Source organism: Neolamprologus brichardi, chromosome 10 (assembly GCF_056152115.1).
Source record: "Neolamprologus brichardi isolate AB-2024 chromosome 10, ASM5615211v1, whole genome shotgun sequence".
Classification (NCBI taxonomy): Eukaryota; Metazoa; Chordata; class Actinopteri; order Cichliformes; family Cichlidae; genus Neolamprologus; species Neolamprologus brichardi.
In genome coordinates this window covers 2,264,424-2,321,749 of record NC_142113.1, presented here as the reverse complement: position 1 = coordinate 2,321,749, position 57,326 = coordinate 2,264,424, and the positions used below count along the sequence as shown (strand labels likewise).

General features: G+C 41.5%; 4 protein-coding genes across 4 annotated transcripts; 2 read left to right on the top strand and 2 right to left on the bottom strand.

Annotated features, from left to right (window-relative positions):
* Positions 1 to 3,196: 3,196 nt before the first annotated feature.
* On the bottom strand, positions 3,197 to 20,340 carry umodl1 (uromodulin-like 1). Its single transcript, XM_087846758.1, has 16 exons — positions 20,167 to 20,340; positions 19,703 to 19,945; positions 19,295 to 19,453; positions 18,178 to 18,299; positions 17,869 to 18,052; positions 17,022 to 17,162; positions 14,505 to 14,777; positions 13,460 to 13,717; positions 11,613 to 11,725; positions 11,295 to 11,514; positions 8,067 to 8,740; positions 7,751 to 7,911; positions 6,002 to 6,232; positions 4,487 to 4,643; positions 4,294 to 4,378; positions 3,197 to 3,808 (listed from the first exon to the last, which is right to left on the bottom strand). The coding sequence occupies exons 1-16, from the start codon at positions 20,240 to 20,242 to the stop codon at positions 3,630 to 3,632; spliced, it is 3,276 nt and encodes a 1,091-aa protein (XP_087702884.1). The 5' UTR covers positions 20,243 to 20,340; the 3' UTR covers positions 3,197 to 3,629.
* Positions 20,341 to 21,867: 1,527 nt separating this feature from the next.
* Positions 21,868 to 31,426, top strand: zbtb21 (zinc finger and BTB domain containing 21). Its single transcript, XM_087847054.1, has 2 exons — positions 21,868 to 21,973; positions 26,484 to 31,426. The coding sequence occupies exon 2, from the start codon at positions 26,486 to 26,488 to the stop codon at positions 29,534 to 29,536; it is 3,051 nt and encodes a 1,016-aa protein (XP_087703180.1). The 5' UTR covers positions 21,868 to 21,973; positions 26,484 to 26,485; the 3' UTR covers positions 29,537 to 31,426.
* A 2,415-nt stretch (positions 31,427 to 33,841) lies between these two features.
* Positions 33,842 to 35,435, bottom strand: atg101 (autophagy related 101). The gene is made up of 2 exons (XM_006788691.3): positions 34,665 to 35,435; positions 33,842 to 34,587 (listed from the first exon to the last, which is right to left on the bottom strand). Exons 1-2 carry the CDS (start codon positions 34,914 to 34,916, stop codon positions 34,183 to 34,185), a joined length of 657 nt encoding a protein of 218 aa, XP_006788754.1. The 5' UTR covers positions 34,917 to 35,435; the 3' UTR covers positions 33,842 to 34,182.
* c2cd2 (C2 calcium dependent domain containing 2) lies at positions 35,368 to 55,496 on the top strand. Its single transcript, XM_087847052.1, has 13 exons — positions 35,368 to 36,307; positions 36,620 to 36,715; positions 38,203 to 38,322; positions 42,313 to 42,414; positions 42,766 to 42,864; positions 46,645 to 46,753; positions 47,988 to 48,096; positions 48,181 to 48,245; positions 49,364 to 49,479; positions 49,606 to 49,768; positions 49,928 to 50,169; positions 50,477 to 50,744; positions 53,398 to 55,496. Exons 1-13 carry the CDS (start codon positions 36,017 to 36,019, stop codon positions 53,616 to 53,618), a joined length of 2,001 nt encoding a protein of 666 aa, XP_087703178.1. The 5' UTR covers positions 35,368 to 36,016; the 3' UTR covers positions 53,619 to 55,496.
* The last annotated feature ends 1,830 nt before the right edge of the window (positions 55,497 to 57,326 follow it).

The window sequence follows — 57,326 nt, the reverse complement described above, 5'->3', positions numbered from 1 at the left end:
GCTTGTTTATATTATGCTAACATAGCTGTGTCGCTAGCGGTCACGTAGCACATCATTATATACCAGCTAGCCAAACTTCAGTAACCCTACAAACGTCACTGCTGTTTAGTTTTCTGCCTTCATTTATGTTGGAAGTGATAACAGAGCTGTACGTTTGAATTTGTTTCCAAAACCCCGCAGTCAGGACATGCTATATTGTAGTGATGGGATTTCCGGCTCTTTTTAGAGATCCGGCTCTTTCGGCTCGGCTCACTAAAAAGAGCCGGCTCTTTCGGCTCCGAACCGGCTCTTCAGGTTGTTTTGTTGCTTTAATTATTTAATCATTAACAATAATATAAAATTATGCAGAAAAGGAATTACTAATGTAAAAAGAGTGGTTTTATTTATATATGTTTATATATGGCCCCTAGAGACAAAGCACGTACAAACTCTAAAGCATATACAAACTCCAAAAAGCACGTACAAACTCCAAAACACATTTCTAGCGTTTACTGAACTTCCAAAACAGAGCTACCCAGATCACTTAAATTACACAATTGAAAGCATGTGTGTATTGTTTGTGTATTTATAGACAAGCACTCATATTTATTCAAATAATTAAAAAAAAAAAGTTTATTTACCTGTTACTACCACACACCAAATCCAGTTGTTGATACTTCCTGGCTTGTGTAGCCACTAGGTAACAAAAGCTCAACACTGCGCCCTAGAAACCTGGAGCACTTCTGTTGTCATTTGTACGTGTTTTGGAGTTTGTACGTGCTTCTGAGTTTTTACGTGTTTTGGAGTTTGTATGTGCTTCTGAGTTTTTACGTGTTTTGGAGTTTGTACGTGCTTCTGAGTTTTTACGTGTTTTGGAGTTTGTACGCGCTTCTGAGTTTTTACGTGTTTTGGAGTTTTTACGCGTTTTGGAGTTTGTACATGCTTAGGAGTTTGTACGTGTTTTGGAGTTTGTACGTGCTTTGTCTCTAAGGTCCACCATAAATATACTTTATTTATTCACTCCACATAAAATGTAATAAATAAATCATATAATACAAAAAACAACTATTTACATTTTAAACTTTTAACTATTTAAATTTTTTTTTCCTTTTAAACAAATTTAACGTGAAACAACACAAAACACTGCAAACCACAACACAATTAAATATAAATTAAAATATTAAAACAAAAAGAAGATGCATATTCTCTGTCATATGGGCCTGCATGATTTCTGAATCCTTTATCATCTGCAACTGAAAATAGCGGATGATTACTATACCTTTCTAATGTGACGTTGTTGTCCCTCACTCTCTTTCTCTCTGGCTCTGTTCCTGTGCTACTGCGAGTGTAACTAACGCCCCTCCCCCCCTCTGCCCAGCGCAAAGTACAGGCCGCGCATGCGGAGTTTAGCGGGAAAAAGGGCGAGAGAGAGGGTGAGAGAAAGAAAAAAAACAAAAACAAATAAACTCACGGCTCCCAATAAGGAGCCGTTTCGCGTCGTTCACTTCAAAGAGTCGGCTCTAAGAGCCATTTCGTTCGCGAACGACCCATCACTACTATATTGTATTTAGATAGAAGCTAGCGAGCTAACTTCCTGCTAACTTCTAACTCCGTTAAATGTCATAAATTCCGTTTTCATGGATGCCTGGATGTTAAACTCAATTGTTACATCTGGTAGAGCAGAACGCTGATCATTTTATTAAAGATGAAAGACTTTAGACAGTTTTTCAACTCTCAGTGATGCCATAGTGATCGTTTGATATATGGACCTGCAGCGCAGTTTAGGCCCAGACACGGCTAGTGACGTCAGACTGAACAACCGGATAGGATATCCTTTGGTAACAGTTTTGGTAACTTTTCACTGTTGATTAACATGGTCTATAACGTTGCATTAAATTCTTTGACTAGAAACTGCAATTATGAAACACATGAAAAACATACTGGGATAAATGTTTTTCACAACTGAAACAAACTGATGGAACTGACTGAGAATTAGATGTTGTATATCAAGTGAGAGGTATTTTCTAATAGTTCACAGACAGCATAATTATATCTCTCACCTCTGAAGATTACAAAGCCATTACACTGGCCAGATGCCCGAGGGACGGTGTTAAGCTGCTCTATGAAAATACAATCGGGATCAGGATGTTTAATTAGTAATGACCCGTGTGAGAGAAAGCACATTTACAGCCATAGATCATAAAGCAGGACCAATCACTGTTTCAGAGCCGCTGTTACGGGATGAGCAGTGAGGCAGGGAGGCTGGTGTAGGATACAGGAGGAGGAAAACAGGAAGGACTGTGGAGACGGGGATCATGTTACAGCCATTACTGCCTCCCAGAATACAGATGCACAAAGTTGGAAAAGTAATTCACGGCACCGTCACACTCCTGACTCGTAAATTTAGAAAGCACTCAACAGACACAAGTTATTTGTGTTTAAAAACTGGGATAATTAACACTGTGTGTGTGTGTCTGTGTGTGTGTGTGTTGCTTCTAAATTATTAAACACCTGCACATTTGAAATATAGTGCCGTGCAGAGACTAACTGGAAACCATTACCAGAACACTCAGCAGAAGAGATGAAGCCCAGTGCTGTGTGTGATATAACGTCATCACGTGGTTTGTCTGAAAGGAAGAAATAGAAGCTTCAGAGCTGCAGCCATTCCCGCTCCTTCTCTCTGCTTTGATCACTGCTGCTCTCGCTCCTTCTCGCTGCATCCGTCATTCCCCTCCATCCCTGCACAGAGCTGTTGCCATAGCGATGGGTTGCCAGGTTTCAGCCCGTGAGGCTGAATGGGTTAATGAGAAGGCGGAGCATTTGCTGCACTCCAGATGGTAGTAAGCCCTCCTTCACCGCAGGTCTCCAGGGACCTCCCATGAAAGAGAAAGCCGCCCCTCTTTTTAGTATTCACCCCCATCGCTGCTGCATTTCTGACCCCATGACAATGTCGGATTATGCAAAGTGTGAAAGAAAAGCTGGGCTCTCATCTTTGGCTCTTCTCCGCTGAGAAAGGCTCATATGAGATGTTTTCATTAACCACTGATCTGGGTAAAGGAGAAACTGACAGCACAGACTGTAAATTGTTTGTTTTTTCTGAATGCACCGCCTCACATCGTCCTCTGTAAACGCTCGTGTTTTCTCTGAGTGCAGGAAGCCATCTTGGACTGTTTTTTTTAATGAAGAACTGTGTTAGCAGCACCCCCAAGTGTCTGAGTTCATACAGGACTTGTTTATTGTCTCACCACTTAGAGCACAAATTATGTGTCAGTAAACACAACAGATAACAGACAGCAAAAAATAGCAGCTAACACGATTTAAAGAGGCAGCTATGAACACGTTTGACTATATAATAGGATACAGAGACCAACACCTGCATAGTTATTTGGTATCTGATTCTCTGCAGTCATTAAATATGTCATGCATGAAATATTGATAGTTTCCCTGTATACAACCACTCTATCGTTTGAATATCTTAATTATACAAAGGTGCAGGTGGAATTTAAATTCAAACTGTACATAATAGTTTCATGTACACGATGAAGGGTGAATGGTGCAACAGTGACACATGGTGGCAGCTGTAGTGTAAAAGCAGCGACTAATCTCTTCTAATTGTGTGTCTGCGGGTGCAGCGGCTGTCATTAGGTGTTCTAGGCAAGGTAGGTACATTTCTCCTCTTTGGGTTTGACGTTAAAATTGTAGTGTCCGATGCGGTTCCTCTGGCAGTAGAAGAGGCAGGCGAGGGAGCAGATGAAGAAGAGCGACAAGCAAATTCCCAGAATGGAAAGTCCAACTACATTTAGAGTGCTCAGCTCCTTATCCAAGGGCTCTGCAGGAATATATGAACAGACAAGCAGTATATGATGACAGAAATACCAAAACTTTACTCACTGGCTCTTAAAACAAACGTTTCCAGCTCCCTTACATAAAAATAATGTTTCAAAAAATGTTCCCCTCATGAGTGTGTCATGATAAAAGCAGCCAACCCTTTCCTAGTGATGGCTAGTTAAGAACATGGATAGATGGATAAATGTTTTCCATTAAGCTAGTTGAACTTTCCTCTCCACCGCACTGATAATAGCGACAGCTGCACTACTGCCTTAATTCAACAGCTATAGATGGCCCATTTAAATGCTGAGATGAAGTGAGAGCCAGATTTATAATGGCCACTGAAGATTTAAATAGCTTTTCTACTTTTAAAACGGTCCGTGTTGAGCGGAAGCTGAAGTGTCATTACACTTCCAACTGAAGCACAAAAGAAGCATCCAGGTGAAATCAGCGTTTTCAAAGCAGATACTGTGTAAAAATACACACCTTCATCTGAATGGATCAGAGGCCCAACTGAAGCCAACCTCGTTTCAAGTGCATTTACAGATCGAGCTGTTCTCTGGCGACAGTCCTGCAACAAAACATGAGCCGAGTTTATGTTGCATCAACTGCTTTTAGTCTAAGCAGGGTCAAAGCTGCATGGTTGCATGAAATGTGTTGTGCAGTAGAAAGCACTCACTGGCACGCAGCTATTCGATTCAGTCTGCAGGCAGATCTGAACCTCGCAGTGCACATAGATCACCTTCAGGTTGACAAAGGAGAAGATCTGCACGGACAGACGGGACGTGCTGGAGTTCCCGTTCATCATCACTTTGGTGAATGCATTCAGGGGACAGCTGTGGAGACACAGACAGTGGGGCTGACTGATGAACTTAACTGCACCTGATCAAAAACTATTATTAGAAAGCATCGTGCTAAATATATAGACAGCTGAATAATCTGCTGGTTCTCTTATTATGGCTTTGCAGAAGGCTTTAACACAGATTTAGCTACCGCACTGAGTCATTGTCACTTTTGATGGCACTTTTTTTTTTCTTACATCCTGCTCAAAGATGAATTTCATTTGAATGGAGGGACCTTTAGCTGTGAATCAGAAAATGCCTTCTCGTCAACACTGGTGCATGTGGGAGATTTTGGGGGGTTCAGTAGATGATATCGTGACCACCACATTTTCCATGTCCCTGCCATACATCAAGTACCAGGTGTTTGAAACTGATCACTAGAAAACAAATATTGTAAATATGAAGCTGGAGATTCTAAGTTTGCTCGTAGAAATGGGGAAAAAAGTGATGCGAACAGACACAGTAACAAAACTGGCCCCACTGGCAACTATGCAGCTCATTAATTCATATAATTTAGTTAATTTGTTTCACAAATGCCTCCGCTGACATGTGTTTTGCAGTGAGACAATGGGAGTCAGATTTTCTTGTATCTGAATGGGGCTAGGCTAGCTAGCTTTACCCTTATATGTGCATCAGATTTACGTGGTAACTTACAACATAACCGCAACTTCATCTTAACTGTATGCCTATTTAACCTGACGTGCACCTCCCATAGAACGTAACTACACAATGGCTCAATGCATACTTGAATGTTGTGTTGCAGGGATAAAAGAAGTTTCCATAGACTTCCAGCAGAAGTCTAAATCAAGCTTTATGCTAAGCTAAGCTAAGCTAAGCTCCTGCTGACTGTAGCTTTAGACAGAAACTAACAAAATGAGCGACACAATAAGAAACCTTGTCTTGTTCTGTCTTACAAATTTCATTTTAACGTTTGACTTTGTAATGATAACAGAATGGAAGGGCCTGGTTTCAGGAAGAAGTGTTTTTTATGTGTCACCCCACAGAAGCTGGTCACGTTTGCATCTTGTTTTAAAAAGTGTGAAGCCCCAAGTTAATCATATGCTGACTAATGAAGCTACCTTTCTATCATTTCTATCATCCAGAACAAGTTTTCCTATCAACTTAAAACCACAGATGTTTATTTGTTGAGACAGAAACTGTCAGGAACTTAATTTGTAGAGTTTTGACTTTTTAAATGACACATTTTTATATAACGTGTGTTACCAATGCATACGTTGGCCAAGTCAACCCCATCTGAGATCTTAACTCCAGATTACAGTTGTCTGAGTTAACAATAATCATAGTGGTAACAGTATGAGTAAGCTAAATAAAGCTGTAGCTGGGAAACAGACCTTTTCTCCAGGAAGACACGGCTGTAGGCGTCTATGGGGTTTGGGGTGGGAGTGCACCAGCACTTGCTGATGACTACTTTAATGTGATCTGAAGAGGTGTTGAGTCTGACCTCCACTACCACGGGCTGCTCACGGGACAGGCTGTAGTTGTAAGGCAGAGGCACTGCACCGTCCAACAGATGCACGCTCACCTGGAATGACCCCGATCCTGTGATTTTAATTAAGTCATACCTGGATATGGATGGGAATGAATTGTAGGTATAATGAATACAATATAAACTATACAAAATATTAAAAATGAAATATTTATCAGTTTATGCTACTAATGCACAATATAACTGCATTCAGTGAAAATGGAACATGAGAGTTTAAGTGAAGTAAATAAGCTAAACACCAATCAGAGTTATGCTCAATAGGATTTTAGGAATGACTATAGCCTGTGGTGTAACACTGATGAGTGCTGAGCAGCTTTCAGCCTCAATTAAGTCCATTTATATAACTAAATGGGAGCTCTACAGTATCAGCCTCTATCTTGGGATTCATTCTTGTTTAAACCTTCATGAGAGTAACGTATTCTGAATACTTTGGATTACTTAATATATTATCATGCTGTTTACAACTACATGAATGTACTATTGCTGTGATTTATTACTGTTACTGAAGGTCCGCGGCTCCGAACCGTAGTAAAGGGACCTCTGACTAATACGGTGGGTTCTGGGTCGGCTGGTAGCCGAAAACTAGCTTTACTTTGTTGTCTGGGTCAACTTTGCTAGCAAGAGACAGAGAGAGGCGTTGAAAGGCTGCTCCAACGGAACTTATTGTTTCGGAACACGGTGTACAGTCGAGTCTTAATAGCTTACTTACAGCTGGGCTCGTCAGGCTCTCTTCTTGGCTGCAGTGGTTATTATTATATTTACATGCTTCCAGCTCCCGTTTCTGCTCGACGACAGCTCGTACTTTTCCTTTTTCTCCCTCCCTCGCTCACAGACACATAACGTGTATGGCAGTCCATTCTCCCTGCAGCACGGACTACACTGCCCATGATGCTACATTCTTTAGAGCTATACCGGTAGCATTTTGCCTGTTAGCTTAGCACAACAACAACAGGCGGGAAACACGCAGAGAGAGAGCGTCACCCTGTAACCATGGCAACCGTAACGCTGCCGCCTAGAACAACAGAACGTAGCTGTCAAACAAAACCCAAACAGTCCTGACCCGCCACAACATGAAACAGGGAAGTACCCCCGTGTAATCCATTTATTTCAACAAAGTAACTGTATTCTAAATACCACCTTTTTAAACGGTAACTGTAACGGAATACAGTTACTCATATTTTGTATTTTAAATACGTAACGGCGGTACATGTATTCCGTTACTCCCCAACACTGCATACCAATGACAGCTGTTCATGAAACAGGCTCCTGAATATACTAACAAAGAATTTATCCCAGTCTGTTGTTGCTTATTACTGTAAGCTAATAAAGGCTGCTCGTGAAACTGCTGTGTAAATACAGCAGCAGCAATCAAATCCCCGCCGCGCTGATATTCTAAACAGCAACACTGCCTCTGATATTGCTCCAGTATGTACTTTTTGAATGTGTCAATATTCTGTTCTGGAGAAGTAGTTGTTTATCTGTCTATGCTGTTTCCTCTTGAGGCATTTGTCAGCTGTGTCAGTCATCAAGGGGTTACTGATTTGAAAAATAATAAAATATAATGAGTATTCGTGACAGTACTCATGCCACTTACCCCATGGGGCTAAGGTCTGCAGAAATAAGCATGCTCTTCATGTAGGTACACATGATTGGGACTTCCAGCTGTTTTCTGGGCACCTCTGTCGCTCCCGTTGGTGAAGTGTATGGATGCATAGTGTTAAACAGGTTTACAGAGGCTATGTAGTGGGTTTCATTCTGAAACACCCAAACAGCAGAAAGAGCAGAGTGTTGCTTTTCATACTTTTTTATACTTCGTACTTAGCTGAAGAAGACAACGGCAAGCTAGTATACAAAAAACAAGAGCACAGGGGATTCAGGAGGTTTCCCAAATGCAGAGGAGAAAAACTTACATGCACAAGTTTAGTGTCGCACTCATTCCAGGCCACGGTCAGCTCCACGTGCGTGTCATTGCCGCCATTGATGCCACAGCCCACCGTGCCCAAGTAAAGTGCACTCTCCTGGATCATGGAGCTCAGAAGAAAATTCTTAGTGACAGTCACAGTGATGGCCGCAAGTCTGCAATGGACTGAGAGCGCTTCTTGGATAGAGTCGTAGGTGGCAGATCCCAGAGCGGTGGTACTTTTTGTTGAGCTGGTAGCAGTTGTTGTGGCAATTGTAGAGGCGGGAATGGCTGTTAGGGAAGTACTGGTTGTCGGGGTAGTGATGGTGGAAGCTTGAGCAACAGTTGAGATTGTTGATATACTGTCTGTGGTTATTTCTGGAGGAGTAGTTAAAGTGGTTACAGCTGGCTCAGTGGGTGTTATTCCTGTTGTCAGGGGCGGTGCTGCCGTTTCTAAGGTTGTAGGTGCTGCACGAGACAATGCTCGCTGGTTACAAAGATATTCTGTTTTACATGTAATGTGTATAAATGAGTTTTTACAGCTACCTCGGCAGACCCGTCCAGGTCTCTCTGGGTCGTTGTCAGTAAACCCGAGCAGGCAAACACATGAATAGGAGCCCCAGGTGTTATTACATGTGGCCGACTGGGAACAATCATTCTCCCCCGAAGCACATTCATTAAAATCTACAGACACAGAAATAAAAAATGGAGTCAGGTATTATGTTATTGGCTGATTATTTCGATGTTACTTTAATTACTTTGAATGTTGCTTTTGAGACACAAAAAGGTTTTGTTAATACTTTTAGTGCACTCAGGTCTTTTGAATGGTATGCACTAAAAAACATTTTGCAGTTAGAACATTATGACTTTGTGCATCATTTGTGTTGTATTTCCATAAAGCTGAGAAAATTAACATGAGGCAACAGCGACCGAGAAATATTGCCTTTTAAGTCAAAGCGTCAGTCGACATCCAGAATTTCTGGATTCCACAACGCAGCTTCGTAGTTATTCGAACATATTGTGCCAAGAGAGAAAGTATGTGGAGCGCATGTGTCTGAAGCAAGACTGCAGAGAATCGGCAAACGTACAATAAAAACACAACACGTTCTGAAACGCTGACTCAGTCAGTTCAGTTAACACGTGAACAGGATATTTCTGGTATATGTTAGGATGCCTGGGTCGTTGACCCAGGGTTTTTGAGTTTATTATATTATTTATAATTTCTAGTCTTTGGTTTCTTTGTTAGAGTTCTGTCTTTTGGTTTATGTCTCTGTGTAATCCTTAGTTGCTGTCTCCCCTGTCGGCTATATCCCCGTGTCCAGTCAGTGTCCGTGTCTGCCCTGGTCCCACGTCTCCGTTCCCTCTGTAGTGCCTGTCTGTGAGTCTGTGTCTGTAAGTTCAGTCTGTGTTATGTTTCCTGTTTTACTTTGAAAGTCTATGTCTCATGTAAATGCGTCTGGTTGTGCTTCCTTTGTCTCGTTAGGCCTGATTTGCCCCAGCTGTGTTTCACTCCTGTTACTCATTCCCTGATTGCTCCCTCTGTGTATTTAAGCCTTGTGTTTCTCTGTGTCCGTGTCGCGATCTACCCTCATTCATGCTGTGTCGCACGCACGCACGCACGCACGCACGCACGCACGCACGCACGCACGCACGCACGCACGCACGCACGCACGCACGCACGCACGCACGCACGCACGCACGCACGCACGCACGCACGCAGGGTCCTTTTCCTGCCTTCACACAGTCGGTACATGACAGAATAGTTTTAGTTTGTTTCAGTGAGTTTTTTTTTTCTTTCAGGTCCATAAAATAATTTCAGTCATTTAATTATTTATTTATTTTCAAAAATCTAGATTTTAGTTTAGTTAAATGATTTCTTCATGTTGAGCTTCAGTTTTAGTTAAGTTTGGTTCACATTAACAGACATGAAAACTGCAGCTGCCTTTCACTCGTTAATGGACATCCCAGAACAATAAAACAATAAAATAACTTCTGGCTATATTTTAATCAAAAGCTACCAAGAAAACTGTTTGGTACAAAGACTGTTAAAGGCTGCTGCAGGTTGATTAAGGCCCTGTTTCTACTTCTCACCTTAGCCTATACTGCAACTTCTCATGCACGTCTCCAGAGATGTAATCTCCTATAGTCGTCTGTGTTGCAGTTCATTCATTCATTTATTCCAACCACACTCCGTACGTATGTGTGCATGAGCTGTAGCACAGCCAATCAAATTAACCAGATTTTTTTTAAGAAGAAAAAAAAAACGCTCAAAAATGCTGCAAGGAGTTATTTTTTTCAGGTACATAAACTATGAAGTAGTCAACAAAAAAACAAAATACAATATGCAAAACATGCAAGAAGAGAATTACAGACAGAGATGGAAACACTTCCAACTTTGTCCGACAGCTGAAGTTGCATAAAGAACTGTAGGTGGTGCTTCTCTTTTGCTACGATGAGATAGCTGACTTCATCTAACTTTGTGATGTCAACTAACTTTAATGTGTATGACATTTTTGTCATGCTATTTTAAAGCCGGTCCTACAAGCGCATCCAAGAATAACATGCAGCTTATCTCAGAACTGTCGGTGAAAATTATTCTTGGAGCGAAGTTTATTTGAGCTGCATTTTATAGAGGTGCAATTTCACAATTTGTGTATATTTTCTAAGTTCACTATTTCGTCATGTGTTGAGAAAAACACATATTTAAAAATCACATGGTCTAACATTTACATTTAGCATAACTGCAACATTCTTTTTTTCTTCTTTTTTAAAGACTCGAAAGGATTCGAAATTCAAAGTTTCAGACTTGTGACTTTACTCGGACTTTTAAACCAGTGACTTGAGACTCGACTCTGACTTGCCTGACATTACTTGAGACTTGACTTGTGACTTGAGAATAAAGACTTGAGACTTACTTGAAACTTGCAAAACAATGACTTGGTCCCACGTCTGGTCAAATGCACAAACACAATATATCTATTTTATGAAGATTTATGAAAATGTTAATATGTGGTTTCTACCATCATGGCCCCGTTTATATATTGGGTCAACTCCAGTGCCTTCTTTCTTTCCTGTGCTGTGATTTCAGTAAAAATAAAACATTTGCTAACACCGTGAGTAAGTCTTTGACGCTAATTTGCTATAACGTCAAACTCAGCACTCCCTCTTTGAAGCATTTTCCCAGCAGTGTACCACTAACAGCCCACAGCATTAGAATAAGCAATATAAAGACACATACCATTTAGACTGGTGCTGTTTTGATCTACTGTGTATGTCGAGCTGTTCGTCAGGGACTGCAGAACCGCTGTGGACACATTGCTTATGTCCAGGCTTTGACTCGGGATAAACACTATGGTGAAGTTGACCATCACGCTCCCCGGGAAAAAGTTTCTGATCTCGATCCTGACTCGGCCTGAATCCACCATGGCTTTCACCTCTGGAGACAGAGACTGGTAGATCTGGTTGGTGACACAGGAAACAGGCTCAGAGTGCAAAGTTTGTGGAACTTATTTAAAATATTTTCATTTGCACATCACTTTAGTCACTGGATACTTACCTCTTCTGTTATACTCTCACTGAGGGTTTTGTAGGCCTGACTGCTGGTGTTCTGGAGGTCAGCTGTGAACTTTATGTTGGTAAGTCGTGTTGTGGCATCGAGAGTCTGAGCGTCTACAAAGAAAACCTTCATTATGCACAACAACCACATTTACCGCGAATAAATGTCGACCATCCTGTTGGCCTTTTGATAAAACACTGATTCTTTTCTTCATCACGCATTAGTCATTAAAGACTCCTCACTCCCTCAGGGTGGTAACTGTGGCTTTTTTTCAGAAATCTGGGTCAGTCACTTTCTTCACTTGTGGCTCAGACAAAAAAACATTTCCAGTATTCTTGTTGTTCTTTTTCTGAAAATACTTCCACAGAGGAGAAATAAAGATTTGACCTATATTTTGACTTCTGAGGGGAAAGTAATGCATTTCTGTGTGTCTAGATTCTCAGTCATGCAGGTAACAGGAGTCTTAAAAGCTCGGAAAAAAGGCAGCTGAGCTTCTTTAAGCTGTGACACCGTTTGGCTTCACATCCAAGAGGCTTCCTACCTGTTGTTGTTAGAACTGAAGAAGCGTCTTGGATGTGACGCCGAACAGCTTCACCAACTTAAACAACTCCAGTTTCTTCTGTTTTCACTTTTCTCTTATGACAGTAACACATTTTATCATTTCTTCTTCTAATAATAACCATGCAGATATCCAAAAAACAGTGTTAAGTGTTATAATAATGTTATAGGTTACATATTGTCACAGCAATATAACATTTCTATAATATCTGTATTGTTCTTTGTATGCTGCTGCTAAATGTCCATCTTTGCACATTCGCAGACTCTCCCATTGGTTGATCTTTATCTATAAATCTCTGCTAGGGCTGGTTCCATCTTATTTATGTGTTTATATGTGTAAAAACCACAACCAATAAAGCCTCGTTTACACAAAATCATACAATTGATTGTCCCAAAAATCAGAACAGAATTGGGGAAAAAGGCTTTTAAATACGCTGCCCCTGCTTCCTGGAATAATCTGCAGAAGGAACTGAAATTATCAGAATTGGTTACCTCGGGAGAGTTTAAGTCTGTCTTAAAGGAACGAGAGAATAACTCTTTTACTCAGTGTGATTGTTTTTAACGTACTCTTAATTTGATTTGTTATTGTATATTTTACACATGTTGGTATGGGATATTGTATTTGTTTTAAATGTTATATACCTATGTGGTATGTGACTTTTGTTGCCATGATGCCAGGTCTCTCTTGGAAATGAGATTTTTAATCTCAATGAGATTTTTTACCTGGATAAATAAAGGATTAATAAAAATATTGCTGGGAGCAAAGAACAACAAGTGGAGGTGGAAATGAAAGCCTCTGGTGGAAAATATCACTGTTTCCTGAGAAGTGTGTGTCTCCATGCAGAAACACACACAGAAAGAAAAACGACAAAAAGTGTTTTTCAGCATTTTTAGTCAATTAGTCAGTTTCGTTCTTCTGGTTCAGGCAAAAATATAATAAATAAATACAAATGAATAAAAAATATTTATGAAATTTTTTTAATTTTTTTTAAATTAAAATTTAAAAAAAAATTTTGCATCAATTTGTTCCCAACAAAATAAAAAGTTCAGCCTGAATATTTCGTACATCAAGATCCAATGTGACATGTAAGTGTTTCCTTACTTTTTTAAAAGCACCATCACAATCTAGCCATGCATAACAACAATATGACTGCATAACAAACAGTTATAAATAAAGGTAAAGCTGTACTGAAGGTTACTGGAGCTGTCACACAGATTGGTAGCTCTCGAATACTTTGAACATATACATCAAAATATGAAAGTCAATGTAACAACATCCAAATACTTACAGGTTTTTACTGAGATGTGAAGAGGGGCTCCTCGTTTTCTGCAGGCACGAGGTGTGACGGTAACATTGTAGAGCAGTCCAGGCTTCAGTCCGCTCACCTCTATCGTGGTATCGCTGATTTTCTGAGTCTGAATGACCTCTGACCCTTTTCTTAGAACAACCAGGTAAGTCTGTTTTGTCTCAGCATGATTGGACCAGCAGACAGTGAAGGACGTTCCAGTAACATTAGCGGACCGTAAGCTGCCGATGCTGGGGGGAGCTGAGGGAGGGGACAGATGTGTCATTAATCTGAATCTGCTTTCTTGCCGGTTGTTGCGTGGAAATATGCCACTCCCACGTCTGTGCGGTTTGTCTTAGGGAATAGCATCCAGCCTAGTTTTGCACAGTGACTGGAAACAAACACCACAGCTAGTCTAAGCCTGTCTAAAGTAACAAAAAAGAACGGCTTAAAAATGCATTATTTTACTTTTTACATCCTGTCAGTTTAATCCTACACCATTTTAGGCCATTTCAGTCTGTGCAAGCCAGATCCAGAAACCTTCACACAAAGGAACATTAAAATATTATCTCATTTTGAATTTGATGGCAGCAAAATATCTCTAAAATGCTGTTACACCTGCAACAAAGGATTCCAAGAATCCAAAGAAATTATGAAATTTCTGTGTGCAAAGGACAAATATTGGATGCCACCAGGCAGCACTGCATTAAAACCATAAATCTGGCAAGGAAGTCGCTGCATGGGCTCAGGAACACTTCCAGAAATCACAGTTTGCTGTGCGATCACAAATGGAGGTTAAACTTCAAATATACCAGGAAGATGCGAACGTCGTGTGAACATGATAAAAATGCACAGAACAAACGTAAAAAGTAAATACTCGAGTAAAAATAGCTGAAAAGAACTTTACAGGTATGAGAATAACAATTTAAGACTCCTCCAAAGAGGATGAGCTTCAGTGTAAATGATGTAAAACTATAAATAAATGCTTGTTAAACCCAAATAGCCCTCTCTATCCCTAAACTTTAGATAAAAACAGAATATTTCTCACAGCATGTTGTCGCTGGTAGAGCTGACTCCACGGCTGTATTCATTTGGCTGTGAGATGCAGAACTCGTCCACAGCGAAGCTTGTGATGAATTCCAAGAGACAGAGGTCATATTACTCGGAGCGGCAGTCATGCTGATCTCGGTGGATGTGAAGAAACCTGTTGTGTTGTATCCAGGAGGGCCTTGTGTGCGATTGGAAGCAGGGGGATAGGTTGTGTTCATCAATGCAGGGCTGGTCAGGGTGGGCTCAGCAGTGGGCCACACTCCAGTGTCAGCTGGGAGCAAAGAACAACAAGTGGACTCTAAGTTTCTGGTGTAAATACCACTGTGTGACTCACATCACAGACGTGTCGTAATTAGAAACAACATGTAGTGTTTCCACTTTAAAAGAGCAAAAAAATTAAGTAGGTAAGTAGAGTCAGGGATCAAAAATAGACTTTTACTCTAAACTGTCTTTACATTGATTGATGACTTGGGTTAATAAACAGCATCTTTGTAAGAACCATCTCAAGCTTTCCAGTATGAAGACCTGACTCCGCCCTCCTCCACTCATCATGGTGAACAGTTTACATGTTGTTAGTCACACAGCCAACAGAGGTCACTTTAGAAACGGTGTCTTTACAAAGCAGTGATAGTAGATCATTGTGGATCATTTATGAGGAAGGACCATCTTCACAAAATATGACAAATGTGGCAACTTTGCTGTGAGCCAGCTAAGCCTTTAAAACTAACCACAACTTCCTCGTTCGAGTGGGTTTGTCTGACTTGAAGAACAACTCTGACACATATTATTGTGCAGCCGTTTCAGATTAAGGAGGCAGTCTGTTAACCACAGCTTTGTTCCAAAACAAGCCTCCATGTGTGCCTTAATGTTTTCACACAGCTGTCAGTAGGTTTTTCTGCTTTTAACAAGAAAACTATCTTTTGAGACTTGTTTTCTTTTTTCTTGTTTGATATTTTACCCAAAAAAGGCCGATGGTGGGCGGACTATTAAAATCTGAGTAAAACTGAGAGAAATCTTCACTTGTTCTCACTCAGCTTCCACCTCCAGGTCTACAGGTCGGTTATTCTAATAGGGATGTTGTAAATTTACTCCACCTAGCAAACATCAATACATTAGCATTAGAATAACTTGTGCATAAACTTTAACCCCCCCAAAAAGCTCTTTGATCAGTCTAACTGTAATCTTGTCCGTTTCTATTTGGGGCTTTCTGATGGGGAAATCCCTCTCGTCACTTCTAAAGTGACTGAATCTAAACTATAGTATTTGTCTGAGATGCTGCACATACGAGTAGAAAAGTAAGGGCTCTGGGCTTTGAGGATCAATCAATCAATCAAAATTTATTTATATAGCACATTTAAAAACAACAGTTTTGATCAAAGTGCTTCACAAATAAAAAAAAATAAAAAATAAATAAAATAAGACAAATACAACGCAAGACGAGACAAACATAGAAACCAACCAAATGATAATCAAACTATCTTACATCAAAGCCAGAGTAAAAAGATGGGTCTTTAAACGAGATTTAAAAGACTGAACAGTCTCAGAAGAGCGAATGGCAATGGGGAGGTTGTTCCACAGTCTAGGAGCTACAATAGCAAAGGTCACCTCTGGTTTTCAACCTAGACTTAGGTTGCATTAAGAGCATCTGGTTAGAACAGGGGTGGGCAATTTCAGTCCACGAGGGCCAGTGTCCCTGCAGGTTTTAGATGTGTCCTCGAACCAACACAGCTGATTTAAATGGCTAAATTAGCTCCTCAACATGTCCTGAAGTTCTCCAGAGGCCTGGTAACGAACTAATCATGTGATTCAGGTGTGTTGACCCAAGGTGAGATCTAAAACCTGCAGGGACACCGGCCCTCGTGGACTGAGATTGCCCACCCCTGGGTTAGAAGATCTTAGTGCTTTTATAGGATTATACAAATGAAGAAGTTCTGTTAAATAGCTAGGGGCAGTGTTGTTTAAGATTTTATAGGTGAATAAAAGAATTTTAAAATCAATGCAAAATTTCATTTGTAACTTGGCTAAAACTGGAGTCATGTGGTCATGCATTCTGACACCCGGTAAAAGACGTGCAGCAGCGTTCTGTACTAATTGCAACCAGTGAAGAGAGGAGTGGGGGAGGCCTAAATAGAGGGAGTTACAATAGTCAAGTCTAGAGGTAATGAATGCATGAATAAGCTTTTCAAGGTCCTTGGGGGAGAGGAAAGGCTTAGCTTTAGAAATTTGAGGATAGGGTAACTGGAAGCACTTGAGAAAAAGAACACTTTCAAACTATGCTATATTTAGCAATATGATTGCTTTCTCTGTGTACATATGTTGTGCACGTGTAAGTTAAGTGTGAGCTAGTTTCTGAAAAACCTAAATAAATTGCACAAATTGGTGCGCATAGCAAAAATGGAGCAAATACAAAGTCATGTGCAAATAAACATTTTAATTATCTGGCAATTATCTCACAGTCCAGACTTTAAAGGGTTACGTCTGCACTGCAAACACACACACAAGTGTGCGGTCGAACCTGCACAGTGGGCTCCAGGGTTGCTCGGGTCAACATCAATGTAACCGTGGTGGCAGACGCACTCATAAGAACCCACTGTGTTGTTGCAGTCGGCCCTAAGCGAGCACTGACGAAGAGCAGAGTGTGCACACTCGTCTACGTCTGCAGTGAAAATGCAGACATATGGAGGAGTTAAACGGCAATTATAATTACACATACATAAAAGCTGTTTAGTTACAGTTGTGTTTGCATGAGTTGTAACAAATGTGTTTCTGAAAATAAATCAATCGTTTATAGTGGAAGCTGTTTAGAAATCTCCACGTCTGTTCGGGATCCTGGAAAAATCACTGGACCTTGAAATGCATCATGCAAGTCGAGACTGGATTCGCTTATCTCGCTCACATCTTTCATTTCAAGGCTTGAAAATTCACATGTGTCTAAAAATAAATCGCTTTCAGCGCAGAAAAAGGGAAATGAATTATCTCTGAGAAAACGCCAGCTTGACGTGCGCGCACGATGGCGAGCCATGTTTTGTGGGAATGTAGCAAGCATGACTGATTTATGATAAATATCTGAGTGTGGGTGTGTGTTTCGTGTGTTCACGCACGTGTGTTTGTCTCTGTGTGTGCGTGTGCGATCGCTCTGGTGTTATTTTCCGCTGTTGCAGGAAACATCCCACAGATGACTGTCACTCAAACAGAAGTAGTGGGAGAAGGAAACTGTGGTGCGACTGAGTCATTCTTTCCTGAACGCCGTGTTCTTTGCACATGAATCATTCTCAAAACTCTACAAGAATGTCATCTCTCTAAAGAAAAAAAGCCCCGAGTTGCTTCGCGGAGAGGTCAAAACTGCCACAGTGCCTCCTCACCTCGCACTGTTATTGAAGACACTTCCTCTATGCGTTCGAGAAGACGATGCAGCTTCGATGTGACGTTGTGCAACGAGAGAGTGAAGTTGCACTCAATCAGCAGAGAGGTGGCAGTTCTGTAGGGATGCACAGGCCACGTGCTGAGATAATAGACAGAAACATCAGACTGCAGAGCTCCAGTCACCTGATGATGACACAGACGAACATATTTCCATAAAAAAGCGACCATCAAGGAACGTGCTTATGTTGGAAGTCTAGTCTGATTATAAATGTCTGGAAGAAGTTTGACCATAGACGCTGTTGTGTTACCATTGCTTGCAGCAGCCTCGTGTGATTCAGAAGCCCTTCATTCGTGGACATCAGTTGCTGGTAGTCTGTCTTCACTGTCACTGTTGCATTCAAACGGTTTCCTCCATCCTCAGAGTGATTTGCTGAGATTAACATGATGCAATATAAAGATCAGTGTCGACAGATTTCTCCCTGCTGAAGAGAAACACCTACAGGCTCACATAAGAGCTTGGTTAAAAAAAGAAAATCAGCTGATTTATTTCAATCGCTAAATGAAAAACAGGCTGAAGCTGTCTATATTCGACTCAGCAGTTATTCCTTTCATATTTTCTTCAGCAGGAAAGGGATCCAGTGAAAATTGCACACCCACTGTGGGGTTTGTGGATTACCCCAAGTCACTAAGATTAGTTTGTAAAAGAATTTGGTGGCACTGTAATTTTACAAGAAGACACGTACGAACACCAGAAGCAATGAAACACACCGTTGTCAAGACAACATGTTCTTTTTATTTTTTTGTGCGTCTGTTTTTTGCTGCACACTTTGTCTGCATCGGCTGAACGTGACACAGAACATATGAGCGTGTTTTTGTTTGAGCAGATCTGCTAACACTTTCAGTTTCTGTAACTTTTTACTGTTGCTGTAAGAAAACCGATGGATTTTTTTCCTTTGCTTTATTTGACGTGGCGCGGTGGTTAGCACTGATGCCTCACAGCAAGAAAGTCCTGAGTTTAATCCCACCAACAGTGAGGAGTTTGCATGTTTTCCCCGTGTTTGCATGCATTTAGTGTAGCCCTCGCCCTTCGGGGGGATCTGCCCTCTCTGAGTGCTCATTTTTGAAATTTTACGAAATACCAAGGAAAATGACACATCAACAGAGCGGCCACATCAGCACCAAGATGGCAGCAGTAAAGCTGCACTAACAGATAGAAACAGTTTGTCATGTTTAGCTGATGTACCGTAGATGCTGGGCAATAGAAGTTTAGCAAAAACGGCAAATTTCAGTTTAATGCCTCAGTGAGTCGCTCATTACGCTTTAGCTCTATTCTAAAACTGTCTATGCTTAAACAAAGCACAGTAAGATGCATGGTGAACATTCACTTTAAATGCAACGTGGATGCAAAATCACATATATACTAACTTGCTGGATCACTGCAGGAAGAGCGGTGAGATCTCTGGCAGCATTTTTGCCAGCCTGGACAGTCTATATCCAAGTCACACTCCTCAGAACTGGGATGCAATCCATCTGCAGTTGGACAGGATCCTGGCTTGGAGCTAAACTCACCACTCCTGTTTACAGCTTCATTCAAAGGAAATAACATGTTGCAGGCCATATATTAGCAGTGAGATATTTGTAGCATTGCAGTTTCAGCGCTTCCATCTGGTGTCTTGCACACAGCACCACACACTTAAAGGTCACGCTGACTGCCTGGCTAGAGACAGTGTGTGTGGTGCATAATCAGATTTTGCAGACACAAAGAGTCTTCTACAGTCTAAGAACAAAACAATGTGTGCTTTTCTTTAATCCTGATCAGTGTAGTATACTCACGCAGGGCACAGTAACGACCAACTTGCACATAGCCAGAGCAGCATCCCATCACCTGCTCCGTCACCAGCTTGTACTCAGTCTGATGGATCATCCTGTACATTGTGACATTACAAGTCTTCCAGAGGAGCCAACCGCCACAAGGCTTTGACACTGAATAGGGAACCTTGTGCACCACCAGGAAACTCACAATCTTTGTTTCGTTATGAGTGCACAGGTGGTAGCCAGACAGACACAGGCTATTTCCTGAAAATAAAATAGATCTTTTTGATATCAGATGTTTCCACTGGTATCTTGTACACTGCTGCAAAATAACATTTTGAGTCACTCTAATAAACCGCTCCTATATGTTAATGTGCTCGGAAAGTTTTGAATGAAATGTGAAGGCTTTAATCGAAATAAATGTCACATTCTGTTTTGTTAAAACATCTGTGTAGAGTAAATCTGTCGTCGGCATCGTGGCCTACCTTCATCCACAGTGTCCTGTCCCCTACAGAGAGCCAGCAGGGCCACAGCCACCCCAAACGAGAGCATCCAACTCATTTTCACATCAGAATCTCACCCGTGTATTTAAGCACCACATTTTACCTCCATATTTCACTTTGAAATGATAGCAGCGCACTGTTCAGGGTGTAGTCAAAGACCAAGTCCTCTGCGGCTATCTTTCCCCTCCCCTTAATGACCCGACGGTCCCAAGTGTACCACGAAATTACAGCATCCAACAGGTAAGTATTATATAAATTTAGATATTTGCAGTTACCATTTTATTAATTTACTAAAAGTATATTAATTTTGGAAAGAGGTTCATGTTTTTTTAAATTGCTGTCAGCGAAACAACCTGGATAATCAGCATAAACACGACAAAGTCTTTGCTTTTCATGCAACCTGTGAGAGGAAGTGCATGCTTTTATTTTTGTCACATAAATGCATTATGGATTTGCCTATTCTTTGGCTGTGTCATTGTAAGTAAACATGTTTATGAGGCCAAGGAGAATTATGGGCTGGGAGGAGTCAGAGTCCCTAATGGCTTGGTTTCCACTCAGGTAACCATGGCAGTGCTTGCTATGATGCCGGCATTAACAACCAACCATCTTAGCTATTAAAATCAAGTAAGGAGGAGTGAGAACTTCCCTGCCATTTCCCCACATGTCTTCATTCTGCTAATATCAAAAAGCAACAGGATGCTTTGGCTGTCAAAGACATATTCTAAAAAAAGGCTCAAATCCTGCTAAAATTCTACAAGCCTTTTGGCATGCCTTTAATTCTTCGCAAAAGTACCCGTTCAAATAACGGTGCTCCATTAATAGTAATGAGGTGTGAAAATGAACCTGATTAAACGTAATTCAGTGATTAAGCAGTAATGAGTGGGCTTATGGATGTGAATGCGAGGCAGTGAAGGGTTTTTCAGTTGGGTTATCAGAGGTCACCAAACATAAATATATGCTTTGCATACGCATGCTTTCGTGTTTTGTTGAGCCTAAAGATAATTGGGAGTGGCGCTGTCTTTTCACCATCACTGCTGTCCTCGATTAAGTGAGATGAGACTGTTGCCAGGTACTGTAGCAGATGAGGCTTTCCGGGAAAAGGCCTTTAAGCAAAATAGGCATGGTGACAAATCCCCACTGGATGGAAGTGATGACACAAATACACTGCTGTGCTGCAGTGACTTCTTTTGTAGTCATGGATATAATTAGTTTCACTGGGGCTAGATGGGCATCAAAGTAGTGTCTTCTGTAGCATTGGTAACATTTAAGTCATCTTTAAAATAATCAGACCAAAACTATAAAAGATAAGAAAGAAACAAAAATAAGGAGAGCACTTACTTCCTACTTGGTGTTAAAAGTTTCCACACTTGGTCAGGTTTACTGTAACACATGTGACTGCACACAAGCAGAACAACCCCAGCAGCAAACTCAGTGTACCTCAAAGTGTGCAACTAAAGTGTGCAGTGAATTACAATGTGCAGGAAAATGCTAGTTAGCCTTCACCGACTTTCACTAAATCTTGTTTTAAAAAAAGATCAAACGAAAAATATGACATATCCCTTTAAATTAGCCTCAGTTTCGAGTCTTCCGTTTGCGCCGCCCCTTGCTCTTTGACCAGCCTATCAGTGCACGGTGCACGTGACGAGCGCTCTCTGCGATGACCTCATCCCTGGTGTGGGATGACGTCAAATTCAAGATGGATGGAATCACGACCAGCGCGGAGAAATCTACACAACACTGAACAAAGTCCCGGCTACGTGGAGGAAAGACCGTATTCACGACGGGCAGGGTAAGTGTGGCCAGCCTAACGAAGTTACCGGTCAGTAAGACGAGCAGGGCGGCGCAGACACAGTTGGTGAGAGCTGTTGAGGAGAAGCTTTTTCCTTTTCCTCCCTGACGTAACTCGGAGGGGGGATTGTGTCGCTGTAAAAACCTGACCAGCTACAACCTGTTTTGCAGCCAGCAGCAGCTCCGGTGTGGAGCCGTTTTTTTTTGGTGGGAAAAAATAAAAGAAGTAAACATAACAAAACCAAAAGCCTGACTTCCACCGGGGATAGCGTTCACAACTGACTCCTTACAGCCAAAACGGCGTCTCTGCCCGCGCAGACTTTCATTTCTGGATTAGCGCGGTGCAGTCCATTGAAACGCGCTCAACTTTCCCCCCTCTTTATTTGGTGTTAGCTGCTCGACACCAGGCGTTGCACCCTCGGGTTTGTCTGAAGCTAAACAGAAAAAGAAATGTACGAATGCGCTGTGAAGTGAAAGCAGCATATCAGTCGGAGAAGTTCTTTTAGAGCCACGTCTCATGGATGATCTAATGCCCGAAGCTCGGCTTCCTCTGGGAAAACATGACACGACCCGACATTCCCTTGTTTTTCCTAACACGGAGCACACATTTACACCCAAAGTCCACTAAGCAATCTTTAGTTTTTTGATGAATGAATGGGGGTTCTGCCCATAAATATATTTAGCAAGTGTCAAAGTAGCCAACGTAAGTAACGCGACTTCCGGTTACAATTTTCAAAATAAACGCCGTGACTTCCAGGCAGCACCGTTTTCAGGAAAATGAAATGCATGCATATAATGCTTTGCAATCCCTGATTTTGACTATGTTAATCACACAACTATTGCTGTGTCAGATGGGGTTTGTTCTTGTAACAGTACAGTGCTGTTCAGTAGTATTATTGCACCACTGACCGATGCAGGTGTATCGATATTATACATTATAACATACCATAATAGACCCATTTCTGTAACATACTTACATATCTATATTATTGCTAATATATATTGTAATATATCTATATCACTAAAGCACTTCTGGATGGATGCAAACTGCATTTCATTGCCCTGTACCTGTGCATGTGCAATGACAATAAAGTTGAATTCTATTCTGTTCTATTCTATTATGCAGTTTCTTACATGAATTCTACAAAATAAATTAGATTTATAATAAAAATGATGAAAAACACATCATAAAGCCCAAATTTAGTGCAAGAAAACTTTGTTCAAGTCAATACTTTATAGCTTGGTGTGCTTTCTAAACTGTTTTAGTTTCGATTACAGCACCAGTATACTTGATCATCACACAAAGGGTGACATGGAAGTAGTCAGCACAATAGTGTTTAAGCTCAGCTGTAAAGCATACAAATGCTAATGGATCCTGTGCCATGTTTGATGAATCTTTTAGCTGACAGTATGAACAGCAGGCTAGATTCATCAAATAAACCTGCCTCCTGAAATACCAAGAGTGCTTTTCTCTGATAGTTACATTTTTCTACCATAGAAATAAATGTAGATGTTTAATGGTTTAAGTGAAGGTGGCTCAAGGCAGACAATGCATTTCAACTTGTAGTTGAAACCTTTTAAACTTCCTGCAGTGCCCTGTGTGGTTGAGGGCAACTTGACAGAAATTTTTCCTACCCTCAGACTGATAACATGATGTAATTCCCATAAATTCTGTGGAGAGTTCCTTTACACCATTTTATATTTTAAAAGGCTCAACTTTGACCTCTAGTGATCATCACAAACAACAGCAAGACAAAAAATGCACATGTAGTTGTAAACCCCGTTGTGTTAAACACGATTTAACCAGTTTTTTCTTTACTTTTACAGCAGCCTGTAAGGCATCGATTTTTATAGCTCATAATAAAGTCGATAGGTCGTTTGGATAAATAAAATAAATAAATCTTGTTCCTGTATTTTAGACAACACAATCCTGTCTTGTGTTTTTAGTGAGAGCTATGCTGTTTTCAGTAATACAGAAAACAGATGAGCGTAAAATCTTCACACATGATAAACAGGAGCTTTGCTATGTTTGGCATGTTTGCAGTTGTCGGATTGCCAGTTTGCTTAATAATGAATAATGGCTGCAGCTGTAGTTCTCAGCAATTATTGTATTGTGTTACTACTTCCTTTGAACGGTTATGGTTGCAACATAACATGAACAATCACCAAAGGCTGCACTAAAACTTTGATTATTCGTAATGTTTTTGTTGCAACATGCTGACGTCAGCGTTGTTAATATGGAGATCTGGTGAAGTATATTAATGTTTTTGTCTCACCGTGAAGTCATGTTGTATATGAGCTCCTGAATAATATTCTAACGAGCTCAAACAAACAAGTGCTTATGTCCCCCCCCTCCCCAAGGACTAATGCTTTAGAGTTTGAAGCCGATCCGATGGAAACCAACGCTTTTTCCTAATTCGTGTGACCCTGACCTTTGACTTATGACCTTGAAGCCCTACATACTAAAATAGTATACTTTATTATCTTTACCCATATGATTGGAGCAGAACCAGCTGAAATCTTTAGCTTTAAGCTGTAAAAACTTGAGATTTTAATATATATTCATGCAGTGTGTGATAGGGTGTTGTATTGAAAAAAAAGTGTGTTGTACAGCTTTCCCGATGCCATTTCATATCATATATTATGCTTGAAAGATTTCTTGAAGGTCAAAGTCAAATGTTTACCCAAACTATCTGCTCATGTCCCCCAAGGTCGAGTATATTGTTGTGAAGTTTGAATACGATCCATATAAAACTCTGATTAATAAACAAATTTTGCTGGTTTTCATATTTGGTGTGATCTTCACCTGATTTTCTTTTTTTTCTTTTTTTTGTGTCCCATTTGGATCTTTAGCCATCAGAATTGTTGTCTTAAGGCCAAGAAAGATGCCAAGAGGATTTTACCAAGTGGATCATCATGGCCTTGCCATATCGGTCCATTTGATTGACCTTTATTATAATTATGTGTTTATTTTATTTTCGGTTGTTACAGACGGGACAGACATGACTGGGGAGAAAGAATGAAAGAAAGAGAGGGAGAGAAAGAAAACCAGAGGGGAGAAGAGACGGTGAGAAAGGGGGGAAGAAAGAAAGAAAAACCAACAAAACACCTGGATCACCTGTATGGAGAAAAAAAAACAGAAGAGAAAGTAAACTAGCTAGCAGTAGATAACAGTAAATACTAAATATTAAACGATATTGTGCAGCACGCAAGATAGATTTTCATCTAAATTAAATCAGCCGGAGCTTTTATGGGCGTCTACCATCAGACAAAGTTTGCATAGGATACCTTGAAAACTGTGGATGCTAGACTGCTAATAGACAGACAAACACAACTGATTACATAGTCGCTCACTTTTGGGGGCGAACAGACGAAAGGCTTCAGGAATACAGCTGTGTGTGTGTGTGTGTGTGTGTGTGTGTGTGCAGGAAATCCAGTGTCAAGTTTGAAGTCGATTCGATGACAGAAGAATGTGAAGAACACATACTGAGATTCCTTTATTCATCAGTGAAACAATGTATTTTTACTATTCGGAGCAGGGATGGGGGAACTCCAGGCCTCAGGGGCCAGTGTCCTGCAGGTTTTTGTCCTTGGTCCAAAACAGCTCATTTAAATGGCTAAATGACCTCCTCAACATGTCTTGAAGTTCTCCAGAGGCCTGCTAATGAACTAATCATTTAATTCAGGTGTGTTGACCCAGGGTGAGATCTAAAACCTGCAGGACTCTGGAGTTTCCCACCCCTGATTTAGGCTACGTCCACACGTACCCGGGTATTTTTGAAAACGCAGATTTTTCTATGCGTTTGCAGCTTTCGTCCACACGTAAACGGCGTTTTCGGTCAATGAAAACGGAGATTTCTAAAAACTCCGGCCAGGGTGGATATTTTCTAAAACTCCATTTTTGCATTTACGTGTGGACGAGAAAAACGGAGAAAACGCAGCGTCAAAGGTGTTTAAATGCTTACATATACACACACAGTTACTGTCCCTCCACACATACGACTCGGTTCTGCTTCTATGCCCCAGCTTTGTTTACTATTTCCCACCGAGGCTTCTAGACTTCTGATTGGCCAACATTTCTGCACGGTTAGGAATATAGCGCCACCTGCTGCTTTGGCATGTTCCTAGCAGCGTTTTCCTTCATTTCTGCCTTTACGTGTGGACGGGATTATTTTTTAAAACAGAAACGGAAAATCTCCGTTTTCAAAAATACCCGTGTACGTGTGGACGTAGCCTTAGAGACTATGAATTTTTACTTGGTGTCATATTAAACTGATCACAGAGAACTGACAAGAACACCACACACAATTATACATATAGTGCACAAAAGCCCGTCAGCTTTTATTTAGTAGATGCTTATTCCTGTTCATGCATCCATGTCCAAAGAATTCTGAAACATCTAAAGTATACAAATGTATCCAGATCAAGAGTATATGCATATATATGTTTATATGTCTACATTGTTTCAATAAAATGTAACCTTTTTATAATCTTTTTTTCTTGTCTTTCAGCCATGGAGAGCCTAGTGCATTACAGTAACCCCTCCCACGCCCTGTCATTGCTGGGGGCTCTGAATGAGCAGCGACTGCGGGGACAAGCGTGTGATGTGGTCCTGGTTGTGGGAGACCAAAGGTACCAGGCCCATAAGAGTGTTCTGGCTGCCAGCAGTGAGTATTTCCAGTCCCTTTTCTCGCGGATGGACGCAGACTCGCTGACAGTTGTAAACCTGGACTTCTGTGAGCCGGACGCCTTTGAGATCGTTTTGAATTACATTTACTCCTCCTCGCTCTTTGTGGACAAAGGCAGCCTGGCGGCCATTCAAGAGCTGGGATACAGCCTCGGAATCCCTTTCCTCACCAACATTGTGTCAACAAGGCCACATGCATCCTACTGTGTGTCTAGAAAAAGGCTTTCGTTCTCCGAGGGGGATGAGAATGATGTCCACACAAGGAGCGTCATTGTGCGTCGGGTCCGGAATGACACGGCCCATCCCTCTCGCTCGAGTTATCCGAGAAAAACATCTGAGAGATCGACATCTCCCCACTCCACTCATGGGTCCGCTCGGCCTCCATCGGAGCACAACTCGTATGAATCGGTCAGAAACTCTGAGCCCAGCAGGAAGTCCCCTGACCGGGGTGAAGCTTTGGAGAGGACGTACGCCTCCATATTGAAAGGGAATTCATCACACTTCACACCCGTGAGACCCCAGCTGACATCATCGGTGTCTTTCAGTGATGCTGAAGTGCAGCACATCAGGCTGCCGTCTGGCAATAAAGAGGAGAATGAGGAGCAGGAGTCCCGCTACAATACCAAAGTGCCCTTTCAGGGTCAGGCTAGTGAGCCAAGCCAGACCATTGACAGGAGTGGGCCGCTTATAAAAAGCCTACTCAGGAGGTCATTATCCATGGACAGCCCCGTTCCAGTCTTCTCCCCCACGCTGGAGCTCAAGGAGCTGCAAAATCGAGACCAGTCAGTTGTACAGATGGCGCTGAAGACGTCCGTGCCAGAAACCTCCGCCCACAACGGCGACTCAAAAAGAACGTCTCCTCTGGTTCTCAGGTCAAAGTATACCGGCAGGTATGATGGAGAAACTCAGGTAGGAGAGGTGAGTGTGAAAGCTGAGCCCAGCAGTCCACTTGCTGACCCCATGGACATCGTACGCATCACAGTTGGTGATTCTTTGCCAGTCAGTCTCAAAGACTTTCAAAGTAATTATGATCAAGGTCCCAGGGAAGTCTTAAATCCTGTGGAGAAAAGAAGGGACAGGCCAGACAACAGACGGTACCCGTTAAAGAAGAGCAAACTATTTAAAGAGCACGCTCTCTCAGTTAACGTGAATATGTCAAAAGCAGTACCTCAGCACGCCAGCGGTGACCCTAACGAGGACGGCGAGGAGTCGCCTCAGAACAAGATTTTCAAATGCTGGAATTGTTTAAAGGTTTTCCGGTCAGGTGCTGGGCTTCATCGCCATGTAAATATGTATCACAATCCGGAAAAGCCGTATGCTTGCGACATCTGCCACAAGCGCTTTCATACCAACTTCAAAGTGTGGACGCACTGCCAAACGCAGCATGGTGTAGTACAAAACCCAGCGTCGTCCGCCAGCTCCTCTGTTCTCGATGAGAAATTTCAAAAGAAGCTAATAGATATTGTGAGAGAGAGAGAAATAAAGAAAGCGTTGCTTTGGAAGTTAAAGAGGAATAAGCAGGGTTTGCAGTCTCCTGCAATTACAAAAAAGAGATCGAGGCCCAGCTACATATGCCCGTACTGCGGCAAGACATTCGTGTTCCAGTCTCAGTACAGACAGCATTTAAGGACACATCCTGCTGAAAAAGCTGACCAGGACGCAGCGAGGGAGAGCATCCTCTACCAGGAACAGGATGAGATCATTCAACAGAAGAACCCTGACACCGGTGTTTACTCCTGTAGACTTTGCAATATGAAGCTGTCATCGCTCCTGGAGCAGGGTGACCACGAGCGAGGCTGTCGCCACGCAACCGTGTGCCCCTACTGTGGCCTCAGATTCTCAAGTCCAGTTGTCAAGAAAGACCACGAGGCGCATTGTAAGTACAAGAAGCTGACATGCCTGGAATGCATGCGCACCTTCAAATCCTCCTTCAGCATTTGGCGCCATCAGGTGGAGGTGCACAACCACAATATGATGACTGTTAAAGACCACATTCTCCTGAAGCAACAAGAGAACAACGAGGAGGAGTCTGAAATGCTCAAGGAGGAGCATTACAGTGATGAGCCTCTAACAAGCGAGAGCACAAGAGAGAACATCAGCTACAGCGATTCCTCAGGTCCACCTATGTATGACTCTGAAGACTCTTCCTCCTATGTGCCTGAAGACCTGAGCATGGGCCACCATGGCAAGCTGGTAGTGAAGGAAGAGCCGTTGGAGGAGGCTGTGAGTGAGCGGGACAACCCCGACGCTGCCAAAAGTGGCTCCGAAGAACCCGGCGTGTGGCCGTGCGAGAAGTGCGGAAATCTTTTCAGCTCTCGTAAAGACTTGGAACGACACCAGGAGCTGCTATGCCACATCAAACCATTCATCTGTCACATCTGCAACAAAGCCTTCAGGACCAACTTCCGCCTTTGGAGCCACTTCCAGTCTCACATGTCGACTGCTAACGAACCCGGAGCCAAAGAGATCGACAGAAACCCCTCACCTCTGAGCCCTTCCCCTCCGCTTACCCCTTCAGAACGTCCCTCCCCACAGGCCTCCGTGCTCACATCTACTCAGGCGGCACCGGTCCCTGCTGCTACTGCCGCTGCAACCGCAGGGACCGACGAGTCCAGCAGCCCAGATCCCTGCAGCTCATTGGTAAGCAAGACCAAGAGGCCCGAACTGGAACGGCAAACCAGCAGCCAAAGCCCCCTGTCAAGGTCAAACAGCATGGAGAATCCAGGCGGCCCTCAGGAATCGGACACGCTCTTTTACCACGCACCGTCTCTCTCTGCCCTGACGTTTAAGAGGCAGTACATGTGCAAACTCTGCCACAGGACCTTCAAGACGGCCTTCAGTCTGTGGAGCCACGAGCAGAGTCACAGTCACATGTAAGATTCAGATGGCCGATAGCAGTGAGGTTTTTCTCGGGAGACGATACTTACTATAAGAATAAACACACCTCAGCCTACAAACAAAAGACTCTGAATGTATAGCTTATTCGCTTGCCTCCAATGTCATATATTGAAGTGGCCATGTTTATTTAGACGCGTAAACGTGAATGTGCAATCAAGTGCTAGATTCCTCTGTGAGAAGAGATGACTATAATTTTTTTTCTTGCAAAATGATCTATATGAATTTATCTGTTTCAGACCTCTTTCGGTTGTCTAGTTGTATTTACCTATCTAGTCGTTTTAAGAGTTGCACCCCTCAATGTTCTCGACTCGAAGGTAGAGGAAAAGGCGGGACAAGTGTTTACGTTGTTCTCTCGAGTGTGGTGGAAAAAGTGCTTTAAACTTTTGGAGGCTGCGGTTCATTTAAAGATGAGAGCTTTTGCTTTTTGTACAAACGTGATTGACATCCCTTAAGATATTATTGGTGGCCTCAACAATGTATTCAATATGCACTTTTTTGATTCTGGTAGGAAGATCTAATCCTCAGTGATTACTCTGGATCAGTATGTTTCCCTAACCGAGGTTTTAGGCTGCAGGAGTAAAAGTGACAACAAAAAGCATCTATAACTCTTTTGTTCTTACGTTTGAGGCTCATATTGAATTCGCATCAACTCATTTCATGGAAAAATTCAATGAGACAGTCTGTATAAGACAGCTATACCACATACAGTCTTCATTCAGCACCCACAAACACAGTATCTTCCTAATGATTAGCCTGCTGTGAAACAATCAACTGGAAGATTACAGAGAAAATATTTATTTTCTGAAGTTAAATGACGATAACGTCGCTAAATTATGTGGAAAAAGGTGCTCAGACCAGTGCACTAGTAGCCATGCAGGCTGTCACTGAGCAGTGAGCTGGGTTGATCTCATCAAGTCCTAAATACGAGACATCCTTGCAGTATTTGGCTTATAATAATATAAAATATTTCCTGTGAGTAAGCTTTCACATCAAATGCACTGCAGTATAATAATATAATTTACGGTTTTAACGATAAATGAGAACCTCTAAAAGTCGTTTGTTTATATGAAACGTTGTCACGGTGTCTCAATCGCGGAGTACGGCACAGTGTTGTGTAAATACACTGATAGAATTTTTTGCAATTGAACACATTGGACTATTAAGTGAGCTTTACAGCGCTTCGATGGCCTTATGCAACTTTACAAAACTATTTTGTTATTTTACGTGAAAGCACAACAGCTTCAGACCACTTATGACTCAGGCATTTCAAGGTGGCGGCGTCAACGGGAGGGAAAGCAACGAGACGGCGAATCTTTATTCTACGAATGGTCACAGAGTGTTCCTGCTTCCTGAAGATTTCTTGGAAAAGTAATGATTGTGTTTTGATTGTATTCCGGTTGTTTTACAAATGTATTCTTGTACAAGTATATACTTCTGCTTCGGCTTGATAGTTTAGAACTTTGTCATAAATTATTATTGCTGTTTGGGAGACTGACAGACAGGACTCCACACGGACTAATGGACTTTCCACTAAATGATTAATGCAAGCTGCATTGTGATGTTAAATTCTTTGCGGAAATTCTGTATTGATAATAGTGCTCTTAATTTCTTGTGAGAAAGACTTTCTGAAAGTTTCACAGGAATGCTTATAGACTTGTGTACATGGAAGTGTTTGTATTCTTGATTTTTGTACCGATTTTGTTAGTAAACAAGAGTTTGATCTTTTTAGTATTCCTGTGCTCTCACTGCAATAATGAATATTTGTATCAACATTGGTTGCATCGCTGTTGCTTTTTGAGACTTGCAGCTGTTTTGTGTTTAGGTTTTTCTACAGTTTTGTGCTTCACTTCTGTAATAAAGAGTAACAATGGAGTATATATATATATATATTATATACATATATAAATGATCATTTGTGGTGTTGGATTTATGAATTTAACAACTTTGAATGTTTCACGGTGGATCAAAAGATTTTGGGTTACATTGTCATTCGTGTTAGTCTAATTGGCCATCATAAATTGGCTACATATTGTTGCTAGGTAGATTAAGTATTTAAATGGATAGAATAATGTGTTTGATTCCAAATGTACAAGCATTTGGACAACGGCACAATTTCTTACCTTTGTACACCTCCCCAGTGAATATCAAATCAAATGGCTGCAATGTGACTAATGCAGACTTTAATTTAAAGGTTTTAACAAAAGTAGAGTATTAACTGATTTTGAATTATATGTAGCACCGCTTTTAAATAGTTTTCAAAATAATTCGACTGTTGACAAGCAGTTTGATGACCAGGTAAGGCCTGTTCCCTCTTTATTCCATGGCTAAGCTGATCTGTGATGACCTTGTATTTAGTAGTTGTTAAGTGGAACTCTGTTAGGACCAAGTGAAAGCATTAGGCTGACAAAACAATCAAACAAAAAGAAAACTTTGAGAAAGAGCAAAAACTTTAGGGAAGGAACTGTTCAGCTCAGCAACACCAAAAGGCCAGGAAGACTACTGAAGGGGTGATCACAGAGGTTTTGTTTTTCTCACTTTGGAAAAACTTCTTCACGTCTAACTAAGTCTGGAAAACTCTTGAGAAGGTGTGCGTATCTTTGTCAAAGTACACTCAAGACCAGGAAGGCTGGATTAACTTTGTCAGAAAACATGCGAAAGTTCTTGCAGACTTCTAAAAAAACAAACCAAAATAATAATAAAAATTCTTTGGACTCATGAGATTATCGTGGAGCAAAATGATGGGAATATAATGAGAAGATGAGAAACGGCTCTTGATCTGAAACATACCACATAGTCTGTTAAACATATGTTATGGCAGGGGTATATAGTGTTTATTGTGACTGCTGACAGACGTGTAGAGGGCTGTATTCTCTGCTCAGATTCAGTCAAATGCTACAAAACTAGAGCACAGGTCGTTGTTTTGCCATTTCACAAGCCAAGAGTGGAAATGTTTGAGAAAACTCAGGTATTGCAAATTCCTTGTCTGCCAACTGGCTGACTGATCCGCTCATCACTGCAGTACTTTCAGCATTACAAATGCAATGAAGTTGGGAATTCTGATATTTATTTACTGCACAAAACCTCAACTTAAAAGCAAGTAGGTGACCCTTTCCTGATTTTAGTTTCTTGCATATGTCGCATTTACAAGATTTTGAGATCATCAAACAATTTTGAATATTAGACAAAGACAGTCTGAGTAAATACAAAATGTATTTAAGTGATGATTTGTAATGCTTTTTTTTTTAAAAAAAACTATCCAAACCTACCTGTCACTGTGTGAAAAATATAATTGCTCCCTAAACTAATAACTGCTTGTGCCACCCTTGGCGGCAGGAACTGCAACCCAATGTTTGCCGTGACTTTTGATGAGTTTTTCACATCACTACGGAGGAATTTTTGACACAGAATTGCTTTATTTCAGACACACTGGATTGGTTATGAGCATGAACAGCAAGAATTTTTATTTTTTTCAGACGTTTTTTGGATCTTTTTCCAGCTTGATAACCCACTTGTGCTTAAGCTTGCAGGGCACAAGATATCCAGGTCCTGAAGCACTAATGCAACCTCAGACCACCATGTTTGACTGTTGGTGTGATGTTCTTTTTATGAAATACTGTGTTTGTTTTATGGAAGACGTAACAGAATCTTCCAGTGATTTTTAGATTGAACAGACCCGGGTGTGGATACTGAACTTGAACTAACTTTTCCCAAAAATGTTGCTAATTACAGTTAATTGATTCAATATGAGGCAAGAAGGAGCAATTACTCTTTCACATGGGACCAGGTAGGACTATGTTGATTTTTTTCCCTTAATAAATGAAATCATCATTTAAAAACTGAGGCCAAACACTTTCACAGGGATTCAGTGATTAATGCTTTTGAATATGTTCTGCACCTTGTCCCCTCAAACTAGAGAACAGATAATTATACCCAATGTACATGTTGACCTAATGTATTCACACACATGTTGTTTTCCTCTTGGCAAGCAGACTATCCTGAAAACAGAGGGATGTTTTTCAAAGTGCAGGCCATGGTGGCAGTTTCTGGCTGGAAACAAGGGAGTGAACTTAGGAAGTGTTTGCTTTAATTTGGAAAAGTGGCAAACTGGAAATCCTGTCCTTCCCCATGTGGAAGGTCATACTCTCCACGAAACTGTGCAGAGAGGAAGTTTTCACACAGATGAGGAAATCTGTTCCCAAACTCTGCCAGATCTTTTGCATAAAACTTTTTACACTGATCCAGTGTGATAATATGGAAGCAATGCTTTGCGTCAAGAGCTGTGGCTGTAATTAAAGTAAACATTTATTGTTATTCAAAATTTACAGTAATGCACTGATGACATTATCAAGAAGAGAACATTTTAAGGAATCAAACTGATAAACACGGTTATTTGCTAGTGTGTGTGAGAGAAAAGGGAAAGCTTGCACAAGCAAGAGATTGTTAAATTGAAGATTACATAATTCAGTCTCTTAAGGTACAAATGATACCAGAAGCACAGCAAAGACATTAGAACACCATTATACTGACACTGCCTCGTTGTTCCGCTGTATAGCTGACAAAACATAGAAAAGAAATGACAGCAGGACCATAAACATATGAAAGATCCACACCATGAATATTTTCTCTCACAATGCTAGTGTATCCTTGATCAGCCTTCTCATAGTGGTGCTAACAGAAGTGCCCAGCGAGTCAGTGATCTGGTATGTGATTTTGTAAAGGTATGGCTGAACATCTTTAAGAGTGGTGTCAAACACATTGTCCACTTCTGACTGGGTGGGCATCTTTGGCAGGTATTCGTGGCGATTTATGACCTCAACGACGTTGATCACCTTCTCACCCAGCTTCTCACCCACTTTCTCCCTGCAGATCTGTCTCTCCTGCTCATTGGCCAGGTTGACCACATTCACCTTGATGCTCCACACTTCCCAAGGAATGCACTCATCAGAAAAAGGCCAGCGAGACTTCTTTTTCTGGTAGAACTCCAGGGAGATCTGTCCCATGCCGTCGCTGCCCGAGTTGCTCAAAGCATCCTGCAACAAAAGCACAGCTGAAAGTACAGGCCTCACAACACGAGAGTCAGAAATCACGCGTTAAAACAGACAATCACCTTGAATTCAGACACCGCTTTCCTGATCATCCTGTCCAGCTCCTCTGAGGACACCCTGACAAAGGTGAAATCTATGAAGTCACAGTCGATGTCCTGTGTGCCCACGGTGCCGATGGAGTAGGTGCCTTCCTTTTTGTAGTGAAATTTCCCGGTGCTCCGGTGCAGCAAAATTGTGTGCAGCAAAGCTAACATAGCTTCTTCAACCTGTCTCGCCTCCACAGTTACTTCAAGAACTTCCGAGCGACAATTCATCGCGAATGTCTAGTTATGTCTGTTAACGAAGAGCAGGAGTCGAGTTCAGCGACGATAGCTACTGTATAGCAGCTAGACCACGGTAGATGACGAAGGTATACTGTTTACATTCACAAATCGGCGTGAAATATCTAATCCAGTGTGTTATTGTATATTAAAATACAAAACAGGGTTTTAATCGATAATACGCAACCTCCACATAACAGTCGTGCTCACTGAGCGTTGATTCATTGTAGCAAACGCAAGCTAGCTAATTGTTTACTACTACAAACAGATTAAGAACGAGACAGGAAGTGGTGGACAACAGGACGAGCTACGGGAAGTCGTGTAGTTCAAAATACCAGCTCGGATTTGTTTTCTGTTTATTTCGACTTAAACATGGACTAAACTAATCGTATAATAGCTTAATGCTAATAAAAACAATATCCTAAAAGCCCAGTTGCAGCTTCAGCTGGGAAAAAAGCTTTAGTTCCCTCGAGGTCTCGACAACAACAAACGTCTCACAAATGTCGCTGTGCATTCTGGGAGTTACAGTTTGTGCCACATATCCGTCTGGAAGCGATAACTTTGTACAGTCACACTGAAAGTAGTCCACCGGGTCAGGCTGCACTCTTCTCCTGCAGGATGTTTTCCCGGGAATGTTTCTCTTTCTCTGGATATCGTCTGTTGGAGTATGAACACGAAGCTCGGGCATAAGTCCGTTTTGGCAAACTTTTACTGCTTAGTAGCTAACGAAGAATAGCTAGTTAACGAACCGTAGCGAAAATTAGCTTACTAAGCTAACAATCGTATTCAATGAGAGGAGGAGTGGGCTATTCTGCAGGTTCATTTGTACGCAGGCTACCTTTAGTTTTTTGACAATGGTTTAGCTTTCCACAACCAGCTTGCGTAGTTTGGAAGCCCTGCATGGCAGCACTGAGGCATGGATAACGATAAGCAGAATTTGTATTGGAGGTGGATATTTGTCTTCTTATCATTTTTGGGCGATTGAATTTATTGATTCCACCGTTCCTTAATTAAATACATAACATGAGGTTGGCAGGAAAATTCCCAGAGGAACCGGTGTGTTAAACTCAGATTATCGATCATTTTCCCGAAGAATGTCCGACCCAGAAAGTTCCAGTTCATATTTTGGGTTGGAGGATCCGCAGTGGCTATGTATGGTCACGTTGTTTATCGCCTCCCTGGTTACTCTTATACTGTATTTCGTACAGTATTTCCAACATAAACTTATAGGAAATAAGCAGGGAGCAGCAGAAGGGGACAATGCTGCGACAGAGGAGGAGGAAGCCGCCGCTCTGCTGGGATGGGCGCTGTCACTGAAAAGCTGGAAGAGTCAGTGGAGAAGAGCTTGGTGCATAGCTTTGAATGACGAAGCAAGGAAGCGAAAGGTGAGTCTCATGACCACCAAGCCAATGCTGTACTGTGGGGCAGGTGACTTCAATAAAAGTGTAGCATATAATGCGAGAAGGTTATAAAATCTCCTCATGTATGCTGTAAAGTAATTCCCCCTTTTTATGAAATCATAACCCTCAGTTTGATATTAGAGACACTGTAGTGTAAACTCTCCACCTTCCTGCTTATGGATTGACGCTGCCAATGTTGTGCAAGCCCAGATAATTTTGATTCCTTGGCAACATTTTGCCGAGTCTGCAAGACTTTGAGTAGGTGTTTGTTGTTTTAAAGTTTCTGTCTCTTGTCAGGGTGCTGTTCCGCTGGCATTTGAAGAGGATGGTCTCGAGGCTTCAGATCTCACGCTTAGCAGGGTCTCCAGCTTTCAGAAGTCTGCTGGCAACAAGGTACTCACTCCATATTCTTACATTGGAAAACACCTTTGCACTGTTTATGGCAGACAAGCACCGACTTGTCGACTTTCCAACGTTACTACAGGCTTTTCTCAGTAAATTTAAATGTTGAAACTAATCTACTTAATATTTTATCAGCAGCAAATATGGTTGTTAATTACCGTAAACTATACTTGAATAAACCACGATGCACTTACTAGTCATACAGAGTGTTTGCCCATTTTTGCCAACCTGTGTTAGAAAGCATAACTAGAAACTGTAACTTGGGACAGGGACACACTGCTCACTACTTTTGTGGCTTTGCAGAGATTAAATGCAAACTCACTCCTTTCTTTGTGATCGTTGAGATACAGACCAAAATACCAGGTACTCTATGGAGTCGAGGGAGTTTAATGAGCAGAGGTTTATTTTTACCACACACTGTGTGTGTGTGTGTGTGTAAGAAGCTTATAAAGCTGTCACGCTCAGCACTAAGGAGGAGCAGGCAGCCAGAAATACACCAGCACCTATGGTTATGTTTAGCTTTCCTCTAATACTGTACTTATGTCAAAGACATGCAGTCTTTGCTGAAATCAGAGTTAATTTGCTGAGTAAACATGTTTCTAAAGCTTAAACTACCTCTGATACTCAGTTCAGGTTGCATGTCATTCATTCAACTAGAGATCAGAGTTGTTCTTCCTTTCCTTCCTTTCAGAGTTCAAAGTGAAGTTGTCCTGAAGCAAATGTCAGTTTTGGGTCAGTTTTATGCAAAGTCAGTATGTTAGCACATTGCTCTGGTTTAACTGGGACTTCTGCCCATCACTGGCTACTGCTGCTGAGATTATACTTGTGCTTTGTCTCGTCTTACCTTTATCCTCTAACGTCGACTTAACAATTGACTAATTTGATTTTGATGGTTAAAGGTCATGTCACAAAGCACGCAGAAGCTTTTCTGTGTAGCATTTGCATGTATTTGCTCGGATTGGATATGCTGACGTGTTCAGGGTGCACCCTGCTTGTCACCCAAAGTCAGATGGAATATGCTATGGCCAAATCTCAAACATGGATTGAATGAGCTCTTAGGAAGATGGATGGATGTAAAAAGATATTTTATGATGTTTTGCAGAAGCACTTTGGGGTCCTATTTGAACCTCATAGCTCAGGAGCAGAAGGGGAGGTCATGCTTGGTGAGATATTGATGTGGAGAATTACACAGATTTGGACAGATATGTAAGCTTCAGCTTGGTTGATGCAAACTTCTAACTGCAAGGCAATAATTCTGGTTTAAAGTAAACCACATGAATGCATTATCAATGAAGCATCACACATGCATTCACATAAAGCACCTTTTAGTTCAGTGAAAAGTCTGGGCTTACTTTCTATTTGAATTGCATTCAAATGGTATAACCACATGAGTAGCATGCAAATGCTGTCACTGCCTTAACTCCAGGACTCTCTGGAGTTTTACATTAAACTAATGCCTCACCTTGTCCTCTCAACAGGCCGCTTCCTGCTGTGTGGTTGGGGAGAAGCTTCAGTTCTCTCTGAGCACTGCGTCGACAGCCATGGCTACAGCAGATCCTTGTAAATATACTGTGTGTATAGCTCCATTGGAGCTGCAGGTAAATACTCTAAATTTGTGAAGTCTTAGACTGCAAGGAAAATAACACTGTTGGTTTCCTTTTGTAAAATATGTGTGTAACAGTTAGACTGTAGAGTTAAATCCGTTGGAAGTCATAGTGATTTAGTTTAATGGGAGCTTTTACTGAACACGATGTGCTGCCCAGCATTGGCTCACTGCAGGCTGCATTAGATTAAATGGTTGGGGCATCTTTCCTTCCTTGGCAGATGTCCCAAACAGCTCGTTAACATCCCTTTGAGGCCTGTTTCCATATAGAACTGATGAAGTTATGATCCGAATAAGACTCCCTTGTTTGTACCTGGAAATTGCAGTGATTTGCTTGATTTGTCATTATCAAAACTGTCTGCGTTGATTTCTTAAATGGAGTCCTGCAGCTCACCTTCAGCCTTTCCTAACGCTCCTCTAGCATTTTTAGACTTGAGTGCAGTGTTGAAATAAATTGGAGCCAAAGTTGACATGTTGGCATGTGTAATGTGTCGTGTCCAGAGGTTTTCTCCTGCTTTTAGCTTCATATTTACATGTTCAAAAATGGTTGTGTCTGTGTAAGCTAATGCAACTGTGCAAGGCTATTTCTAAACTAATTAACGTGCTTTTCCATCGAGGTAATTGTGCTATAAATACAACCTGAGTGTGAGAGGTTTGGAAGCTAAAGTCAGGTGTTGAGGAGGTTTTGTTTTGGTTGTGGGTTAGTCGTTGTTTCGGGGACATAAAGGAAGCCTTTTGTCTGTCTTTTTCACTCCCACTGTTTCAGCTTAGTCTGGAAAAATCAGAGAGCTTATTCAAATGTTTCCATCCGTCCACTGGAGCGTTTTTTAGCTTTTGACTCAGATCCAAGCTAGAATACTCGTGGCTCATGATAGGAGCGCATGTGGAACAGAGGCATTTAATGGACATAATAACACGGTCGCTACATTAAGGTGTGCTGCTGAGTGTACTTTGTCTTTATATGCACTACTGTATCACGTGACCTGATGAGGGACACGGCAGTATGACACGCCTCATAATGAAATACTCACCAGCAGAGATGGGCAGTAACGCGTTACTGTAATCTGATTACTTTTTTCAAGTAACGAGTAAAGTAAGGGATTACTATTGCAAAAACGGTAATTAGATTACTGTTACTTTCCCGTAGGAACGCTGCGTTACTGCGTTACTAAAACCCTGATTTTTTTTGCGAGAATGTCTCATGACAGCGACGTAAGCGAGTGCGACGTTCGTGACAACAGCTGTGTGCAGATCAACAATGGATCATATATCGAGTGCAGAGAGAGTATGAGCGTGCAGCGTTTAAAGCGTGGAAGTACTGACCTTACTTTGAGTTTGATTCCATAAAAAGTGACAAAAACATTAGTGTCCGCTGTGCGTGGGAAGAAAACTTCTTTTTACAGCGAAAAAAACCCCCTAAACTTCCAAACAAGCACCGAGTAGCTACGACGTAACGGGAAACTCACAGAGAAACTCGCGGATTCTTCCACTGACCGCTGCACACCTGCACCAGGGTAACCCTCCGCCTACCCCACTCCTGCTTTACAGGTGAAAATAGAGCAACAATAGTCTTTGACTTTATTTATTTTCTGCTGTGTTTTACTTGCATCTATTTGAAAGACTGAGTGTAAACACACAAAATATTTTATTTTATGTGCTGGAATGTGCAGAAAATAGGTTTAAATATTAAACTAATTTCTTCCAGTCAGAGAATGTTGCAGATAATTAAATTTTTACTTGATGCATAAAGTTAAAAGATTAAAACTAATAAAACAAGTTTTAAAAAGAGACTTTTCCATTTGATTACATTTTGTATGATGATTATGCAGAAAAAGTAGAATTGGGCTGAAAGATCTATCACTTTATCACCTATTCAGGTTGTAAATCGTGTTTTTTAAAAAGTAACTAAGTAATTAATTACTTTTGAAAATAAGTAATCAGTAAAGTAACTGGATTACTTTTTGGGGAAGTAATCAGTAATTAGTTACTGATTACTTTTTTCAAGTAACTTGACCAACACTGCTCACCAGTGATGATCTGTAGTAGATGGAGTGTGATGTCACACCTTTGTACCTTTGCCTCTACGGAGCTGCCACGGCTTCATTTCAAAAGCAGAGATTATTCCTTCACTTCAGATTTGCATTTGTGTAGTTAGTGTTATACAACCAGCAAAAAGCATCACGTTCTAATTACAGCATGCTCTGGGAAATCATTCCTTACTCCTGATTTCACATCACACTGGCCATATGAATCCCATTAGAAATGTAATCACATCCAAAGACTTCAGTTTGGAAAAGGTTAACAGAATGATGTATTCAAGATGTGGAAAAGAGTCCCCAGTTTTCTTAAGCAAGTAGCATTTCTCTTTTGTTAGTCAATAAATTAACAAAAACTTGGTCTAATGTTGTCATTAGTGGTGTCAGCGTAACACACTGATTGTATGTTATTTACGTTCAGGTAAGGGACTAAAATCCTACAAGACTCATTTGCAGTGTTTCCCATTATCATCTCTGCCTGCTACAGTTTCATAATAAACCAAAAATATTTTTATGCTTTTCATGGTAATCTCAGCCTGTAAAGTCTGCCGGTCATAAGAGAGCCAGCTGCAGACTGCAGCGAGACAGAGAAGGCAGCTAAATATGTGTTTCAGTTATTCATTTGTCACAATGCACTTAACAATTGAAGTGTTCTGTACTTTGTACTTTGTGCCACTGGTATAAGGTAGCAGGTTGTTTATATTCAAGAGTACTGCTGCAGGCCACACCCCTTTCCAGAAGAGGTCTGATGAGTGATGGAAAGCAGCCAGTAAGAATTCAGTCGATCACCCAGCAGATGAAACACGTCTTCCTTAAAAAGCTTTTCTTGGAACATGTTTTGAAGTAAAAGGTATAACAAAGAGTTATGCATTTATAAAAGGCTACTTAACTTTATGTAGGCTGTATGAACAAGGACAAATAGGTGAAAAGCGCCACTTTGATCTGGGGCTGAAATTTAAATAAAGAAATATAGATTAGCAGATTGGCGAGTGGTGATTTGTGTTTAACGCATCAATAAAATTTCAAAAGATAAAAGGTACGAGATGTGGTCAGTCGTGTTGTTTGTTTTTGTGAATCGAACGATGGCGCTTTGGGAACAGCGTTTTCTCCTTCCCTTTCCTCCGCTAACAGATAAGAAAGGAAGCACTTTTTCTTTTTCTCAGACTTGTGAACATCTGACTGTCTCTTATTATGTACGTAGTTCATGTCATTTCACCATGTTAGGAACAGGAAAGACTATTTGATCACATGCTGTGGCGTTTTTTCCTGTGAGCACCTGTTTTGCACATTAAAAATCCCAGAACAGCTGTTCTTTTTAACTTCCGAGTATGGTCATGTAGTTGCGTGGCGTCGTGGAACATAAGTATGTACAGACCGCTTTGAAATGGCTTAAAAGTGATGCTTTCATCCTAAAAGGGCGAGTTTGTCTCACAGCCTCATTGTTGTTCGAGTTGTACTATTTGTGATAAGACAAACAGAAAAATATAAGCTTTATTGGGGACTTGGTTGCATTCAGATATATTTGATTTATTACCGAGGGTTGGAGAGAAGCATTGAGGTTGTTTATCATAACCCGCTGCAGATCTGATGGGCTCATAGAGGGAGACGCTGCGATCCGAGGAGAAAGGGAGCATCCTTTATGCCTCTTTAGTCTGGAGAACTGCAAATTATGTTTAAAAAATGTAAAAGTGGATTTTGCATAATATGCCCCCTTTCACAAAGCGTAGATATGCACACCACCCACTCACCACCGGCTGCAACACAAATAGAATCGAATTGTGCGGGAAACACTGCGCTGGTTTCGTTCCTCCACGCCCACCTCACATACTGAGCCGCTCCGTGTTTGGTGTATCGCTTCGTCTCCAGAGAATCAGTTTTAGTTCATCTTTCTGTGAATTTGATGAGTACTGGATGAGTCATAGGGCAGCTCTTTATTTTCTCTTCCCCAGCTTCATCTACACATGCAGGAAGCTGAAGATAAGGTCAAGGTAAGCTGGGAAGTGTCTCATCTAGAGGTGGAGGAGCTTCAGGTGATGCCAGCTTTCACTCAGGTAATTTTAAAGCAGCAGAATCGCAGATGTATAAATCTAACCAAAGGAAACGGCACACACTAACATGGCAAGAAATGTTTCGCTGCACCAAAATATAAAGAAATTGTGTGACAGACAGCCGTCATAGAAACCACTTTGTTTATTTCTTCATGTTCTTTTGTTACACCAACGTGTTTAGTCACAAACGAGGACGTGGAGAGGAAGATTCATTAGTTTCATTATCAAACAGTAGTCGAACCATTTAGATACCAATAAAATTGACATTTGTTTTATCACCTAATAGAACTTTACATTTCTAGTTTTACTCGATTAATATGAGGTATGTAATCTGGAATAATCTCTTTCTGTCAGGACAATGCAGCCATGAAGGAGCAGCTGAAGCAGCTTTTGTGTGTGTCGCATCCCTCTGTGCTGCTGAGCTGCAGGCCTGCTCAGGCCTCAGAGGTCAAGGTGAGCGACCGAGTCGCGTCTGATGCTGCCAGGCTCATAAGTACTTCCACCAGAGAGGGCGTTGGTTTTTGTCTGTAAACGTGACAGCCGGGGTGCAGAGTGGGTCGTGCGAACGCTCCAGACTCACACAAAACAATTTTATGATTTATTATTGGAGAATTCATCTTAGAAAAGGGAGACAATGACAATTTAAATATTTAGCAGTTTATTAGTCGTTTTGTGGATTTTTGTTCATTATAATAATGAATGATGTCTACAAGTGTGGTGTTTGAACTCTGACCTCTCCTTTAGGGTCAAAGTGATAATTATGCTATTTAAAACGATGTTTCTTAAAGCAGTTGTTATATTCAGAACATATAGGCATGTATGAGCTTTCTAAATATGACCTGTGACTAGGGATGGGTACCGGTATCCGGTGCCATGATGGCACCGGTTCTGTCATAAACGGTAGTAACCAGACCCAAAAGCAGCGCACATTTCGGTGCTTCATTTTCCTGAGCTGTGACACACTTTCTTCTTCCTTACATTTGTATTGGCGGTTGGCAAACAACTGAAAGGTGCATTACCGCCACCAACTGGTATGGAATGATACACTTTGGATTCTAGCCAATCATTTTACGTTTCCGAGGATAGTAGGCGGGTCCAGGTACGTACGTTCTTTTAGAGCAGAGCTACAGATTAAAAATGTCCAAGGCGAAGCGGTCAAAAGTCTGGCTGTACTTCACAGCAAAATATGGAAACTCAGCAGCTGCAACAAGTGCTTTAAGCTGATACTGTGATACTGTCAAAGGAGGTAACACCTCAAATCTGATGAAACACCTGGCGACGCATAGCGTTTTTTTTAAAAGCCGAGAAATGCGCCGTATTTGATAGCTTGCTGCGAGACCTCACACCGAGCACATCTACTGCGGGTGTGGTGCCTGTTATCGACCCGGAGTTAGCAACATCCCCCAAAAACCCGAAGAGGAGAGTCCTGGCCCCTAGCCCTGCCAGTGTAGCAGAAATGATGAGGATGATGATGCAGCAGCAGCCGTTCTTCTCTGCGTGAGTAGCTTAATGTTGTTCGTGTGTAATTTACGTTGAGTAGGCTAACCACGTTATTACATTAATGCATGTAAGGTGAACTAGCAAATACTCCCTTCACCCTGGACAAAAAGGCTAAAATGACCAAAGAAAAAGTGGAAAACAGTTAAACATGAGAGGTTTTTGGACAAAGTTTGTGTTTTTTCCATTGTGTAAGCACTGCTTCCAGCCAAGAGTGATACCATATATGCCCCATAGCTGCAGAAAAGGCTAACATTGTTATCTTTTTACAAAAAAACAGCTGAACATGAGAGGTTTTTGGACCAATTTTGTGTTCTCCATTCTTTAAGCACCGGTTTGAGCACCGTTTAAGCACCGGCACCGTTTCAAAAGTACCGGTTTGGCACCAGTATCGGATAAAACCTAAACGATGCCCATCCCTACCTGTGACCTTTTCAAACTGTCGTAAAATCTCTTTTATCTTTAGAAACTACTGCTTGTGTTTGTATTGGTAGGTTTAGAAAATGATACCAGTATATGGAGATTTGAAATATCACATTATAGTTTGGATCACAGCGTCACGCCTCACCTCTGATCTCATGTTTACATTTCACACCTGCCTTTCCTTCAAGCTGAGCCAAGGTGTGTTAAAGAAAGAGAGCGAGCTGCCTGGTTAGGTTGAAATATGCTGTAGTTTAATGTTTCATATTTATGTCCAGTTATTTGCAAATCAATAGTTATTATTCATAACCTACTCATACATAATGTTTGTATGATCAATAAGCGTCATGCATGTTGCCATTATCTGACTTTTACTGCACTAAAAGCTCTGTAAAAGTTTAAAAAATAAATAACAAAGAAGTATGAAGATACACAAAATACATTATGATTCCTTTAAAAGTAATGCTGCCCACAGGGCCAGTTCCTTGGCTGTGGTTTGCACTCTTACTGCTTCTTGTTGCAACCTTAAATAATGCTCATCTAAAGCAGCATTGATTCACTGAAGGTTATTATGTTCACATGCATTAAAAAGGTCATTATTCACAACCCACCATCACATGATGCTGTTTCATGTGTTTCTGATTAGATCTTACAGGATGCCATCAGGATGAGGAAGTTTTCTTTTTTTGGTCCAAATATAGTTGTGAGTTACATGAGAGGCAGTGGGATTAACTCTTATTTCCTTTCCTCTGATCAAAAAAGTCGATATTATTGACATTTATATATCTGGTCATCGGACCCCAAAGTTCTCCTAATTTCCAGATGATTTGAATTTTGTGGTTCACGAAAATAGTCGCTCTATGGTGTAACATTTAAAATGTTCAAGATCAATTAGCCGGCAGTTTTAGCCGTAATATAAAACAACCATATAGATTTGCATGCTGGTTAAAATAAATCTCTAGTGCTTTGAAGCTATTTAAATGACCAAAACAAATCACCTTTGTCTGTAGATGATGCCTGTTTGTAATGCAAATTCATCAGAGGTGCTTCTGATGCAAATTCTCCCTGATCATAGAAAGGCCAACGCAAATGGTCAACTTGTGAAAGTGGAAACGGTCGTGTTGCAGAGAGTCCTTGTTCAAACTTCTCATTTAAAGACGCGAGCATACTTAGGCCTCTGCTCGTTTATGTGCTTCCAGTACCGCTCGTAATTAGGGATGGGTATCGTTTAGGTTTTATCTGATACCGGTGCCAAACCGGTACTTTTGAAACGGTGCCGGTGCTTAAACGGTGCTCAAACCGGTGCTTAAAGAACGGAGAACACAAAATTGGTCCAAAAACCTCTCATGTTCAGCTGTTTTTTTGTAAAAAGATAACAATGTTAGCCTTTTCTGCAGCTATGGGGCATATATGGTATCACTCTTGGCTGGAAGCAGCTTAAACAATGGAAAAAACACAAACTTTGTCCAAAAACCTCTCATGTTTAACTGTTTTCCACTTTTTCTTTGGTCATTTTAGCCTTTTTGTCCAGGGTGAAGGGAGTATCTGCCATCAAACAAGAAGACAGCCGCATGTAGCTATGATGGTGTTTGCTAGTTCACCTTACATGCATTAATGTAATAACGTGGTTAGCCTACTCAACGTAAATTACACACGAACAACATTAAGCTACTCACGCAGAGAAGAACGGCTGCTGCTGCATCATCATCATCATCATTTCTGCTACACTGGCAGGGCTAGGGGCCAGGACTCTCCTCTTCGGGTTTTTGGGGGATGTTGCTAACTCCGGGTCCGATAACAGGCACCACACCCGCAGTAGATGTGCTCGGTGTGAGGTCTCGCAGCAAGCTATCAAATACGGCGCATTTCTCAGCTTTAAAAAAAAAACGCTATGCGTCACCAGGTGTTTCATCAGATTTGAGGTGTTACCTCCTTTGACAGTATCACAGTATCAGCTTAAAGCACTTGTTGCAGCTGCTGAGTTTGCATCTTTTGCTGTGAAGTACAGCCAGACTTTGACCGCTTCGCCTTGGGCATTTTTAATCTGTAGCTCTGCTCTAAAAGAACGTACGTACCTGGACCCGCCTACTATCCTCGGAAACATAAAATGATTGGCTAGAATCTAAAGTGTATCACAGCTCAGGAAAAAAAAGCACCGAAATGTGCGCTGCTTTTCGATCTGGTTACTACCGTTTATGTCAGAACCGGTGCCATCATGGCACCGGATACCGGTACCCATCCCTACTCGTAATGCTGCGCTCACTAAATCTGTGCTGTAGGTTTACGTATGTACTCACTGCATGCTCTCTCCAATAGGAAAGCCAGAATAAAGTGGTATCGCCCCCAAAGCCCCCACGCGCCCATGAGTGGAAGCTGCTGGTGAAAAACATCCGAGTCACACTCAACCAGGAGGAAGATGCTGCAGGTCGGTCGTGCGTCTGCTTATAAATTAATGTTAATTCTGAATTGATGATGTTTCCTATGCTAACGGCTACATTTAGCTCCAAGTACAGCGTGTCTAAAACAAAGGCGGTTCTGTTATAAAAGCATTAGCGTCATCAGCAGGAGTGTCAGTAACGTAGTAATAAGAAAAATATTAACTGCGCTGGTTATCTGTGTACCAGCTATGTAAACTCATTCATAGCGCTCTATTAACAGATCATATTTACCTTGGGTCCTGCACACTAAGCTGCAGAGAAACATGAGCTTCAATATACGTTACAAACAAAGAATCCTCCACCCGCCGTATTGACTTTGTATTTTTATTAAAAGGACGTTTTTTAAAGACATCTATTGTAAAGTTGAATTAGCTCCTTTCATCAGACTGCACGCTCTGTTTGCATTACCACGACGATGCAATGAGAAGGTTGTTTAGAGGGTAGCTGACTTTGGTAATGAATCAGCAGCAGTGGGACTGTGCTTCCAGCATGGCTGCTGCATGACAAGCCCCCCTCCACTCCCACCCCTCCATTTTAGGTAATCCACTGGTCAAAGCTAAACAATGATGGCAGTATATTAATAATACACCCACAACAGTACGACAACACCCAGCGTGGTGGTACAGACCTGCACATAAACAAAGTGCAGGGTGTGGTCATCTATGAGGCATTTGATAGATTGTGCTGATGATAGGCTGTTAACACGATTGTCCAGTAATGAAGTCTTAGACCACCCACAACAACTTTGTTTGGGTAGTTCCTGTGATGAGTCATTCTCTGAGTGTGAGTCAGCAGTTGTCAGGGCTGCAGACGTGCCCTAAAGCGTTCAGTCTGACTCTTAATATTGCACAGCAGAGACATGACACAGCAGAGACACTTCACTATATACATCTTCCTTCCTTTTATTGAAGATCAGTCACTGTCTGCTGGGTTTTTATGATTGTGCAGGCTTTTATGTCGTTTTATTCATTTGTGTTGTTTTAATTGTTGTTTAATAATTTGTATTGTAAAACACTGAATCTTATCTGTGAGGCTTCTGATTCATATAAGTGCTTTAGAAGATGTGTGCTCATTTAGCCTCCTCTAATCTCTGCATAATTCATCATATATACTCTGTAAAGTGATCCCGTGTTTATCCATTAGAGTGAGGGAGTGGAAGTGGCTGACCACAAAAGAAAGAAATCTTTAAATCAGCTCTTGGATGACACTTTGTGTTCGCAGGCAGCATGAATCCTCTGTGTGTGCTGCAGTTAGATGATCCTCCTCAGAGGTTCAACACTTCTGTTTCGAAGAACACGACGAGTCCTGCCTGGGACCAGCCGTTTATTTTGTAAGTGTGAACGCTGACTCCGTCGCAGGTGGTTCTGATGAACAACACCGATCACATACATGTAAAATATTCTTCTCTCACCAGTGAACTGAATGGACGATCGAAGGAGCTCAATATTCAGTTGATGAACGATGGACGTCCTCCAGAGAGTAAGACGAACTCTGCCATGGCCGCTTACCTGTCAATGCTTGTGTTGCGTTTACTGTAATGCAGAGTCATGTAGTTTAGTGATCCAAATGTCGACTGTGTCGATACCAAGTCGGCATCGGTATCGGATCGATACCAGCCTGGTGAGATCGATTCTTTACTTTAAGTTCTGCTCTTGATTGCGATGCTGTGGTTTCGGCAAAGAGGGAACAGCCAGGTCGCCGCACTCGCCGCTCCTGTGTCAGCGCAGAGCAGGCACGCTTTGCTCGCCCTCCCCCCTCTTGTGTTTCGATGTTGCGCTGTCACGTGACTTGGACGCTTTGGGGGTTGTTAAGTTGTTTACAAATATGTATATTTTTATATATTGTTGTTGAGAATTTTAATTGTAATTTTTGTATCATAGTTTCTCAACAGTACTTGTTTGTTTTACTTTGTTTACTGGTTTGCGAGCACTTTTTATTTCAGATTTTTCTTTAAAAAAATTAATAATAAAGCATTTTCTGTTTAATTTTAGTTTAATTTAATTTAATTTAATTTTGTTATTTTAGTTTATTTTAATTTAATTTTTTTAATTTAATTTTTAATTTAATTTTAATTTTAATGCTGTGGTTTCAGCAAAGAGGAAACTGCCAGGTCGCTGCACTAAAAAAAATAATAATAAAGCATTTTCTGTTTAATTTAATTTAATTTAATTTAATTTAATTTAATTTTATTTTATTTTATTTTATTTTATTTTATTATTTTAATTAATTTTAATTTTTTTTTTTAAATTTAATTTTTAATTTAATTTTAATTTTAATGCTGTGGTTTCAGCAAAGAGGAAACTGCCAGGTCGCCGCACTAAAAAAATAAATAATAAAGCATTTTCTGTTTAATTATAAACTTTGTCGTAATTATGAGTTTTAACTGTTTAATAATAAAAAAAGGAAACATCACAAAAAACACTGAAGGTCATGAGAATGAATTGAGATTTAGCAATTCAATGATGTATCAGTGATACTGGCCCGTATTTACTTGGTATCGGATCGATACCAACATATGCAGCACTAACATAGTTCCCACGTTGTGCCTCTCGCAGCACGTGTTTCTGTGCAGCTAAATCAGCTGTTTTCTGTCTCAGAGTCCTTACTTGGTCAGGTGTTGGTGCCTTTTGATCTTGTCAAGAAGCACCCCAAAGGCCAGCGTACATTTGAACTCATCACCAAAGATGTAGTGACCGGATCACTGACTACTGACGTAAGACCTAAAAACTCATTTTCTATCGCATGTTTTCCTTTAATGTCACCAGATTTCGATGAATTCCTTCCACGTGTCTCTTGTTTTCATTTACACGTAGTTTGTAACTTGAATCGTGTGTTTCAGTTTACCTACCTGGAGCCGAGCGAGGTGAGGTCTTGGCAACCTCCTACGCCGGCCTCTAATAAGAGGGTGGAGATGGACCGCACGGTCATGCCCTGTGGCACGGTGGTTACCACGATCACAGCGGTGAAGAGCAAGCCGGGTCGACCACTCCCACTCAATATAGGTAAAGGGAAGTTAGAGTAGCACAGTTCCCCAGTCAGCTGTTTAGATGCTGGTTAGTTGGCAACTCAACTCGGTCATTTTCATAATTTAAAAAAAATGAATGTTCTGAAAGTCTTTTACATGAATGAAACGTCAGTGAGACACTTTCTTGCTTCCTCAGATCCTGCCCAGAAGGCCGTGGTCAACAAGCCCAAGCTGGGGGAGCGCCGCGTCTCAGAGCAGGTGTCTATGCTCGGGGGCACTGTGAGCAAGGCCCTGTCCTCCTCCGACACTGAGCTGCTGATGCTCAATGGGACAGACCCTGTGGCCGAAGCCGCCATAAGACAACTCCACCAGTCTGCTAAACAGAAGCTCAAGTCCCCGGTGAAGAAGAGTACCATCATCATCTCGGGCATCGCCAAAGTAATTATGAGCTCCTTTTTCTTTTTTTAACCTTTTCACTTATAATTCAGCTTAAATAGCACAAAAGCACAGCTGGAGCCAATCTTGCATGTTTGATACTCTGGAAGTCGGATTCCTCGAGTGCTTTTTAAGCTAATCTGTTCCATAACCTGTGGTTCATGACGTCAGAGGAGAGAAGTCGATGCCCATGCCTCGTCTGCAGCAGCGAGGGCCTTCTCGTGTTGTTAGCACCCTTCATTGTGCCTGGGCCTTCCACACTAGCTCCACAACAAATACGGCTTTAATGGGAATGTGATTTATTTCCCAGACGCCTCTGTCTCAGGATGATGAGCTGGCTATGATGGCGGGTTACGCTGCAGCGATGGACGCATCAATGTCAGAGAGCAGCTCTACTCAGGATGTGACCACAGCGATCGCATCGGGGACTAGTACCCCTCCGGAGATGTTGGAGCCCATGGAAGGTCCCAGAGTTGAAGGGCGGCCTCCGGACGACTGGGAGAGCCAAACTGGCGAGGAACAAGACAATGCTTCACTGTCCATGTGTGTGTCTGAGGCGAGCTGCAAGAAGACCAGAGGTGAGAAACCTCTCGATGCATCTTTACAGGAGTATTATTAAACCTTAAAATCCTGAAAAGGAAAATAATACCTTTACAAGCAGAACTTGATCTGTTTTGGCTGTTTGGGGTTTGTTAGCCACTCCTTCGTTATGCACTCTCTCTCTCTTTGTGTTCTCCTTCCTGCTTCCCCTCAACTCTTTGAACCTTTTCCAACTGTCATCACTGCCACCTTAGAGGAAAGCAGTGCTAAGCACACGTTGCATGAGTAAGTTACTTCATGAGTTACTTGTAGTATTCTTGGTATTCTAATCTCTGTAGTTTCTGTTAGCAGTAGAATAGATAACAGTGTTTTTCTACAAGGTGAGATTCACTTTTGTAGTTCCTCTAAAATCAGTTTGCAAAAAAAAAGCTCACAAAATTAAAGGAATACTTTGAAAAAACATCGGAGAAAAAATCATGCTGATATCTTTAGTGGCACTGGGTAATGTGTTAGGGATGAAAGGGTGCCGCATGAAAATCATCAGCCCAAAAATCGAAGACTGGAACAACTCAAAAGAACAACTAAGTCATTTGTATGGCGCCCCCTTGTGTTTGTAGGCATGACTGACACCTTCAGGGCTCCTAATAAGGTGATGGATGGTGTCCCGGGATCTCCTCCCAGATCTGGACCCATCACTGGTAGAAATGGGGGCTGTCTCATTGTTGCCCGTCTTGTGCTCTGTTAATTTCATTTCCTGACCAGATCAATATCCCAGAAGTTAAACTGACTTGATGCCATATTCTGGTTAAAAAGTGTTCCTTTAATTTTTTCTGAGCAGCGACTGACTTTTATTTGTGTCTGTACAACACAGAAGAAGTGCCGTGAATATTTCAGTATATTCACTTGCAATATTAAATATTAGTCACTTGGTAGGTGCTTTCAGACCACAGGAACTTGATCATAACTCTTTAAGCCATGTAGGAGTTCTCCAGTATTTTGCTCTTAGAAACCTTTTTGTATCGCCTTCACTTCACTCTCTGTCACAAGAGGAAACTTTGAGTTAAAAACATCAGCTGTGTAAGCAACACATAGCTATAAAATGCTAACTGTTGCTTCAGTAAAAAAAAAACGGACAAACTGAAGTTTAGAGGAAACACAAGAAGATGTTTACTGAAGAGAAACTTTGCCCGTATTTCCTCTGAAGCTGCTGCCTGAGGCATCCACACGATGAAGCAATGTGGAGCGGAAATGTAGAAGCTGACAAGAAAATACAAAACCTGACAGACTGTGTGTCAGAGCAGCACACACAGCTCCACTGTTTGGCTGTGGCGCCGCTGCGAGCCCCTCCTCCTCCTCAGGCTGGTTGTAACCGTTGAGCTTATCAGTTTTCCATCTCTGATTACAACGCCCTCAGTCATTTGTAGTTTTTGTTGTGCGACGTGTCACACATTTTTAGAGGCTCTGAGAGTCGCTCCCTCCAGTGGACGGCTCCCCTCGGCAAGTTTCCAGAAGTTTTTGGTCCAAAAGCCTCTAGAGAAGATCTGATACTGTTCTGCGTTCTTCTTTAGGAGTGTGCTACAAATTGAGGACACGAATGCCTCCTTTTTTCTTTGTCATTTATTTGTTTTGATACTATTTCGAGTTTCTATTGTTTTGTACTGACTAAACTAATCCACCGATACTGAGGATAACCCAGGAGCTCCTCAAGTGTGGAAGCAGAGGAATGGTGCTTGTAGCCAGTAGAGGTGGGAATCACCATACATTCCACGATACAATATTATCACAATACTTAACGCACGATACGATATTATTTCAATTTTTAAAAATATTTTGCGATATTCAGATTCTGTACATAAAGGTAAACTTTATCAATATTCATTTTCTCTAATATCAAAGTCTCACACTCAGTCTTTCTCTCATTTCAGTTTTATTGTTGACAAACTGAACGGTTTGTATTACAGTCTAGTCCAACTTAACTGAATCAACCATCTGGTACAATTATAGCTATTCTGAACTATGCAGTTTATGAAAACTATGCAGCCCCTTCAGCAACTGAAGAATTTGAAAGTAAATTAAAACAAAATATAATTTTACATTAAATAAAAAAGTTTTAAACTTAATTAAAATAAAACATGTCTTAAATTAAAATAAGTAAACTGTCATGTTTATTGCTGCCATAAACAAGTTAAACACATTTGGACAGTGAAGGAATGTCAGGATTCTTGCTCAGAAAAAGGATCAACATGCTCTGAAGTCAGAGCACAAAAACCTTTTTTGTAACAAAATATCGATTTCTGCTGTCCCTGTATCGATACATTATTAGCAAACAAAATATCACCATGCTACACAGTATCCATTTTTTTCCCCCACCCCTAGTAGCCAGGCTTCTCTCTGTTGGTACAGATTAGTGTTGGCTGGTGATTAAACACAATATTACAACTCTGCTGCTATTTAAGCCACATTTTTCATCCAATCCACAGCAAGTGTTTCACAGTAACAGTTTCCAACTAACACAGATTCTGTACCACTGCTGCTTTAGCTGTTATTTATTTTAAATGAGTTTTTCCATTACTGCTTAAGCCAATACTCCTCGTGCCTGTTTTTTATCTGTAGTAATGACTTTTCCTTGAGTGGTGTCACTTTGACACTATCCATGTCTCAGGCTGCTTCCTGTCCTCTTCTTTGCCACAGGCAGCTTCCTGCAGAAGAGTGCCAAGCTCTTCTTCCGACGCCGTCACCAGCGCAAAGACCCGGGGATGAGCCAGTCACACAATGACCTGGTTTACCTGGAGTCTGCGGCCGCAGTGGAGCGAGCGAGCCGAACAGCCACGCTCAGCCGCATGCTCAACCGCAAGAGTAAGAGTAAGAGTAAAGCCAACGGCTCTACCTCTGTGGGGGAGCCACATGCGTGACCCCCCCACTGTCCCTCGCTCACCTTGACCTCAGTCCCTACCACTTCAACTACCATCATCACCTCCACCTCAAATTGCACTGGCAAACATCTTGGCTAACCTACTCCCCTGCATACTGGGGCTGCTGCGTTGTGGATGGGAAACAAAAAAAAAAGTGATATTTTAAGGCTTCGAATAAGAAGCCACCAACAGCAAGCGTGTGCATGTGTGCATCCTGCCCTGGATTGATTTCAGAGATTAGTCCTTTTTATTTGATTTTATGCAACATTTCAAAATCTTTAAGTGCTTTTACGGCTGTTATGGACAGAAGGGTCCGCCGCGGGCCATCACTCTTTACCTCACTGAAAGCTGAGGGCGGATTCAAAACTCTCCCTGCTGTAAACCGTAAGTTGCCTACGGTGACTCAACAGGACCAAAGACGAAGAGCCGAGTGGTGTTTGTATGATTTGCACAGTTTTTAGTACCTTTTAAATTAAAGTGCAATGACAGGAGCAACTCTTGTGCAAGAGACTGTAGTTCATTCACAAAGGGAGACGATTGTTTCGCTGCGAGGCTGCTGTACGTGGGAGCAGCACGACTACTTGTTGACACTAATATGAAATCGTTTATTACTCGATGATATTCCCAAATAAAGCTAGATCCAGCGTGTTCACGACATGTTTAAGGCTAAAAATTTCTGCCTTGGTTGTCAATTTCAAAAAAGAAGCAGGGTGTTTTCAAATCATATGCAACCGTCTCCTGTTGTACGCCACTGCTCTCAGCAGAGTTGTCGTCGTGTCGAAAGGGAACTGAAGCTTTATCCAGGGACCGCAGCGAGACACACTTGTGCTAATAAAACGGATCCTTCCTTACATTTCAATAGCATGAACTGCTCTGTCGTTTTACGTGTTTCTAAAAGATGTGCACATGAACAAAAGAAAAGTGTGAACACCTACGAGAGCAACCAGGTGGCTGCTGCTTTTTTATTTTAAATCCAGCTAATGATTGTATTTTTGTCCTCCTGTGAGCAGCTTGTTTCTGTACATCATGTTAACTACTGTTTGTTATTCTGCTCAGAGAGCTGAATGGTTGCCTTACAGTTATTCTGTGAATGATGTCCCAGCTGCTCGAGTCTTGTTCCTCAGCTTGACATGACTTTGGCTCCTGACGCTGCAGCCGCTGTCAGACAAGCGGGCCTGAGCGACTGTGGTGACCTGTTGGATTGGCTCTGATCAGGCAAGCATACCACTGTGTTTCTGCATCATCAGCAGTTTCTATAATCAATAAGCCTATGCACTTAACATATCTGTTGACTGGGTTGTTTACAATATTCGACTACCTGAGATATTAAAACACTCTTGCTCTTCACAGTAACTCTCTTCTGCAGATCCTGCGTTGGGTGTCTTTGTATTCATAATTACATGATCTGCTTTAATCCACCGTCACTGACTGTTGTCTGTTTAAAAACAAATAAAAGAGAAAATCATAGAAAGAAAAGGCCGAGAAAATAATCATTCAGACAGAAGCACCTTCCAACTCTGAGGAGAGGAATAGAGGGAAACGGATTGTTTTAAACCGAGCTCAGCTTCTTGCAGCCTGCGAGCATTAACTGCTGTCGTGCAGTGAGCAGTGGGGCTGTAGGAGATTAATGATTTGCTTCCTGATGTTTTTTTGTCTTTCTGCTCTGTGTGCGCAGAAAGTGGCTGATTAACTGTTGCTGCAAAGCGTCAGTCACTTCCTTGCAGGGACTGTAACTACTATACATACTGAGTTAAGCAATAAATATTGATTGAATAACTAAGACTGTGGTGATGTCGATGTTCTGACCCGTTCATCTGATTTGCTGTTTAACTTCCTTTTAGTGAAATTAGTCTCACGGGATGGAAACCTGTACTTACTTTAGTTCAGTTTGTTCTGTGTTTACATGTTTACAGTTTATACTACTTTAAACATCTGCATCAACAAAGAAATACGCTCACTGGACACTTTATTAGGAACACTTTGCCAATACTGCTGGACCTCCATTAATTCTTCACACTAGGGATGCAACGATACCAATTTTTTCAAACCGATACCGATACTTGGATCTGAGTACTTGCCGATACAGAGTACAAAAACCGATACTTCTACCACACACACACACACACATGCAATGAATTGGAAGACAGGTTTTATTTTATTCTCTGCCGATAATAAATAATATCTTAATAAAAGTGACCACAAAAAAAATTCAAGTGAAAAATCAGCACTTCTGTTAAATTATTGCAGAGTCTCCACATTGTAATTTAACAAAATATCACTGAACTATTGGCACTGTCTCGAGCTTTCAGAATAATAAATAAACACTTCTGTTTGGAATAAAATAAACTTTTAAATTGTTGCAGAGTGTCCATATTGTAAACAAACAAACAAAATAATGAAAGTATTTGGCATTGACGAACAAACTCCTCATCTGCCCGTGGATCATCAGTCCACTGTGCCGTTAAACCGAGGACTGACATCGCGCACACACTGCTTGTCTTTACCTCTTCAGAAAGTTTTGGCACCATTATCTCCCTGATGTGTGGGCGGCTGGGAATTTCATATCGCAGCTCGAATATGCTGAGAAGAATCCTATGTTTTCCACGACTGGCATTGGCTGGTCATCCAGAGCAATAAAATGAGTCGAGCCTCTGTTATTTTAACTGCCCGTGGATTTTCTCTTGACATTTTTCATCGCTTTTCCAAAACCTGAGTTAAAGTTGGCTGTTCCACACTGCTGACATTTTGTTTAGCCTAGCTACAGCAGCCTCCAGTTTCTCTTTTTTATCTGGAGTCACCAGTCTCACTCGTCTAACCCTGTGCCTGTTTAGCGTGGGATGTCCCCTAGTGGCCAATCTAAAAAACTACAACAGAAATGACAAGCCACCCTCTGTTTAATGAAATAAGTTAGTATCGGTTCATGGTATCGGTTAACTTTTATGAGTATGAGTACACACACATTTTACAGTATCGGCCCCGATACCCGATACCAGTATCGGTATCGGTGCATCCCTACTTCACACCATAAATTTCATAAAGTGTTGGAAACATTTCTCAGAGATTTTATAACTCCTCTCACAGTTACTGCACATGTTCCACCACAGCACCACGGGGCTCTAATGGATTGACTGTGAAGGCTATCTGAGTGCAGTGAACTCATTTTCAAGAAATCAGTTAGATATGATATGAGCTTTGTAGCACGGTGAATTATCAACATGGATACACTGTGGCGATAAAGGCTGGGCAGCAACAATGCTCAGATGGGTTCGAGCATTTAAACGATGCTAAAGTGTTAACAAACTATCCCACACACCATTACATCCCCACCAGCTGCCTGAACTAGGGATGCAACGATACCAATTTTTTTCAAACCGATACGATACCGATACTTGGATCTGAGTACTTGCCGATACTGAGTACAGAAACTGATACTTCTACCACACACACACACTGCCCGTGGATTTTCTCTTGACATTTTTCATCGCTTTTCCAAAACCTGAGTTAAAGTTGGCTGTTCCACACTGCTGACATTTTGTTTAGCCTAGCTACAGCAGCCTCCAGTTTCTCTTTTTTTATCTGGAGCCGCCAGTCTCACTCGCCTAACCCTGTGCCTGTTTAGCACGGGATGTCCCCCTAGTGGCCAATCTAAAAAACTACAACAGAAATGACAAGCCACCCTCTGATTAATGAAATAAGTTGGTATCGGTT

Excerpts from the sequence above, each read along its gene's own strand:
- umodl1 (XM_087846758.1), bottom strand. The coding sequence starts at position 20,242 with ATGAGTTGGATGCTCTCGTTTGGGGTGGCTGTGGCCCTGCTGGCTCTC. Across the intron at positions 18,300-19,294 it reads TTCCTGCAGTGATCCAGCAA|CAAATCACTCTGAGGATGGA; the intron begins GTTAGTATATAT and ends TGTTAATCTCAG. Across the intron at positions 7,912-8,066 it reads GCGACACTAAACTTGTGCAT|AATGAAACCCACTACATAGC; the intron begins GTAAGTTTTTCT and ends TGGGTGTTTCAG.
- zbtb21 (XM_087847054.1), top strand. The coding sequence starts at position 26,486 with ATGGAGAGCCTAGTGCATTACAGTAACCCCTCCCACGCCCTGTCATTG.
- atg101 (XM_006788691.3), bottom strand. The coding sequence starts at position 34,916 with ATGAATTGTCGCTCGGAAGTTCTTGAAGTAACTGTGGAGGCGAGACAG. Across the intron at positions 34,588-34,664 it reads AAGCGGTGTCTGAATTCAAG|GATGCTTTGAGCAACTCGGG; the intron begins GTGATTGTCTGT and ends CTTTTGTTGCAG.
- c2cd2 (XM_087847052.1), top strand. The coding sequence starts at position 36,017 with ATGTCCGACCCAGAAAGTTCCAGTTCATATTTTGGGTTGGAGGATCCG. Across the intron at positions 36,716-38,202 it reads AGAAGTCTGCTGGCAACAAG|GCCGCTTCCTGCTGTGTGGT; the intron begins GTACTCACTCCA and ends TCCTCTCAACAG. Across the intron at positions 42,865-46,644 it reads CTCAGGCCTCAGAGGTCAAG|GAAAGCCAGAATAAAGTGGT; the intron begins GTGAGCGACCGA and ends TCTCTCCAATAG.